Here is a 72089-nt window from a genome sequence, read left to right as displayed (position 1 = left end):
AAATAAATAAAAAAACAAATGAAATTAAAACAATGAAAAAGAACGAGGGACCAATAGTGCTAATATCCCTCACAGACCCAGAGCACGCGGATCTGGTCCAGCTCGGGTCGGATCATCGGGTCGGGCATGCCTTTGTTGATGCGGTGACATTTCTTTCATTTTATAAAAGCCAATATTAACCCTAATATCAGCCACCATTTCACTTCCTTAAGCAGATTAAACCCTATGCTCTCAGCGCCGTTTTCAACTCAGCCGTTGCCCACCCTATTTCGATTAGAAGCAGAAAGGATGGAGGCTCCGGCGACGCAAAAATGTAGGCAAAGTTCTTTTCGAGTAGTTTATTTCTTTCTCTTCATACACGATCTAAATAAAAAATAAATAAATAAATAAGACTAAAGAAACAGAGACGAAAAAAAAATCAAAAGAAGAAGAAGGTTTTTTTGAATCACCTTCAATATCTTTTTTTTTGTATTGATTTTGTGAAAAAAACTCCCCCCTTTACAATGCATGTTTGGCTTTTATATAGCCAGAAAAATGAAAAATACAAAAGAAATCCCTCCATATTTTTGTTGTTATCCTCTGGCCTTTTTCTGTTATTCTTTTTTCTTTGCTGCTGCTTGCGTTTGTTGCGTTGCAGGTACGATCGTACGAGGGCCAGCTGGGACGTGGCGCGGCTCGTGTGAGGCATCGCGCGTGGTGGGCACGCGAGGAGGCGTGCGGCGCTGGGGCTAGGTAGAGGCAGGAGGGCGCCCTAGGGTTTGCTGAAATGTTTATGTTGTGGGCCTGTTGGGCTAGGGTTTAGCTGTATTTGGGTTAGGTTTAGTTAGTGTTTGGGTAGTGATTTGGGCTATGTAAAATGGACATTAATTGGACTTATTATTTGGTTTGGTTTATTTTGTTAACGGGTCGGGCAAATTGGCCTACTACAATTTTCTAAGACAATAAATTTGAATACAATATTTATCGTTTGTCACAGACTTTCAAAGATAGTATAAAACCTTACAAAATAAATGATTGACTTAATAGACATATACGTAGCGTGTATTACTATTTGTCATTTGAAAAACATATTTCTAAGAATTTCCCTCAGAATGCATAATATTGCCCTCGGTCTACCACCGTGGCGCATCCCTAACTTGGTCCCTCTCGACACACTGGTTCGATTCTCAAACCTGCATACTCAACGGATACTCAACGGATGTTACTCTTAACGTATTCCTTCACAAGATCCAGCAATTATCAAAACACTAGTCACATTATATTTTCAAATCAATCCAGACAATCAAACTTGCTTTGAAGAATGTAACGTTTAATTCAAGCGATAGAATCCCAAATGACTTCAATACCAAACCTGAGAAAGTCCAAGTTTGGTGGACACTTGGACCACCAACATTTCAAATACCCCAAGTCCCCTGTAATGATGGTCACCATAACGGAATCATTAAACAGGTTCACTACTGAGAACTCTTTCAAATAATTCCTTATTGGCATGCCCAAGTCTTACCATAAAGATGGAATAACAGCTTTCCAAATAATTTGGCACAAAAGCTTTCCAGAAAGTTTCACTACAAAGGCTTTCGAAATGATACACCACAGAGGTTTTCTAGATAATTCGCCACAAAGACTTTCCAAATTCTACGCCACAAAGGCTTTCAAGAGAATTCTCAAGTTTATAGTCCCAAAAGATTACATTTTTTCCATACCGGCCTTCGTGTTTATAGTCTCGATGGACCAACACAATGGATGCCATGGAGCCTCACTCACATGGTCTTACATTGTCTCATCATCTTAATGTATTATCAAATGATGCCATGGGGCCCACCCACATGATCTTACACATATCTTATTCACCCGCAAGGTCGAGCCGTGATTTACTTGTCTGGTTCGCAATAAAATTGTCCTATCAGAGGCATCACAAATAAAGTTTCTTTCTACATTTTCATATGACACAGATTTGTCAGTACTGGAATCGTATAACATGAAGGTATTAGACAATGACCATACTTGCACATGCAATACAACTTATCAATCCTACCCAGACACCATAAGCCAACTCATCACGACAGAGACACTTGTGTAAATCTCATTCATATCTATAATGAAATCATACTTTCTAACACATAATTCCCCATACACATATATCACACATCGTTATACCAAGTTACACATTGTTCACTTCATTTAAGTACTTGCAGATACTTCTTAAAAAACTCACATTCACATATTTACTTCAGTCTACAAAAATACATACTCATTCACAGGAACATCAACCATAACATAATTAACATAAAATGACATGCAAGAGTTAGGTTCAAAGGTTCACCAGAGACCTGCCTTTACTTCGTCTTGGAGTTTTTTTTCCGATTGTTTTTCCTAATCTAGTATCAACAACTGCTTAAAAGATCATAATATTTTCATTAAAATCCTCATTATAGGCATTTTACTAACATTTCAACTACATGTGACCCCCATGTAGGTTGTTCCTATACTCTTTTGTAATCGTACCGTGCAAAGCTGTAAGACTTACCAAAAGGTAGAGTCATCTACTCATTGGACGAGATTTTAGTCCGATATTAATGAAAAAGGTGAAGAAGAGAATGTTGAGGTTAGAAAGATTAACCTGAACATTAAGCAGATAGAAAAACCATAAAAAATTATCCCCTCCTATAAACATACTTTCGATCCCCTAGATTTCCCTACCAAATCGGATAGCTAAAAGAAAATTCGGTGAAAGTTAACATTACTGTTGACCAGTCATGAGGATAGTCAAATCAATCTAATTAACTCGTGTTGAGAAATGGTCAACTATGCTGCTTGTGATGATTTGTTTAGTTGGCTAGTTTTTAGTATACAAGAAATGTTTCACACATCTTACTACTTTGTTATTTACTTTGATCTCTACTTCTGTTGCTGCAAAATTCCAACAACTCCCAACTAAACTTGATATAAGGGGAGGAGTGCTAGTGGTCGGAGGTGAATGAAGCAAACTCTACTTAAATGGGTAACAAAAAGAGGCAGAAAAATTGACAGAGAGGAAAATGAAAAGAACAACGGAAGAGAGAAAATGTTTACTAGAAGGAGGCTGGGATGAATGGGAGGAGTCTAGTGGCCGGAGTCGAAGGAAGCAGAGGAGTGGTTGTCGGGCTAAGTGAGAGCATTTTTTATGTGAGAAAGTGGGGAGGGTAAAATGGATTTCTTAAGCACCAAATCAGCCATTCAGTGGGGAGGAGACGGAATAGAAATGAGTAAATTTTCCTACATAAGCCCATAATGGAATACACCCGTAATAGGGCATTCCACTAAACCAAACAACTATTTGTGGTGGGCTCGCAGAATAAAGTTGTAATGGCATACCATTACATTGAACCAAACATGGTGTTAGAGAACAAATCCAGTGGATTGTTTTATCTTACGTATGCACATGGCCTTGGTACTGGCTTACATACATAAGGCTTTAAGCCTTAAACTCCATAGAGTCTCATACTTTGAAGAACCCATGTAGGGTTATCATATACATGTACGCATATATCTCCATACAATCTAATAAATCCTCTATAAAACCAAATATCATGTATATACATTCTCTGTACAATCTGTCCGAACCTTCGCAAATCTAGATAACATGTGGCACATAGTGCATAACATGACATTTCTTCTTCTCTCATCTGCCATACATCCTTCCATGTTCCGCATATAATTTATTTACACGATTAATATATAAAAAGAATTCGACAAACTATGCTATTAATAACTCAAGGCAAATCATACCATATGTATAACCTAACTGACCATTAAATAATATCTTATTTGATAAGGCTTTATTAGCAACATCTCATCAACATATCCAACTTATGCTTACAGTCAAACATGCATTTGCATCTCAACACTAAACATGCACCAACAATACAACAAGTATCCCACCATAAAACAATTACCCATCATTAGCAAAACGCAAAGTCAAACATACTTAAACAACACAATACTAAAAACAAATAAAATAACCAATTAGAAATTGAGTTCAAGATCTCACCACCAAAATACCTGAAAGTTGGTATTGATTACACTTGCTTAGCTTCTCCTTATCACCTGAGCCTCCTCCTTTTTGGTTAGCTAAACATAATAACCATATTAAGATCAATACAAGGCATTCATATGCAAGAAAACCATAATTTGTTTGCATGCAGAGATTTTAAAAGTTAGTTGCAACCCTAAAAATTTTAGTGAAAGCTCGATAAATTAAACTAAAATCCTAAATTTTCATTCCTTTTCTTCAATCAAAAGATACAAAAAAGCTTAGAAATGCAAAATCCTCAATCACATAAGTTGATACGTTATTTTCTCCTTTCATGTACATCACGTCTTAACTTTTCTCTCTTATAGAACAAACCAAAGAAGAAGATTGAATGCAAAAAATAGGAGAATGAGCCTAGGAGAATGATGCCTCTCCTCTATATAACCTTCTTGAACTCATTCCCAAAATCAATTTGTTAACATCAAATTTACTGTTTCTCATCATAATGTTTCCTACTAAAGGAAACCCAGTTCAAATGTAACATGACTAACAGTTGAAATCTAACTATTTGTCAAACAATTCATCAGATTCACTAATTTACAAAAGAACAAGCTTAAATATAAAGTTTTTCTAATTTAATACCCATAATTATCAAGACACTTAACCTTTAACATTTCTGGGTGTGACACTTATTAGATGAGGATCATGAGCGGTCGGGCCTTCTGATACCATTGTATGCTTGGGAGGGGTTTACCCTTTCCCTTTATTTGTTTGCCCAGGAGGTGTTAAACTTCTACAGTATTGCTTCGAGACAATTGATCGGGGCTTTTTAGGGTTCATCATTTTGTGTAATGAGAGGGAAATTGAGCTCCTTCTAAAAAAAATCCAAAATTCCTACCAATTGCCCAGAAGGACTGTAGAAGGGCAAGAATGATTAATGTGGTTTTCTTACCAACAAAGTTTGCCACACACTCACAGCCTATTGTATGGGTAAGTGAGTAACTTGGGCATTGATCTATCAAAATACATGGGGGTGTAGTTGAAGTAGAATGGAGACTTTGGTTTATCCCTTGTCCACCAGTATGACGTGGCAGATCATTAAGGGGAAAGTTACCATCGTCTAATAAGTGAAGGAGATGCACCATAGGGCCCATTCTATTATACGTTCGATCCGTACAAGAGTGTTTTGTTCAGGGCCCTACAAAGAATTAAAGGCGTGTTCACAACTGAGGAGTGTTTACACCTAAAAATCGACTACTTTACCTTCCTGAAGAGAACAGAGGGTTAGGGACCTCCTTTGTGCAGTGGATGGTTGAGGGCGCAGAGGGTTGACACTCTTTTGTTCTGAGCGAATGATCAAGTAAAGTATTTTCTCAAGTGAAGCCAATCAAGAGATCAATGTTGGCTATGTTGCTAACACACATCCTATTGGTGGAGGGTATAACTAACAATTTTTATTAATTAAACAAAAAATAAGAAATATACTAAACTAAAATGTTTTTATCTTTTTGAATAGTAAATGAAAAGTCTATTTAACTCGTATCAATTCTTCTGAACTATAAAGAAAATAAATGTAAATAATTATTTTTACTTTATTAATTCTTATGATAAAAAAGTTGGAAATAAGCTTAAAAAATCTTCACATTAAAATTGATATTAAAAAAAAAGCTTTTAAAATTGTAAATCGATATTTAAGTTATAAATGAAAACAAAAACTAAAATAAAAAAGGCTTTAAGAAAATTTATCATCCAAAGTTTTATCATGTGAAATACTACAATATAATTTATAATAGAGAAAGTTAATTAAAACTTCTTCGTAAAGAAATTATTCCATGGACCATTCCCACCACATCATATATAGTCTCATCTAATTATTTTATGCCATATCAACCACTTTTTCCATCTCAAATTTAAAAGATTAAAAAATTTCCAGGTCAGATTCAATTTCTTCAAGCTTTTTTTTTTACGTCAGTTTCAATTTCTCCTAATTTTTTTCTGATAGATTCAATTTCTTGAAGATTCTTTTCCTGATTTTTTCTTTTCTCTCACATTGTCTTCACTATTAGAAGAAAAAGATTTAGGGTTTTGGTGATTTTCCCGATTTTTTTCTATCTTCATCTTCTCCTCACTGTTAGGAAAAAAGGATTTAGGGCTTCATTCTTTCTCAACACCAGCAATGGAAGGATAACGGGCTGAGCAAAAAAATGGAGGGATTACAGAATCTGGTTTGTTCCTATTTTCGTTCATAACAATTTTTATTTATTTATTAGAAAAAAAGCAAAATTTAAGTAAAATTGTGAAGAGCAACCCTTTTGAAATTTCTATCAATATGTATGTGGTGGGGAGTGACTAGCTTCTTGTATCTCAAATCTTTTCTCTTTGTCAGTGGGGATTTTGCATTTTATATAGCGAGTTGATTATCATTCTGGGTTTTTTCCATTTCATAAAAGAGAGATTGAAAGGTAAGTGAACAATAAGTCTAGTGGGTGACAATGAACAGAGAAAGGAAGAATAATGGTTTTTTTTCTCTTTCCCTTTGTTGTTATTCTTGAGAGCTTGGGGTGGGTTTTTTTTGTTTACTGGAAAAATATGTTGGTATTGATTTGTCTAAATTTTAGAATTTACAATTGTTTTTTTTGTTAATTATCACTAAAGCCAGAGAGAAATCTAACTTTCAAGTTTTCAACAGGAAAAAGAAAAAAAACTGTCATTTTTTTACATTCTGAATGCATTCAAAAGTGAAAGTTCCAAAAAAAAAAAAGAATTGTTGGAAGAAAATGGGGAGATGCTACTACTAACTTTACTAGTGGCATTTTCTCACTAAAATTTAATTTTTGAAAAAAACTATCATTTTTTTTTACATTTTGAATGCATTCTTATTACATCATTCATGCTCGTTATTGATTTGAGTAATTTGAAATTATAGACCCTTATATAGAGGATATGAAGTTGTTGGAGGAGTCAAGGGAAAAAGAAGTGGTTCATGATTGATATCGCCTAATGCTGCTTTATGCACCTAAGTTTCTGAATTAAAACAATCACTTTGTTGGTTGGGGGTTGAAAGTCCATGAATGTAATTATTGTGTGTTCTTTTAAGGTTTTTATTAGAAATAATTTGTGAAACTTGATGTTATCGTGACACGTTTGTAAATAATTTGAAATTAGAAGAATAGTTGGTCCCTAGTTTTATGTTCAAGCAATTGATTTTCTATCACTTGAAGATATTTCTTGTTATTTTATTGTGACTCGATAAAACAAATACTCATGTTATGAGTTGTTACATACTTAAATTTGGATAGGAAAATATTAGTTAGTGACTCAATATGAAGAGGCGAATTTGAGTATTGGTGGTATTATTAAACATTATAAAAGAAGAAGAAAATAGAAAAACTAGAAAGAGAGAGAAATAATGTAAAAGAAAAAATATATATATTAAAAAAATTATATGATGTTGCAGTCTATATTGGATGAAAATTTTTGTAATAGATATAATATTTTGGTGTAAAATGAGTAATAGAAGAATAATTTAGAAACCACTTATGACCATAGGTGTCAACTTGGGGAAAAAGGGTATAACATTATTACTAATTTGAGAGTTAAGCCATTTTCTCAAAACTAGATTTAGCAGTTTGACTAAACAAGACATCAATTTGGGTAGAAAAGTAGTTTAGGTACCACTTATGATTAAAAAAAATTTAGGTACCAAGATGGGAAAGGGAGTATGGTATAGGTAGAAATTTGTAAGTTAAGTTTTTATTTTTAAAATAAACTTAACAATTTGACTAACTCTAATACCAACTTAGAAAAAAAAATTTAAATACTATTATAAAATAAAAAGATAGTATTGGTTTAAATTTTCTTTTATCATAATAATTGGAATTTATTTTATTTAGGAATTGGGTGTTTGGATTATGTGATCGAAATTTTAGTTTTTGTTTGGTTGATTAGAAAGTGAAAGAACAAGAAGAAAATGTAAGGTCTTTTTTGAGTTTGAGGTGAACAAGATTTTTTTTCTAATTTCGTCTCCTTTTTTTACTTTTTTTTTAATTTTGCACAATATCTAGGTGAACGATAAAATTTTTTATGAATTCTTCTTACCACATCATCCATGCTCGTTATTGATTTGAGTAATTTGAATTTTTTATATTCTGTAATTATTCTATATAATTAAATGATTAATTTGATGCAAGTATGTTTCATGGTACGGATGAGGAAATTTTTCAAAGTTGTACTTATATAGAAAGGATAGAAATTGATAATACTAATTTGAAGAGACTTGTTGTGAATAGTGAAGATAAAACTTATAATTTGTATACATATTATGGCCATCACATAGGTTTTAGTGTTTGAAAAGGAAAAAAATAGGTATCTTTCTGGCACAACGATTATTCGCATTAAAGACTTTTATTATTCCAAACAAGGTTTCAAAGAATTTGAAGATGTTGAGGATACAAAAAAATATAACAAATTGGAAACAAGAACTGGATGCCCGACAATGATCCATTTTACAGTACAAGATGACCAATGGACAGTCACTTGTTTTATTTCTGAGCATAATCATGAGTTAGCAACTCCTTCAAAAAGACATCTACTCATGTCAGCTCGACCAGTTTCGGTCGCTAAAGCTAATGTCATTAATTCAATGGTTAGTGTTGGTATACATCCTACAGATGTTTACTCTTACATATCAAATGAAGTTGGTGGAACTAAAAATGTTGGGTTTACCAAACGAGATTGTTATAATTACATTAACAAACAAAAGATGATGATGATTGAAGCCGGAGATGGTCAAAGTTTACTTATCCATTTCAAGGTTAAAGCAAGTGAAGATCTAATGTTTTTTTACATAGTTCAAGTGGATCAAGAAAATCGAATGACAAACTTTTTTGGAGAGATGGTAGATTAAGAATTGATTATGATTGCTTCAGAGATGTTGTGGTTTTCGATAAAACTTACTGTACCAATAGATATAACCTAATTTGTGCTCCCTTTGTGGGTATTAGTCATCATCGACAAACAATAATGTTTGGGTTTGCATTTTTGCTAGATGAGACTGCTGCTTCCTTTGCATGGTTGTTCAAGTCTTTCTTGCAATCAATTTGTAGTCAATCACCAAAGACTATAATGACTAATCAGGATCATGCAATTAGCAAATCAATAAGAGAAATCTTTCCTGATTCATGTCATATATTATGTTTATGACACATTTCTAGGAATGCCCCTTTACATCTTGGTAATCTTAATGGAAATGCTAATTTCCATGCTTTGTTTTATAAATGCATGCAAGGTTGTGAATCTGAAATAGAATTTGTGAGAACTTGGGAAAAAATGATAAATGATCATAATCTTCAAGATCATTCATGGTTGAAAGGTTTGTAGAAATGCCGTGAAAAATGGAGTACTGCTTTTAGCAACGATATATTTTCTTCTCAAATTAAATCTTCTCAAAGGACTAAGGTTGCAAATAGTGTTTTGCATGGTATTTCTAAAGCAACTACTTCTCTTAGTGAATTTTTTTTGAGTTCGAGAATTTAGTGGCAAGATGGCATTCTTCCGAAGCTGAGAAGGATTTTCAGTGCAGAAATGGCTCAAACACGTGTGCAATTAAAAATTGTGGTATTCTGTCTCATGCATCGAAAGTTTATACAAGTGCTTTGAGAAAAAATTTCTTGATGGTGTTCCATTGATATGGAGAGAAGTTGCTCAAAATGGCACAACTTATACTTTTGAAGTAATGAGGGATGAAAAAAGTTCAAGAGTTCTAACGGTCCATTTTAACACAGCTACCATGGAGATTCATTGTACTTGTAAGAAGTTTGCTTTTTGTGGCTATTTGTGCTTTCATGCTTTATGGATTCATAGTGTTAAAAATGTTAAGAAAATTTCTAATCGGTATATCTCTCGAAGATGGACTAAAGATGCTAAAAAAGACATCTACGGTGGTAATGTTGCTGAGTTTGCACAACAGTATAATACGGAGGCTGAAGTTGTATTTCATAATCGTATGATTCGATTTGCTTATGATTTGATTATAAAAAGTTAGGAAAATGAAAAAACAAGACAATTTTGTCAGAAGATTTTATATGAAGGCGACATGGAAGTTGAGAAAGAATTGACAAAGTTATGTGTCTCTAAGAATAATGAGCTCAAAGAGAATGAGACAAATGCAAGAGTAGTCATTCGATCTAGTAAGTATCTATGTAATCAAGAATTTTAAATGATTTATGTTTTTCTTACGTTAAGTGATAATTGTTTTATTTTTAATTTAGAAAACGTGAATAGGTCAAATAATTGAAGAATTATCGAGCAATGATGATCATGTTGTAAAAGAGGGTGACAGTAAAACTTCTCCAATCTTAGATCCACCATGTGCTAAGTCGAAAAGGATCTCTATTTCTAGACTTAAAGGTCACCTTGAGAAAAGAAAATCAAGAGCATCCCAATTGCACAAGCCAGTAAGTAATTTGATTATAAAGTTACACTTTGTGGTAAATATATTTTTTTAATTATATTTATTTTAATAAATGTTATATTATATATATATAAAAGAAAACAATCAACAATCAGAGAATCCTTAGATGTACCCATTGGCTCTACTCTAAGTTATGAAAATTTTGTAAGTATAAAATTAATTAGTCACATATTACATAAAAGTATTTTTATTGTTGTTATATAACTCCGTTTTTTTTTTGTTGGCAATATAGGTCATTCCTTCAATGATGATGCCAGTAAACAATATCTATGCATATCCATGTCAAAATCCAATGCAATTTTTCAACATGGAAACCACAACCGATAGTTATATTATATCTATATTTTATTAGAATGTCATGTAAATTAAATTATATGTTTTTCTTTTAAGACCCCAAGTAGCTGTTGGTGTTTAAGTGGCTCAAATTTACCTTATAATAGCATGCAACAAGCTACTGGTCTAATAGCTCCAAATTCGTGTCAGGTATTCATTTTTTTATTTTATTTGTAGGTATTAAGTATGTTTGATTTTACATCAAATAGTCAAGTGAATTTTTTTTGTTAAACAACTCCTTTAAAAATTACTTTTGTGAATTGAATTATTTTAATCAATTAATTATAGGAATCACTTACACGTAATCAGGGATATCTAGATCCTAACCGTTAATCACAGGTTTATTTCATATTAGCGTTTATTTATTTTAACAATGACTTATATTTGTATATAATTTTCATAGTACCTCTTATTCTTTTATCAATGAATTATACTTGTATATAAATGTTTTTTTTTTTTGTATTTGTTCCAATGATGTAGGATTAAGCCTTAGATTGTCTTCTTTGAAGTTAGAAAAATACATCATGGTGAAGTTATATTGCTACAACAAAGTCTAGATTTGGTGCTTAATGACAGTTGATATTAAACTAAATGTTTTTCTGCACTTCCTTATTTGAGGTTCTTTCATTAAGTGTTGAATTCCTTAGCTATATTTTTTTGGTGTTCTGAAATGAAATTTAAAATATTTTTTTATTTTATATTCTAATGTTAATTTCTTATGTCCCATGTTTGGATCTTATCAAGATTTTTTGCAATGAGTTATTTTCCCTTTTTTTCTTGGAAGATAAAACAATTAATTTCATTAGTGAAATCACTACACCATCAAATCAATAGGTAACAATTCTAGAACAATATTAGCTCAAGAACATAACACCATAAAAGTTTTAATGGCAAGGCCATGCAGGGATTTACCTTCATAAATCAACAAGAGATTTCCGGGCTGATATAACATTCACAAGGGTGATAGAATTGCACATAACATTCATTACCTGCCTCATCCAATTAAATGTTGCTAAAGCTTCTCGAAAATGGCCATTATTTGTGCAACCTACAATTATAGTGTTCCAACAGGCAATATCCTCTTCAGCAAAAATTGTGGCAAACAACATTAAAGTAGTTGATAAGTCCCCAAAATTAATGTACATGTGCTTGAGGGAATTAACCATAAGAATATTGCTTGAAAACCCTGCCTTTATCTCTAGGCAGTGAATTGATTTACCAAAGTGACGGGAATCTAGGGAAATGCAAGACGAAATAATAGCCAGGGCAGTTGAAAAACTCAACTGTAAACACGGATGGGTCAGTGTCTTAAAAAAACTTTAAACTTTTTTTGAATACTCATTCTGGTTGTAGCCAAAGATCATCACATTCCATGAGACTAAGTCTCTTTTGGGGATAACATTAAATAAAAGCTCAGCCTTGACTATTGTTGACACCATTTTTTTTGACAAAACGGGGTCGACTTGGATTTTGAAAATAGAATGAAAATAGGAGTCGCAACCAATCCTTTTTTGATGAGGTGTGATCGGGTCACCTCGAAAAATGGTTGTTTTTAATAAATGATTTAATTTTTATTAAAACAACGATTTTAGTCTGCGAAATTTAGAAAACGGGTTCGGGAGTCGGTTACGCACGAGGAAGGATTAGCACCCTCGATGCGCCCAAAATTGGTACCTAGTTGATTAATTAGTGTCTTAGTGTCGAAAATTAAAAACTTCAAAGAGTTTTAAAAATACGATCCTTAAAAAAAACTCGGATAACATGAATTGAAATTTAAGATTCTCTTGTTCCGGAGGAATATCACATCCAGCACGTTAGGACGCGATACTTTAAACCATCGAAACCAAGATCACCTTATAGTTTAACGAAACCATACTATGAAGTTTTAAGAGGATATTTGGCTATTTAGTCAAACGAGAAATTGAAACCCAGCGCGTTAGGGCACGTTCTCTCGAATTTCCAAACGTAAAACATTGCCTCGTTTTAGAATTTCGAAAGGATATTCGACTATTCGGCCAAACGAGTAATCGAAACCCAACACGTTAGGGCACGTTTTCTCGAGTTTCCAAACGCGAAATATGGCCTTATTTTGAAATTTTAAAAGGCTATTTGGCTATTTTGGTCAAACGAGAAATCGAAACCAGCACGTTAGGGCACGTTTTCTCGAATTTCCAAACGCGAAATATGGCCTTATTTTGAAAGTTTTAAAAGGGTATTTGGCTATTTTGGTCAAACGAGAAATCGAAACCCAGCATGTTAGGGCACGTTTTCTCGATTTTCCAAACGCAAAACATTGCCTTATTTAGAAAATTTTCTTTTTTATGTATGGTGTTAATATGCATAACAAAACAATAATGAATATGACAAGATAAGCATAAATAATGTGAGTACCAACAACTATTAAGTAGGCAAAATAAAAAGGACAAAGCGATTACATAAAAAATAACAAGTAATTAAATAAGTAGAACTAAAACATTTTTTAAAAAAGTAATATATGAATAAATAAATAAACACCAAGTAACAATGATGACAATAAATGGAATAAATACAATTATGTAAAAAAATGTATGCATGTATAATTTTGAGTTATGAAAATAAGAAATGCATATAAATTATAGAGTATAAAAATGTATATAAAAATGTATATATTAAATAAAAAATCTGTAAGTATTATAAAATAAAATGTAAGTATGTTCATATGTACATTATGAAATGTATATAGGTATACTTATTTTTTAAGATTATAAAGTATACACAAAAAAGGAATATATGTATATACATATGTAGGAGTTATAAAATATAAAACACATGTGTACGTATAAATATATAACATAAAATATGTGCGTATGTATATTATAAAAATGTGTATATACATGTATATATGAAAATAAAAAAGGCATATAGATTATAGCATATAAAGAATATATGTATGAGTATGTATACATATAAATTGGGAAAAAATGTACGTGTATTATAAAAATGCATGCATGTATTTATATTGAATTAAATTAAGTAATACAAATAATAAGAAAATTATTAGGTAAATAAAATATACACATATATATAACTTAAAATAAATAATAAAGGAACTCCCCTTTTCTTTTTTTTTAAAAATAATAAATTAAATAAACTAAAGGATGAAATTAAAATCAAACCAAAATCTGGGGGTCCAAACTGTAAATAAAAAAAGCTCAGGGACTAAACTTGAATACGCCTAAAGGTTGGAGGACTGATCAGGCAATATGCCCCAGTCCCAGAGTGCAACGTTTAAATGCAAATGACCGCACATGGTCAAAGGACCAGACTGAATGCTAACAAGAGGAGTATGGGACATATTTGAACTGAAAAAAAATAAAGATTCACTACTTATTATCTTTGTATTAAGCAAATATTTTTCATTTCAACAACATATCAAGTGTACAGACCCAATTTTACCCGGGCCTAGTGCCAAAAATATTAACCCGAGGCCCAATTACAAAAACAATAGCCCAAGGCCCAAAATTTAAAACGGCCCATTGGGGCCCAAAAAACTAAACAGCACAGGGAACCCTAGGGTTCCCTGCCCTTTCGCGCCGTAGCCCTACTGCCCATGTGCGCTACTCCCTCGGGCGTACCATCCGCGCCTCGTCCCGAGGCTTACCTGACACCCTAGCCACCGCCTAGCACCAAAACGGCAAGCCACGCCTCTGCCTTCGTCAAGTACCTGCAAGCAACATAAAAAAGGGGAATAGAAGCAGCAAAAGGGGCAGAGAATGGGTTGATTTTCGGCTTTATAAGCCTTGAAAAACGATGTAAAGGGGGGGGCTTCAATCTTTCTTTGTAAAAAAACGCATATCAGAATCAGAAATCAAGGGAAATAAAAGAGGTTCTTGTTTCTTATTCTTTTTTTTTTCGATTCTATTTTTTATTTTATTTTATCGTTTTACAAATCTTTTTTAAAAAAAACTATTAATCAAAAAGAATAAAGGGGGGGCTTACCGAACGCCTCGTGACCGCACCGTCGGAGGGCCGTTCTCCGTCATCGGGACCGATTTCGGGAAGGGATTGTGAGCCCCAGTCCCGGCGCTCGTGGGGGTTCAAGGACCTGACTCTCAAGTCGCCTGGAGGTGGGGCTTTTAAAAACCCTTTTGTTATGCTTCTTTGGCCGCCGATTTCGTGGCGGTACGGCGGACGGACGGTCGGCGGCGAGAGCCCAACCGTTGGAAGGCATAGGGAAGCTTTGAGGGCTTTCTGCAGTTTTTTTGTGTAGGAGGGGGGAAAAATGAAAAAAAATAAAAGAAATGGGTGCTTTTATAGCAGTAATAAAACTTCGCCGTTTTGGCCCTTAGGATCCGCACGCGACCCGACCCGTTCCAGGGGATCCGCGTGTTTCCGTTCAATGGGCTATTTGCAACCTAGGTCCTCCGCTTTTATGCTTGTCTTCAATTTAATCCTTTCACCCTTTCGTTGGCATTTATTAATTTGGCCCCACAGTTTTTGCGTTTATTTCAATTCGGTCCTGAATGAAATGACGGGCTAGAAGTTGGGGATATTCTCCCAATCGGTCCCTTGCTCTTGCAGCGCATTTTATTGTGGTCCATGGGAGCCCTTTTCTATTTATTTGCACTTTAGACCCCATGTTTTGTTTCTAAATTCAGTTTAGTCGATTTGTTTATTTATTTTAGTTATTTTATTAATAATGTTAATAAATTGATACTATCATGGTTATTATTATGTGTATTACTGTTGTTATATGTTATTTATATTAACTTATTTAAATATCAAAGATATTTGTTTTTATATTGATATTACTATATTTATATTTTATTGATATTATTTATATCTTTCTTATTTTTCAAACTTTGTTACATGTGTGTAATGAATATATCTATATACATAGATTTTTTTTTTACTCGTGTATATACATACATACATATTTATCTTTGGTTTTATGCTTCTAAAATACATATGTACATATTTACATTGTTTTATTATATATATACACTTTAATATTTTATAATTTTAATCTTTTTGTTATTTACTTATTTATTTAAGTTCTCATGATTATTTTAAGAGAATGTTTTATTTTTATTTGCTTATACATTTGTTATTTTGTGAGTTGTTGGTTTGTTCTTTTATTTATTTTATTTTGATTGCTATTGCTCGTATTATTATTTTTTATATACTTTGTATTCATTATGGTTTTGCCATGCATATCAACAAAGTAATTTGTTTTCACATTCTCTTATTACGACTTGGTGTTTCGTTTTACTCAATATGTCAAAACTTGTTTTAAATAAATGGCATTTCGCATTTAGATTCGAGAAAGTGGTACCCTAACTACTGGGTTTCGACTTTCACGATAAATCTAAAGACACGAATCTTTTCAAACTCAAGTTTTTTTTTAGCCGGGAGTTAAGAAAAGATCGTGTCCTAACTTACTGGGCATGATCCTTTTTCTAAACCCGAGATAATTAAATATCTTTTTAAATAAGTAAATTTTTGGCATTTATTCTCGTATCGGGAATTCGATACGTTGTGTCCTAACGCATTGGATATGACACGTCGTTTTCTCAAAATGAGGATTTTCTAATAAATTTTCGGCATTTATTCTTGTATCGAGAATTCGAGACATTGTGTCCTAACTTACTGGATATGATGCTTTTTCTTGATTAACATGAAATATGCCCATTTTCCTAAAAATTTTCAACATTTCAATAAAGGATCGTGTTTTTAAAAAATTCCTCAAAGTTTTCAATCTTCGATACTAAGACATTAAGTAATCAACTAGGTACCAACTTTGGGCGTATCGAGGGTGCTAATCCTTCCTTGTGCGTAACCGACTCCCGAACCCATTTTTCTGAATTTCGTGGACCAAATTCGTTATTTTAATAAAATTAAATCATTTATTAAAAACAACCACTTTTCAAGGTGACCCGATCACACCTTATCAAAAAAGATTGGTGGCGACCCCCTTTTCTTTCGTTTTCATTTTCAAAACCCAAGTCGACCCCGTTTTCATCCAAAAAATGGTGTCAACAGCTTGGCGACTCCACTGGGGACAAAAAATAAGAGAGTCGAGCCATTTGTTGATTACTTTGTCTTTTTGTCAAAGATTGAAAACTTGACACGATCCTTGTGTTGCATTTCATTCGTCTTTATTTCAGTCATTATCATTTTGTTTATAATTACTGCGTTTAGATGTATATTTCTGCACATTGCATTGCATGACCGTTGGTCACACCCTTTTAAGTGGCAGTGAGAAACTACGCCTTCGTGAGGTTTTCACCTCCGCATGGGATAGTGAATCGCTTCTGGGATACATCCGTACCTATGTCTTCGTGAGATTTTCATCTCTGCATGGCCATAGGGAAATGTATTCCCCTGAACCGAACTCAGTCCGTATGAGCCTATAATGGGTGAGGATCGAGGAATCTGTTGGTTCAGGTACCCTTCCTTTAGAACCGAGCCGCATATAATGAGCCTTAAGAGTCTACCTTAGGTAGAACCAAACCAAATGCCTAGAGGTCACCCGAAAGCTTGGTTCAAATCTACGGTCATTTTGTTGTATGTTTGTCTGTTTTTGTTACGATTATCCTTACTTCAGTTTGTATTTGCTCTATTGGTTTGAATTTTGATATATTTCTGCATATTGCATTACATAATCGCTCGATTATTCCCTTTTAACTGGGAGTGAGAAACTAGTCCTTCGTGAGGTTTTCACCTTCGTGCAGGATAGTGGATCGCTTTCGGGATACATCCGTACCTATGTCTTCGTGAGATTTTCATCTCCATGCAGCCATAGGGAAATGTATTCCCCTAAACCGAACTCGGTCCGTATGAGCCTATAATGGGTGAGGATCGAGGAATCTGCTGGTTCGGGTACCTTTCTTTTAGAGCCAACCCTCATATAGTAGACTTAGGAACTTAACCTAGGTAGAGCCACTCCAAACCCCTAGTATCTACCTGATTAGGTACTTTTTGTTTTCTGTGCTTGCTTATGTTTTGTACTAACCCCTCTTGTTGTGTTTTGATTATGATTGCATTGCATTGCATTGCATTTGCATATTAAGAAATAGATATGGATTCAAGTTCAATTACTAAATTAGAAAGCTTGTCATGGAATACGAATTCCTTGATAAAGTGGAAAATAATACGACTTCCCGAATATATTCTGAGGAACGCAAGAAGGGCGATGGAAGAGTTCGTGACCCTACTTCGTGGCCTGAGGATTCAAGGCGATTGTCTAAGAGCCTTCGACGTTCCAAGAAGCTGACGAGCCTTATGAAGATGGGCAGATGATGGATCGCGACCAAGATCAAAAGAAAGTGCTAGCAATGGCATCTATTGGCGAGATTACCTCAAACATACGGATGAAGAAAAAGACCGATGTCGTTTCTTGGAATATGAGGGTGAGGCCGTACATGTATCCGTTTTATGTAAGGGAATTTGCTTTCTAGAAAAGTTTCCTAAATGTAATTGAATCAGAATCAACGTCTCTTTAGGCATTCATTTCATGCATTTGCATCACATTGCATTACATGCGTTAAAATCCATTGAAAGAGTTTAAACGAGTAAATTTATTTCAGCTAACCTGGAAAACCAACCAACCAAACACCCTTACGATATCCAAGCAAAGACTAGAGAAATGGAACGAAGGTTGGAAAAATTAGAGCGAATGCAGATCCAGATGCAGAAGCAATTGACTGAATTTCAACAGGAGATGAAAGATCAGATGCTAGAATTACGGAGAACTATGATAAACCAGTTCAACCGATTGCTAGCTGAAAAGTCAAAAGAAGTGGAAGACCCGGTGGTTTACTTTGGGGTTAATAATGAGGATCTTGTCTATTCCTTAGATTGTACTCCGACAAGTGCCCAGGTCCAGCCAGATGGGCGCTCACAAGGGGCACTCTTTACTATCAAATCCCAATATTATCAGACTGGTACACCGACACCAGTGAATTGCCTGACAGGCTTAGGATCCAATTTGAGGAACGATTTAGCTAATCCTATTGCTAATCTAGCCGAAATAAAGCATATGAGGGTAGAGTACCCAGATACTATAAAGGCCCCAAGGAAGAAGGGGAATAAAAGGGATAATGCAGGCGGATATAACAAGGGCCATTCAAAACTAATCACTGTGGGCAGGCCAAAGATGGAGACCACCAGCCATCAAACCCCTTTAAAGCAAGAACCTTGTGTGAAACAAGGTACGGAGAACCTCCAGTTTACGCCAATCTTGATGACGTATAAGGAGCTGTATCAAAAGTTATTCGATGCGCATATTGTTTCCCCTTTCTACTCAAAACCCCCACAGCCTCCGTACCCCAAATGGCATGATGTGAATGCACAATGCGAATACCATGCGGGAAATACGGGGCATTCCATAGAGAATTGCATTGCTTTCAAGAAACTGGTTGAAAAATTCATCAACATGGGTGTTGTCAAGTTTGATGACTCTAGTGCGAATAATTCGTTACCCAATCACAATTGATAATGGAGCCAATGTAATGCACGAAGAAGAGTGGGAGATGTTCACATCGACGAAAAGTAAATGAAAAGGGACCTTGTTGGATATCTGCCTTTATAAATCTAGAGTGTTCTAAGTAATTAGCTTGCGAAAGAGATCCCTATAGTTTTTAGAGCTTTTCTAGAGTAATGTTCAGAACATTTTGTTGTTTTTAGCCTAAAGCGATAGAAATTCCTTTGTGAAATAGGCTAATGTCTGAACGTTATTATTCTAATAAAATACATCTTTGCATTCACTTTTGAGCCAATATTCTTTCATTCTTTTTGAATAATTATGTCTGATTATTTCATTCTTTTGGATTTTCTTCCACATTCATTCATAATCATATTGTATAAATAATTATTCATAAATTTATACTTTCTTTTGTATATTCTTTGGTACTTATTATGAGTCCCTGGATATCAATGACGTGAATGACTCTGCTACAGACCCAGATTTTCCTTTTGAGCGAGGCATGTGTTCAGAGGGATCTCGGGGCTTTGAAAATGACAAAGATTGTAGTTTATCTCCTGACTTGTTAAGGACGGTTGAATAAGAGGATAGACAGATCCTACCTCACAAAGAATCATTAGAAATTGTGAGCGTGGTAAAGTTTAGAATTGACCTGACCGCAGAGACGAAGCAACACCTTATTAAGTGACCTCAGGGTTCAAAGATGTCTTCGCATGATCATACCAGGATATGCCCCGGGTTAAACGCCAATAATGAAATCTGCACAATAGCACAATGTTAGAAATTTACAGTATGAACGATGTAATTCTTTGCCGGGGCAATGCCTTTCTCGTGGAGTCAGCATAGCTTTGTCCATTCGAAGTCGAATTTTTACCTCTTCAAGTTGTTGTTGGGTCCATCCTGATTAAAGAGGAAGATCCAAAGTTTTCTGTCGTAGTTGCGCCCCTAAAGGCTCAGATCAAAAAAGTGAAGAAAAAGAAAAATCAAAATCAAAGTTAAAATGGAAATGAAAAGGAAAAAAATCAAAAATCAAAATAAAAAAACAAAAAGAAGAAAGAAGAAAAAAATCAAAATCAAGATCAAAATGAAAATGAAACTGAGAAAAAGAAAGAAGAATGAAAAAAGAGAAATCTAGATGAAAAAATCAGAATGAAAAAGAAAAAGAAAAATAAAAGGAGAGGCCAAAGCGAAAACTCGCAAAGGGCGCTTTGTGACCAAATGAGGTTTTGAGTTGACAACCCGAAAATGGGCGACTCAAATTTCGAGCACAATGAGGCATGGACTTCACCATTATCGAAGACTTCTAATGGGTATTGCTTCATTTTGAGAGGCTACTTCATGAGCCAAAGTCATCGTATACCGATACAGAATTTCAGAGAAGAGGGTATTGGAGAATGCATTGAGCTTAAACAATGGCACGATCGCTGAGGTCTCAAATTAACTCAGAAGTGGACACCACGATTCGTCACTGAATTGCCTAAAGTTGAACATCAAAAATTGAAGGAAAATTACTGAGACTTACAAGGATTGGCATGAGAAATTACTATTTGCCTTCATTGCTTGTCGAACATTTGTACCGGGGCAATACCTTTCTCTTTGGTTTGCGGGGTTTAGGTAGTTTTACCTATTGAAATCTTTGCTCTCCGGGTATTAGTTGAGTTAGAATTGGATGAAGCAGAATGGATCCAATCGTGATGCGATCAGTTGAACCTAGAAAAAAGGTTAAAAGCTATTCTTCAGGGTCAGATGTACCAGAAACAAATGATACGAGCCCGTAATGAACAGTGTCATCTCAAAGAATTCCACGAGTGGGTTGGATGTCGAAAAAGATCATTCCTCTCCAAAATGATTCCGGAGGGAAATGAATGACAAATCAAGAATGTCCCTACGTTGTAAACAAGACATTTTTCAGAAGAGCACTGATCCTTAGTGAGATCGCTAGTCCTATAAACTCGGATCCAGTCAAGAAATACTTCGTTTAAAGAAGAAGAAAGGACCAAGGTGAAAGCCCGCAAAGGGCACTCTGAAAAAATGAAAAATGAGAATGAAAATTGAAAAAAGAAAATGAAAAATGAAAAAATGGAGAGGCTGAGGGGAAAACCCGGAAAGGGCGTCTTAGGCCAAAGGGGATTTGAGTTGAAAACCCGAAAAGGGCGGCTCAAATATTGATCAGAATGGGGCATGAGGTGATCAGAGCAATTCAAATTTTGATCAAATTGGGGCATGTGGTGATCTTGCTATACCTGAATCAACATGAAGGGATAAGCGACATCTTGGGGCGTCGACAAAGCACTGTAAATCTCCTAAACACATGTTAAACTCAAAATGGTCTTCAGAAAGTTTGTACAGAAAAGTTCAAGCTGCGATATCTAAAGTACCCAATTCTCATATTATTTGTTGTTCTCGGAATACTTTTTATTCTTTTCCAAGATATACATTCCCAACCAATTTCTTTGTCATCCTTCTTTACTATTATTGGATAACTTGTTCTTTCGAGCTATGCTCAGAACCAACTTTATTCTTATCCATTGTTATGACCCTTCTTACGAGCATGTTGCATTGGAATAATGATTAATGGATTAATAAAACTTTTACAAAGGAAATTTTGCTTATTACTCTGAAAAGTTTCTAAATAATATAGGAGCTTAAAGCAGGACTATTGTTTAGAACACACCAATTTTAAAGGTTGGAAATTTGAGAAGGAATAGTCTAAATTTAGACTTCTTCTTTGGATTTTTGTTTTCAAATGCGTTGATTGACAAGGCACCATGTTGGTGGCAAAGCTTAAATAAACAAGCAAGCAATGATTATCAGGCAATAGTAAGAGGTTACCTCGGAGAAGAGATCTTTCATTTGCACATGAGTATGACACCTTGGGAATGGTGTGAGGAATTAGAACGATTCGCGTCCTGTATCCTTGAATTGTGATAGGAGAAGATTGAGGAAAAGTCACATATTTCTACCCTTCGATTGCAGTGGGAGAATGATGGTACAAATTTTGGCGTCCCAATGGATTGAACTTTGAGGTTTACAGTGGGGGCAACCTGGCCAAATGTTTCTTCAGAAAAACCAGTCAAGCGAGAAGGTGTTGTAGCACGTCAGTCACAAAGCCTTAATAAACTTCGAGTAATGACAACCTAAGCGAGATCATTCTCGGAAAAATAAAATTTTGCATTCATACAAACACCATTCACACATGTCTAGTTAGGAGCATTTGATTCATTTTGATCATGCCATCCTAATCATTAGGCATAATTAAGTTCATTATACAGGTCATGTTCCCCAGAGAACGGATCAGCAAATATGATAGATCTTATCTCCCTGAGATTACAGCGGAGCAGATCAAAGACACTATCCTATCTCCCTGAAGTTATAGTGGAGCGGATTAAAATAAAGGATCCTATCTCTCTGAAGTTACAGAAGAGCAGATCGAAGCCACAAACCTTATCTCCCTGAAATTACAGTGGGGCAGGTTGAATATGCAAGTCTTATCTCCCTGAGGTTACAGTGGAGTAGACCGAAGAATTTTAGGTCTTATCTCCCTGAGATTACAGTGGAGTAGACCGAAGAATTTCCATTCTTATCTCCTTGAGGTTACAGTGGAGCAGATTGAAGCTAGAGATCTTATCTCCCTGAGATTACAAAGGAGCAGATCGAAGCCACAAACCTTATCTCCCTGAAGTTACAGTGGGGCAGGTTGAATATGCAAGTCTTATCTCCCTGAGGTTACAGTGGAGTGGACCGAATAATTTCAGATCTTATCTCCCTGAGGTTACAGTGGAGCAGATTGGAACTAGTAATCCTATCTCCCTGAAGTTACAGTGGAGTGGATTAAAATAAAGGATCTCATCTCTCTGAAGTTACAGTAGAGTAGATCGCAACAAATCTTATCTCCCTAAGGTTACAGTGGAGTAAACCGAAGAATTTCAGATCTTATCTCCCTGAGGTTACAATGGAGCAGGTCGAAGATGGTAGATCTTATCTCCCTAAGCAGTAGTGGAGCAGATCGAAAATGGCAAATCTCATCTTCCTAAGCAGTAGTGAAGCAGATTTAAGCCACCAGTCCTATCTCCCTAAGCAGTAGTGGAGCAGATCGAAGATGGCGAATCTCATCTTCCTAAGCAGTAGTGAAGCAGATTTAAGCCACCAGTCTTATCTCCCTAAGCAGTAGTGGAGCAGGTCAAAGATATTAAATCCTATCTCCCTAAGCAGTAGTGGAGCAGATCGAAGATGGAGAATCTTATCTTCCTAAGCAGTAGTGAAGCAGATTTAAGCCACGAGTCCTATCTCCCTAAGCAGTAGTGGAGCAAATCGCATCAAGTCTTATCTCCCTAAGCAGTAGCGGAGCAGACAGAAAAAACACAAACATCGTCCCCCTGAAGTTGCTACAAAGAATATTGAAGCTACAAGTCAGAACTCTCTGAAGTGCAGTGGAGTGGATCGAAGCAACAGACACAGAGGAGTGGATCGAAGCAACAAGACACAGTGGACTGGAACGAAGTTATTCGAAGAAGAGAAGCACCAGAAGTTAAGACTCGGTGAGACCGGGCAAAATTGGTCTTTCTTAGTCTTTGCTCTGTTCTCGTTACACGACAACAAGCAAAGAGGGGCAGCTGTACAGACCCAATTTTACCCGGGCCTAGTGCCAAAAATATTAACCCGAGGCCCAATTACAAAAATAATAGCCCAATGCCCAAAATTTAAAACGGCCCATTGGGGCCCAGAAAACTAAACAGCACAGGGAACCCTAGGGTTCCCTGCCCTTTCGCGCCGTAGCCCTACTGCCCATGTGCGCTACTCCCTCGGGTGTACCATCCGCGCCTCGTCCTGAGGCTTACCTGACACCCTAGCCACCGCCTAGCACCAAAACGGCAAGCCACGCCTCTGCCTTCGTCAAGTACCTGCAAGCAACATAAAAAAGGGGAATAGAAGCAGCAAAAGAGGCAGAGAATGGGTTGATTTTCGGCTTTATAAGCCTTGAAAAACGATGTAAAAGGGGGGGGCTTCAATCTTTCTTTGTAAAAAAAACGCATATCAGAATCAGAAATCAAGGGAAATAAAAGAGGTTCTTGTTTCTTATTCTTTTTTTTTTCGATTCTATTTTTTATTTTATTTTATCGTTTTACAAATCTTTTTAAAAAAACTATTAATCAAAAAGAATAAAGGGGGGTTTACCGAATGCCTCGTGACCGCGCCGTCGGAGGGCCGTTCTCCGTCATCGGGACCGATTTTGGAAAAGGATTGTGAGCCCCAGTCCCGGCGCTCGTGGGGGTTCAAGGACCCGACTCTCAAGTCGCCTGGAGTCAGGGCTTTTAAAAACCCTTTTGCTGTGCTTCTTTGGCCGCCGATTTCGTGGCGGTACGGCAGACGGACGGTAGGCGGTGAGAGCCCAACCGTTGGAAGGCATAAGGAAGCTTTGAGAGCTTTCTGCAGTTTTTTTTGTGTGGGAGGGGGAAAAATGAAAAAAAATAAAAGAAATGGGTGCTTTTATAGCAGTAATAAAACGGCACCGTTTTGGCCCTTAGGATCCGCACGCGACCCGACCCGTTCCAGGGGATCCGCGTGTTTCCGTTCAATGGGCTATTTGCAACCCAGGTCCTTCGCTTTTATGCTTGTCTTCAATTTAATCCTTTCACCCTTTCGTTGGCATTTATTAATTTGGCCCCGCAGTTTTTGCGTTTATTTCAATTCGGTCCTGAATGAAATGACGGGCTAGAAGTTGGGGATATTCTCCCAATCGGTCCCTTACTCTTGCAGCGCATTTTATTGTGGTCCATGGGAGCCCTTTTCTGTTTATTTGCACTTTAGACCCCATGTTTTGTTTCTAAATTCAGTTTAGTCGATTTGTTTATTTATTTTAGTTATTTTATTAATAATGTTAATAAATTTGATACTATCATGGTTATTATTATGTGTATTACTGTTGTTATATGTTATTTATATTAACTTATTTAAATATCAAAGATATTTGTTTTTATATTGATATTACTATATTTATATTATATTGATATTATTTATATCTTTCTTATTTTTCAAACTTTGTTACATGTGTGTAATGAATATATCTATATACATAGATTTTTTTTTACTCGTGTATATACATACATACATATTTATCTTTGGTTTTATGCTTCTAAAATACATATGTACATATTTACATTGTTTTATTATATATATACTTTTATATTTTATAATTTTAATCTTTTTGTTATTTACTTATTTATTTCAGTTCTCATGATTATTTTAAGAGAATGTTTTATTTTTATTTGCTTATACATTTGTTATTTTGTGAGTTGTTGGTTTGTTCTTTTATTTATTTTATTTTGATTGCTATTGCTCGTATTATTTTTTTTATATACTTTGTATTCATTATGGTTTTGCCATGCATATCAACAATGTAATTTGTTTTCACATTCTCTTATTACGACTTGGTGTTCCGTTTTACTCAATATGTCAAAACTTGTTTTAAATAAATGGCATTTCGCGTTTAGATTCGAGAAAGTGGTACCCTAACTACCAGGTTTCGACTTTCACGATAAATCTAAAGACACGAATCTTTTCAAACTCAAGTTTTTTTTTAGCCGGGAGTTAAGAAAAGATCGTGTCCTAACTTACTGGGCATGATCCTTTTTCTAAACCCGAGATAATTAAATATCTTTTTAAATAAGTAGATTTTTGGCATTTATTCTCGTATCGGGAATTCGATACGTTGTGTCCTAACGCATTGGATATGACACGTCGTTTTCTCAAAATGAGGATTTTTCAAATAAATTTTCGGCATTTATTCTTGTATCGGGAATTCGAGACATTGTGTCCTAACTTACTGGATATGATGCTTTTTCTTGATTAACGTGAAATATGCCCATTTTCCTAAAAATTTTCAACATTTCAATAAAGGATCGTGTTTTTAAAAAATTCCTCAAAGTTTTCAATCTTCGATACTAAGACATTAAGTAATCAACTAGGTACCAATTTTGGGCGTATCGAGGGTGCTAATCCTTCCTTGTAAGTAACCGACTCCCGAACCCATTTTTCTGAATTTCGTGAACCAAATTCGTTATTTTAATAAAATTAAATCATTTATTAAAAACAACCACTTTTCAAGGTGACCCGATCACACCTTATCAAAAAGGATTGGTGGCGACCCCCTTTTCTTTCGTTTTCATTTTCAAAACCCAAGTCGACCCCGTTTTCATCCAAAAAATGGTGTCAACATCAAGAATGCAGTATGATGCATGCGTCTTGTATTAAAACCTTGAAAAACAATCGTTGCTACAATCATTTTCACACCCATCAATAATGTCACATTGGAGGCCCATTTTGTTGACACTCATTTTGTTCGAGCCCAATTAGAGGCCCACTTAAATTTTTTCTCTCTCTTAGGCCGTTCGAAGCCCACTTGATTTTGGTCAATTTTAGACCTTTGTTTTTCTTTTTTTTCTTTCCTTTTTAGACTTGTCAAAGGCCCAAATTATTATTATCATCACTATTACTATTATTATTAAATATTATTATTATTATTATTATTATTATTATTATTATTATCATTTTTTACAAATAAACTAGATTAAAAAACAATATATATACATGAAATGAAATGAAAAAAAAAACGCTTTTCATATTTTTGTTCTTAATAAAAAGGTAAAAAGAAATAACAACAAGCATTCTATTTCTTTTTTTTTCTTTCTTTTATCTTTTTGTTTTTTGCCATAGACATGTCATGAGGGATCAAGTTTTAGGCTCCGATGAAGGGGACGTCATCGGGCCGTCGATCCTTCGCCTATAGGAGCCCCCACAAATCTCGTTTTTTTCCCTTCCCCTTTCTAAAATAAAGGTTTCCTTTAAAAAAATGTTTGATCTTAGGCAAATTTTTGTTTTTTTTTTAAAAAGAGAGTTTAGATTTTAAAAATAAAAATATGTTTTTAATCATTTTAAAGGAAAGTTTAAATTTTTAAAACAAAGTTTTGATTTTTTTTAACTATTTCAAGATAAAAGCTTTGAACTTTAAGAAAAATTATGTTTTTCTTTTAAAAGAGAAAGTTTAGATTTTTAAAGTAAAAATATGTTTTTTAGTCATTTTAAAGGAAAAGTTTAAAATTTTTAAAACAAATTTTTAATTTTTTCCAACTATTTCCAAATAAAATTTTGATTTTTAAGAAAAGTAATGATTTTTTAAAGAAAAAATTGATTTTACAAAAAAAAAATTTTGACCACCGTACACAGCAGCTCCACTGCCAAAGGCTGGAGAGCCATTGGGCTCTCCTGAATGGCTCTCCGGTGGTGGAGCTATGGTCAACATAGGAGGAAGAAAAGAAAGAGGAAGAGGCTTTTTTTTTCTAATATGAGGTTAAAATGAAAGAATGAATAGTTTTTTCATTTATAGGTGCCAAAAATAGGTAATTTATTCCCATCCTCTTACCTTGTAAATTTATAAAAAAATACCCCATTTTTTTGCAAAACTGCCCTCACTCTCTGACCTATTTACACTTGTAACTCTTTTTTTTATTCAAACCTTCAATTTAATCTAAAATTTATAAATTAAAAGTAAATTAATTGCTACATAATCATCTGTCTTCCACACTTTTTATCTTTTAGTCCCAAAATCAACTATGTCATTTTGTTTCCATCTTTAATAAGTTATTTACACTTATATCTTCCCTTTCATTTGCATTTATACCTTATATATTTAATTCCAATTATGCATTTTAATTTAATGTTCTTTATTTATTCACACTTATATAATTTTTATTTATTCTTATTCCATTTTTATTTATTTTCATGTCTATTTATATTTATGTTTTTTACACATTCCCCTTACATACATTTTAATATAATTTATTTATGTTACTTTGATTCTTTTATTATATTATGAATAAGGTGTATTATTGTTATTATTACCATCGTCATGTCAATGTCTTCTTTATTTCATTTATTTAAGCTTTCTTTTTGTTATTGCCATTTTGAAATAGTTTTAACTTTTCATTAACTTTAGCCAATTTAATTAATTTTCCTATTTTATTACTATTTTTTTTAAAAGAGGGAGCTTTAGGTCATTTTTTCATCCTATAATTGTTGACATGAAGTTAGTTAAGTAGGTGTTACATTTTCATGGAACCATAAGATTTTTACATTTAGGTTAGTCCTTAAGATCTTATCTACCATTTACCCTAGAAAAATTATAAATAATATGCAAGGTTTTTTTAGGGTTTTAAACTAATTTTAAATATCGTATATAATTCCTCTTTCGAATCTTAAATTAATATGTAAATATTGTTTATGATTTTATTCAAGATTAAAATTAAATATTTTTGTAGGTGAATTGTAAATCATGATTAGGTCTTTCTAAGTGCTTTATTTTAGAAACATTTTAAGAAACCTAGTAAATGTTATTTAAGATATATTATTTTAGGATTTTGACAAATTTAAACTTTAGATCAAGAATTTTAAAGTAAGATAAATCATAAACCCAACATAGGATACTTTCGTAAGATCTTGATAAGTTCAACGTTATTAATTAAAGCTTTTAAAAAATAAGAATAATAAAAGATCGAATAAGTTGTAGATATATTTTAATATTTCTCTTAATTTATTGGTAATTTCTAGGGTTTTTTTAGAATTCTAAAATAGAATTAATTTTAGGAATTGAAGGTATTTTACTATAGTTATTTAGGTATCCTTTAGGATTTCCGTTAAAAGTAAAAATCTCTAATTTAAGTTTCAAATTAGATAAGTTTGGTGAACACATCTTAATCGAGTTACAAGTAAACCAGAGACATTTTCTTTAGAGTTTTTATTTAAGATTTCCATAAGATTTTAGCCTAGATTAAGACATTAATATGCTTAAATAAAAAATCTAGCTCTTAAGACCCCATAGGACTATCCACGGATAGGCGTTCTGGGGGTGCTAGAACCTTCCCCACACGTAATCGTACTCCCGAACTCGAAATTTGGTGATGAGATCGAGTCTAGACTGTTAGGATTTTTCATCGTATTAATTCTGGACTTGTATACGATAGGTGGCTAACCAACCTAGCCCTAAATGGTTAGTGGTGACTCTACGTTAATTTAGACCCTCCATGTCTAACTTTGCTTGCTAGGCCCCTTTACTATTATGTAGGCAATGTTATGACAAGGGTCCCATGATTAGCTACCAAGAATATGGATTACATCCAATCAGTTCATGAATCTTAATTCTCAAGACTCGATACAAACTAACGACCATTTAACGTTTTGCTATCATCTTTAGCTGAAATATTGTTTCTTGGGAAACTATTTAATAAGAGATGATCTTTAGTGTGTAATCATTGACTCAATATCCATCATGAACATGCTTTTATTTGTGAGTCATCTTGGGACAATATTTCTAAAAGTTATGCATGACTACCTGTCCTTAAAAGGAAATCTCATCTAGTGAACCTACATGACAAAGTTTACCTTAGGGTGTGGCCAGGGTAAGAACCGACTCGAAAATTTATCATGCTATCACTTAGAGACCATCAATAGAGGTCGTAGGTCTTGTTTAATGACATGCTCTAACTCAATATTTTAAAAACATGCAAGGTTTTTCTATCCCAAATTTCAAGAATGATCATACAATAGTCCAATTGGCATTCTTACCTAATCTAAATGACATGCTTCCAACATATGCATGGTATGCTATGGAAATTTTATAATATCCATTTATAAGAATAATTTAATCTTAAAACAAATAATTTTGATTCTCCATAGTTTTTTCTTTTTAAGGGAAAAACTGAAAAAGTGAATGAGAATCGTGCACTAGGTAGTGTCCCAGGAAAGGGAGGTGAGTCAAATTTGACCGTTTAAAAACCAAGTCTTTTCTAGCTAGAATCAATCCTAGACATGCATCTTCTCATTACCACACTTCTTATTTTTAATTGATCAACTGTAGATCATCTCATATATATATATCATAATTATAACATTACATAATATTATGAATAATTATAAACCAGATATATAATGAGATAGGTAATTAAAATAAATTTTTTAGCCAAGGTTTGTATGGTTCTATTTCTAGAAAATAAATGAAAAAAATAAAATTATATAATTTTTCACCACAAGGCATTCATTGGGTCTTCAACCGCCATTGTATCTTTTACTCGTCATAGACTCCTTTTGAAAAAAATTACATTTAAGTCTTATGTCCATTTCTGGCTCACAAGAATTCTATTAATTTTAAAAAATAATAGCCATACATGGAGATGATAGTCTGCGATTTATTTCCTAAGAACCACAACCTCAAAAAAATAATTCTATAAAAAATATATAATATCGCATCCATTCCCATATATAACTCAAAATATGCATAAGATCTAGAGAATGTCACTTTCTACGTAATCAAATCATTCAAGAAGAAAAGAAATTTATTTTAATTATCTATTTATACTTATAGATAGAACACAGCCTGGCTCTGATACCAATTATTAAAAAAAAGGTTTAAAAATCGCAGCAAAAAATAAATTTAGAGAAAAACCAAAGTTTTATTTTTTTTCCAAAACAAGATCTCACAACCAAGATACAAGTTTGATTGAGAGTTTATTACTTTAAATATCACAACCAAGATCTTTTTTGGAAATTTTTTAAAACTCTGGTTTTTTTCCTGAATTTACTTTCCATTGTGTTTTCCACACCCCTTTTTCCAAAATGTTTTAGGTACAGTTATGTGAACTTTAGTGCCTTCGTTTAGAGTAAAACATGTATTGGATTTGGATATTAAATTGTGGTGTCAATGAAGGCATATTGGTTAGACACTTAGGTTAGATGATTTTGGCATGATTTGGCTTACTTTAGTGTGTTTTGAATATGTATTAATGGTAAATGAGTTTATTGATGTCCAAGTAAGCATGTTTTTGTAAGCTTGCGTTTGAAGATACAATCAAGGGCACGTGATCTAGGACACGGGCATTCACACAGTCGTGGGCTACACACGATTTCCTTACACGACCGTGTGATTCAAGTCAGTATGTAGCAAAGTCTGGGACACGACCGTGTGACCCAACATTGAGTTGAATACGAGCTAGCATATAGCTAACGACACGGTCGTGTGAGGGCACTTCAATTGTTACATAACCTGTGATATGACTGTGTGGCCTTATTTTCAATACCCAGACAGGCGGATTGTGTCCATACCTTGAATCCTCACATGGCCTAGGCTATGTCACAAGGTCTAGCCACATGGCCATGCGACCCATGTTTTAAAATTTTTCCCAATTTTTCAATTTTGTTTCAAAATGATCTTTGAATCTTTTCAAGCTATTTTTAGGGCCTCGTAGGCTCGATTTAAGGCTCATTAGTGTATTTTTATTATAGTTAAATTAAGTTATTAAATGTTATAAACTACTTTGCATAATTGTTTTATTGTAAGCTAAATGTTCAGATTATATTGTAATGCTCTATAACCCTAATTTGACGACGGAGACAGGTTAGGGGTGTTACATATTGAATCAAACCATAATCAAGGAAAATCCAAAATTGTCAATTAGTCCCTAGAGGTTTGCTTTGTTTATTGTTTGGGTCAGGTAAGTTCATATGGTATGAATGATATTAAATGGTTATGTATTTGAATTGTATATATATGTCTGATTATAGATTGATTTTTGGTAAATCAGTATAAAAGGTGAGATTGGACTAAATTGTAAAATGATGATTATATTTAAAAAAGAGGCCCATGTGAACTTAGTAATGGTTATGATACGACTGGCATGTTAATAGGTTATATTTAAATCTAGCATTTGTTTCAAATCATCAAGTATTATATGTATCCACAAAGACCCTAGTGTGGTGAAAAGAAGTTCTAGTATACGACTATACATATGATTGCCTATGGACTTTTCACTTTGGTGCCTTGGTGTGGTGTAGTTACCCGTGTACCCGAGTTCGCTTACTAGAGTTCATCGAGCTAAGTGATTATTGTAAAGTGAAAAATTGAAATAGAATGATCCGAGCTTGACAATTAGATGAACAAATGTTAAATTAAGCATGATCATGGTATTGAGTTATTGATCTTTAAAATGAACTATTTTGATATATGAATGAGATATCATATGGTTGATTATATGTTAAACTTGCCTTATTAACATTATGCTTTGCCATGTCTAGTCAACCATGTCAAATAATGGTAGCATATTGTATTCGATATTAAGAGAAGGTAAGTTTTGTTTCATTCCTGTGAACTTACTAAGCATCGTATATGTTTACCCCATTTGTTTTTCTTTTCCCGTATAGATCATCACCTTGCAGAACACATCAAGCCAAATTGACTAGAAGCTCACACTATCCTTATTTCAGTAGATATTTTGATTATCTTGAGTTTTGGGTTTTGGCATGTATATATTAGGTGTCTTGAAGTTAATCTAGTGTATATAAGTGTTTTGGTATGTTATCCTAATGTATAAATGTTGTGGTAAATTAAAAAGTTTGGTATGATATGTTGCTTATGGTGATGCCTTGTTGAGATGGTATAGTTTGATCGATATACTTAAGATATAAATAGTATACGTTATGGTATGAGATGAGGTAAAAATGGTGATTTGTTGATTGATGAATGAAATGGAATTGTATTTGAGTATAGGTAAGTTAAAGTATGCTTGTGAGATGTGTCTTAACCTTGATAATTTTTAGTTATGTAATGCTTGCAAGTCTTAGTTGTTAATATGCTTATACAATTGGTTGAATTGGTTTTGAGGACTTATAACATAGGTAAGAATAGTTTTAGGTTGAATGTAAAGAAAATGGATGATTTATATTAGGTTGAGCTTATATTGAATTGGTTTTCTTTTGAAATGATTAAATAACTTGTTTTGGTATGTTTTGATGCAATTGAGTTTGGTATTTGGTGTAAAAAAATGGTTGGCTTGGTTGGGAGCTTCAAAATAGGTACCAAATGGTTCATTTTTATCAAATACAGGGTCTATGTTGCGACTACATGATCTCAACGTCATGACATCATTATCTCAATGAGTATTGTCATGACAAGCATAGCCTTGTCGTCACAACGTGACATACTGAGATGGCTATGTCGCGACGAGAAAATATGGAGGTTTTGACGTCGACTCGAGACTTTTAAAACTTTTTAATTTGGTCCTATTTTGTGCTCCAGTTATCAAAAGAGCTTTCGTAAGCTCCAATAAGACTCAGTTTTGATTGTTTAACCATAAATGAATATGTTTGACATTGAATTGCAGGTACATATGAATATTTTACTGCAAATAGAATGTTGTTACTCCAGCAACAAATGTGGCATCTTGTATCTCTGACCTGGTGCTTGGGTCGGGTACGGCGTGTTACATAACCAAATTTTCATTAATAAGTTGTATACACATTATCATAAATCAAAGCCATTTAGTGAACAATTTAGTTATAACAACATGTTAATTTTCTAATTGGTTATGGTGACTTTATGCAATATTTTCGTCATTAGTAACACATTTAAAATAATTCACTAATACCAAGTCATATTCATCAGTTGTTTCATGATAACCAAATTTCACAACACATTGTTAATTAAGAAAGCACATGCGGCCAAGTTTAACCAAGCAACAATATCACTGACCACTTATTGTCAACATTTTTTACCATGGAATTTACACACCTTCATTACTTAGTAAAACTCTCATCCATTACACAATCTCATCATTTTCCTAAATATCAACATGTGATCTTCCAAAGTTCTCTTATACAAAAAATCTAAAATACCAAGTTAGTAGAAGTAGGAAACGTCATTTCTTACAGTATTGAAGCTTTCTCTCTCTAGCTTCAACTTTCTCTCCCAAGAATTGTCAAAACTCTTGCTGAAAAATAGAGATTTGAATGTGGATTCAAGCTTATGAAAGAGTTTTCTAGTTGATTTTGGTAAGAAATCAATATGGGTGATGAGATTTTTAGTAAGATTGAAGAAAGAGAGTAGAACAATAAAGAGAGAAAAGCTCTCACTTTTTCCACGAGAGTTGTCGACCATAAGGAAGATGATGGCCAAAATCTCCCTTTTCTTTTAAACCGTCTAAAATTGCCTATTCAAAGTCAACAAGTCAAAGTCTAACTAAATCTATGATCCACAATCCATCTCCTTATAAAATCTTATCCAATGGTCCATATTTATTTCGCATATCAAATATCTCATCAAAATAATATTTCCAATACAAAATATTTCAAAAATGGCCAAATGCCTCATTTTATGGCAAACTAACCATATTACCCCTTATTGCCCTTTTGTATCGTTTCTTCATACTTTTAGTCACTTATCCCACTCCAAGCTCATAAATCTTAGTTAACCTTTAATACAAGTTTAACGTTGGTCAAAATTAAACATTTGCACTTTTTGGGTGAAATGGGAAATTTTAAAATTTAGTCCTTTTACTTTCAAATCTCCAATTTGGTCTCAAAAGTTATTTTTATTACATCAATACATATTCCACTCTATTTTTTGTCAAATAATCAGTAATAACTCTCATTTCTCATTTTGGTCAAATTTTCATTTTAATCCTCTAACTTTTAGAATTTACAATTTAGACATTTTGTCATATTCTCACATCCACGTTACTTTCCATTTCATTTATTCCTGTCTCTAATATCACTTTTTCTTTCATAGAAATTCCTTCTTTGACTGATCTTTCCAATTTTTTCGATATTTCATTGTATCCAATCTCATATCAATGACATATGTCTAATCGAAATTTTGGGATGTTACAAACGGTGTAGTGATGGTCACTAAACTAACTATAAATACAACTAAGGCAAGCATACCTCTCAAACAATATTATTGTTATGGTAAGTAGGGAATATCGTATCCACGATGACTAAAGTACTAGTAATTACCAATTTTCTATTATTTAGCTGTCAAATTGGAGTGATTGTTTTTAATCTAAAATTACTAAACCAATTTAACTAAGAACGTAGTAGAGAATAAAATACGAAATTTATCGAAGATACCAATGAGATAGACAATACCCAGGAAAGAATCCACCTAGACTTCACTTATTATTTTGAATCTAAATTAAATGATTTATTCACTTGTGCCTTGATCCGTACAAATCCCTAAATTATGTTAATATCTTTTTCGAGACTGAGAACAACTGAATCTAGGTTGATTAATTGAAATCTCTTTCTAATTAAAACCCCTATTGTCGCATTAACTCAATCTATGGATTCCCCTATTAGATTTGACTCGAATCCGGTAGATTTATGTCGTCCTATTTCTAGGATTGCATGCAACTCCACTCAATTATGCTAGATCTACTCTTAAATAAGGACTTTTGCTCTACTAATTAAGCATATTAAACATGAATTAATATCCTAAAAATACTAAGACACGAAATAAGCATACATAATTGAGAACAAGAATCAAGTATTTATCATACAAATCAGAAACCAAATAATAAGATTCATCATAGGTTTCATCTTCCCTAGGTATCTAGGGAATTTAGTTTATAATTCTGAATAGAAACATCTTAAAGTTAAGATAACAACAAGACATAAAAAAAAACTCAATAAAACTTCTAAAGAAATTAAATGGAGATCTTCAATCTTGAAGGAGATCCGCTCTAAGTTGATTTCGATGGCGTTTTTTGAGTCTTTTCTTCAATCTTCTCTGTGTCCCCCCATAGATCTTCTTCTAGTTGATATTTATAGACTTTAGAATGCTCAGAAAGCCTAAAAATTTGGTTTTTCCATGTGTTTGGGAAATGAGGTGTGATATCAAAACGGGCTGGCACATAGGCGTGTGGCCAACCCGTGTGGCTCACACGGGCATGTGGCTAGCCTATGTGGAAGTGCCCAGACCGTGTGGATCCTGAAAATAGTTCTATTTGTCTAATTTTTGCTCGTTTTTCGCTCCTTTTTCTCTGAAATGCTCTCCTAAGTATAGAAACATGAATTTAAGGGATTAGGAGCATCAAATTCACTAATTTACATCATTAATCATCCAAAAAATGCATTAAGAATGAGATTAAATATGTTACTTTTATAGCTTATCAAATATCCCCACACTTAAGTATTTGCTTGTCCTCAAGCAAAATCCTCAACTTACAATTAATTTATCTTTATCAACTCATAATTCTCATCAATGATGTTTCATCATAATTCACAAATAATCATACATTGATAATTCAACTAAAAGGGCATTAAAGATTCAAACAATCCAAGTCGAATATTTTTAAAGTATGAAAACATAGGTATTTCCTCTTATCTAAGTAATTACCTTTAATTCAAAATCGATAAGAATCGACATCCTCATAAAAGATCCACTCAAATCACTCAAAGTGTTTAAAGTTCAAGAATAAGCACTCAATAGTCAAACATGAAAAGTTATTACCATAGGCTTGCATGAAAATCAAATCTCCACCACTATAAAATGAGATGATACACAAATCAAAAGGTCTTTAAAAGGTTGTAATAGGGCTTAGGCTAAGGGTGTGGGGAAAGGTTGAAAAATTTGGTTAAAATTGAGATCAATTTGATAAATTACCAAACTAGAAAAATAACAAATGCTAAATTAAAACACAATTACATCAATCGAAAACTATTCAAGAATAACACGAGCTTCTTTCCAAAAAATAAATTTAACTGTTCAAGCTCAATCATAGAATTAAATAATAATCAAAAAAATTTCTCTTTTTTTATTTTTTTTAAGAACAATAATCAATAAGAAATAATTCAACAAATAAAATAAAAGAGCATAGTTAGGCAACTAACCAAATCAAATCTCGACAAAAAGGGAGTCAATAAAATGAGAAAAATTCTCACGAATCAAAAAAAATGAGTTAAGGGTTAAAATTATTGGGTAAATTAAGAAATGGTATGTTAGGCTCAACGGGGCTCACTAATGGTTAATTATGTATGTAGGCTTTTTATGGGATAAATGGGTTAAATGTAAGTGCCTTTATCATCTCAGTATATCAAGTCAAAAGGGTGTGGTCTCGACATGTATAATCGGTACAAGTTCTAGAATAACAAATCATATTGACACACTCATAACCAATAATAAAATGAGCAAGAAAAATGTATGCTCTAAATGCTCAGAATCTCACAAAAATTAATGGTTTTTGATGCCAATCTTGCAAATCTCAAACTTCAAGATAATACTTCAATTCACAGAAACAACATAATTTTTTTTATTATGAAGATAAACTTATCATGCTTGATTCTCTCATACCTTGATGTTTAAATCAACCAATACACAATTATTGACAAATTAATCTAAAACATATCAACAAAAATCACAAATTGATAAAAATTCATTCTAATAGAAGTTTGAGAAAATTACTTAAACAGGAGACATAATTTAGGGATTTTCTAATAATTATATAAATAACCTCCCCACACTTAAGATGTACATTTTCCTCAATGTACAAACATAGATAGTCACAGTATAAACAGAATATCAGAAGAAAGGGAGAAAACTGAAACTGCCCTGAATTTTACATAAAATCCCCATAATAGTGAAAAGCGAAATTGTAGACAAATCTAGATGTAGTGCATGATTCCGAGCAAACTAAGAAGAAAATAAACACAAATAGTGAAAAGGATTAAGGGATTATAACTCGATGAGAAACAACCATAAAAACAAAAATAAAATTCAAAATAAAATTCAAAAGATAAAAATAACATAGGTAGAAGAAAATAAAAATAAAAATAAAATGGACTCAATGGTCTTCTTCATCAGAAGCATTATGAGTCGTCAGCACCGAGGAGGAGATATGGAGATGTTGATAGATCTGCTGCAATGTCGCGTCAATACTGTCGAACCTCTAAAAGCACAGCTGCTCAAAGCGAGTGAAACGCTTTGAGAGATCCGTCAAAGTGGCAGCAAAAGAAATAGGGCGATGACTCGAAGGTGGAAGATGAGGTGGATCCTCGTGATGGAATGGGACATCGTCAGTGAAGTCCTCTGGTTCATTCTGAGAGTCAGAATTAAGTAAACGGTACTGAGGAGGATCAACTCCACGAAACTGCTCTATCATCTTTATATGGATCATGGTCGTGATTCTTTGTGGGGACATTTGGCCGACGAGTGTAAGTGTAGAGGACTGCTCCAGTGCGTCAAGGAGACCGAAGTGTCAAGCAAGTCAAGTTACGTAAGGACCTAAACAGATAGGGTCTTTCCTGTGGCAATCTGTTTGATGGCGAAAGCCTAGGGCGATGAAATAGGCCAAATCAAAGATATGCCCGGTGGCCATGCTCCAAAGAAAGTATGCATCGGTAGTATTGATGACGCCATTTCTCTCTCTCCTAAAAGTCAAAGTATGAGCTAATAGGGCATAATGTACCGCAGTGCTGGAATAAGAGAAATAGCCTTCGAGCGACTCACGCCATAAGAAACCATACTAACTGTAAGATCTACCCAACAGTAAGATAACGAGTAATGGATATGGCAATGTAGGTAGAAGAAGTTCTCTGCACTCATAAACTCCTCAATGTAGAGTCCCATAGTAGCGCCAAACTCAGGGACACTCATATGGCGCACCAAACCACCGAGTCAGAAAGTGATAGTGCCGGGCTCATCATGAGTCATCATGACCTGATGTAGAATAAATGTTAAGCAAAACTCCAACGTCATATCCATGTATGTGGGCTTGATGATGGAGAAGAATCTGTCACACGGGGTTGTAGTAATAAAAACTCGCACGTGATCAGCTAGGTGGACTTGCTACAACGCGGCCCAATCAATACATCAACATAGGCCAAGTGGGCGTTGTCGAATGAGCTAAAATAAATCCTCCTGGGAACCCGTAGAAAATAGGAGATAAGGGTGGCAGGCCCCTACGGAGGCACTCAAGGAGGAGGTCGCACTAGGGGTCTGCCACTTTTTTGAAGCGGGAACAATGACCTTAGACTTGTCGCGTGTATTCGTCATGGTCTATCTACAATAAAGAAATCAAATAATTTAAAGGAACGAATAAACATAATAGATGCAAGCTAATAGAAAATAAAAAAAAATCTAAGTTAAGCTCATCAATTGGACTAAGAAAGAAATTGACTATGAACATAGGAAAACTAATTAGCAAAATGCTAAAACTAAACAAAAATGTAGTAAGAATCATTAAAACTGATAATGATCAATAATAACAAATGAAGAATTAAAACTAGTAAGAATAAAATCAAAAATAAAATCAACTGAAACAAAATAAATGTATAGTACTACTGAATGAAAAACAAAATAAACTAATAAAAATGTCTAAAAATTAAATCAAGAATAAGCACAAAATCAATCAGTAAAGAAGCTAAATAAACAACAATAAATAAAGCAATAAATAAAATCAATAAAACCAATAATAATAAAATAATAATAAAGAAATAATAATAATAAAGAAAAAACAATGGGGTTGAAAAGAAAATGGTCGGCCGGCGAGTGGGTAGGACACACGGCGGCTAGTGCGGGGGTGGTTTGGGGCAGCCAAGAAGCATGGGTGGGCTGGTTGTGGGGTTGGTCTGACAGCTTAAGTGAGAGAGAGGTGAGCATGGATAGGCCAGAGAAGGAGTGAGTTGACGGGGTCGGGTCGTACGTGGTTCGAAGGGAGTGTAGAAGGCCGACGAGGTAGGGGTTATGGGGGTCGATCGAGGAAAGAGGGGGTGTGTGGTTGGGGACGAGCACTGGAAGGGAGAGGGAGGGGGAAGGGTTCGGGTTGGTGAGGGAGTTGGAACAAACGGCGATAGTGGTGGTCAGATTTGCAAATGGGAGATGAACAGCAGCTAAGGATGGTAGGGTGGATGAAGAAGAAGACAAAAGGAAAAAAAATAAAAGGGAATTATGGATTTAAAGGGGGACATTGTCGTGTAAGGCCTGTGTTGGTCCACACGGATGTGTCACACACCCGTGTAGATGTTTTTAATCTCGCGTGCAATAAAGGCACCAATCCAATCTTCACACGACCTCGGACACGCTCGTGTGTCTAGGCCGTGTGGCGCACACGGCCGTGTGACCTCTTTCACTTCACCTACGCCCATGTGAACTCACACACGCCCGTGTGGTCTAGCCGTGTCTCGCACACCATTGTGTGCCTCACCGGTATAAGTCTCTGACTGGATTTAAAACTGAAAAATTAGCTCCAGGTTTCACACGGCCTAGGACACGCTTGTGTGTCTAGGCCGTGTATTCCACATGGTTGTGTTACAAGGCCATGTCTCTGTCGATTTTTGGAAAATTAAGTCCTAGTATCCACATGGCCAAGGACACGCCTGGTGTCCAAGCTGTGTGGGTCACACAGCCAAGTCGCCAGGCCGTGTAACTCACCGTTGATTTTCTTAAAATTTTAAAACAAGTCTTAGGATCCACACAGCCTAGGACACGCCAGTATGTCCCACACGGCCATGTCGCCAGGCCGTGTAACTCACTATCAAAACTCTTTTAGTGCACACGGCCTGGGACATGCCCGTGTGTCAAGTCCATGTGGGTCAAAAAATACTTATTTAATCATGAAATGAAAATATAAATAAAAGAATTAGCAGTGTTAACACTCGGGTTGCCTCCTAAGAAGCGCTTATTTAAAGTCGAAGCTTAACTTACAGCGTATTTGCACAGTCACGGTGGTTTGAGGAGTTGAAACTCCTCTTTCCTGCTATCACTTCTATCATCAAAATAAGGTTCAAGTCAAGTATTATTTACCTTAAATGTACCAAATTCAGAATGAGTTACCTCGACTGTGCCGTATGAGAAGATATTTGGTACCGTAAAGGGACTTGATTCGTTTGCATGAAGCTCCAAAGTGGCAATTCGAGGATCTATCTTATCTAGCAGTATTTTGTCTCCAACTTTAAATTGAGTTATTCCATTTACATGCTCATCATGACGTCACTTTGGTTCTTCATCATGTATTATCGGTTTCTCCTTAGCATGTGTTCGTCATTCATCTAGTTTATTAATTTGCAGCATTTGTTCATCATAACTTGTTCTATTTCTGTTGCATAGATTGGAATGTGGCTCCATCACATTTTTTTGAAGTGTTTCCTACAAAGATGTTTGAGCCACAAGGTTACTCGTATTAACAAAATTAGTATAATTGTCTCGCTCACTAGATGTCTTAACAAAATCACGAGCTTGGAGTGTAATTGTGTCACCACCTTCAAAAAGTATTAATTCATCTGTACCAACATCAATAATAGTTCTAGCAGTTGCTAAAAAGGGCCTTCCTAGAATCAAAGGTACGTTACTATCCTCATCCATGTCTAAAACAATAAAGTCAACTGGGAATATGAATTTATCTATTTTTACAAGAACATATTCAATAATACCCCTAGGAAATCTTATAGTTCTTTCTGCTAATTGAATACTCATATTAGCTTGTTTGGGTTTCCCACGACCTAATTGCTTAAACATTTTATAAGGCATGACATTAATGCTCGCCCCTAAATCAGCCAAAGCATTATTAATATTCAAACTACCAATTAAACACGGAATAGTAAAACTCCCTGGATCTTTCAATTTTTTGGTAGTTTATTTTGCAAAATGGCTGAGGACACTTCATTTAGCTCCACATGCGACGAATCATCTAACTTCCGTTTGTTTGCCAAAAGTTCCTTTAAAAATTTAACAGAATTGGTCATCTGCGAAAGAGCTTTAATAAACGGTAAGTTAATATGTACTTTTTTAGAAATTTAAGAAATTTACCAAATTGGTCGTTCGTGCGGTCTTTCTTTGTCGCGTTAGGATATGGTACTCGAGGTTTATACTCCTTACCTTTCAATTTTTTGTTCATTCTAGCTTACCTCAACCTTACCTTTACTTACCACACTTTCTTGCCTTGGTTTTGGTTCAGATTCAACTAACCCTTCTTCATCTCACACAGTAATTGCATGAGGCTGCTCCATCGGGTTAGTTTCGGTATTGCTATGCAAGCTACCTTGTGGTCTTTCTAAAATTAGCTTAGCAAGCTGACCTATTTGGTTCTCGAGCCCTTGAAGCACTGCTTACTGATTTTTAAATGTTGCCTCAGTATTTTGAAAATGGGTTTCTGACATCGAGATAAACTTTGTTAACATCTTCTCAAGTTCGACTTCTTCTCTTACTAGTAAGGTGGTTGTTGGAAGCCTGGAGGAGGTTGTGCTCTCTGATTTCCTGGACCACTCCAAGAGAAGTTGAGATGGTTCCTCCAACCTGCATTGTAAGTGTTACTGTCAGGATTATTTTGAGGCTTAGAATTATTACCCATATAGTTGATTTATTCGTTCTTTGAGTTAGGACCGTAGGGTAGATATTCTGGATTGTTCATTCCTCTTCCATTTGTATCGCACTGCATCACCGGATATGCCTACATAGAAACACATAAACCATCAATTTTCTTACTTAAAAGTTCTACCTGATTCGATAACATGGTGACCGCAACTAAATTGAAAACACCAGCTATTTTCATCAACTTCGTCCTCATGACTTGCCACTAATAATTATTCAGTGCCATCCCCTCTATAAATTCATATACTGCTTCAGGTGTTTTGTTGTTTAGAGTACCACCGGCTCTGTACTGATTAATTGCCTAGTTGAATGATTCAAACCATTGTAGAAGGTTTGAACCTATAGCCATAGAGGTAACTCATGGTGAGGGCATCATCTCAATAAGTCCTTATACCTCTCTCATACATCATATAAGGTCTCTAAATCGAACTGAATGAAAGAAAAGATATCATTCATCAACTTGACCGTCTTAGCTGGTAGTAAGTACTTCATTAAAAATTTCTCAGTCATTTGCTCCCATGTAATGATCTAACCTCGTGGTAAAGAATTCAACCAATATTTAGCTTTGTTCCTCAACGAAAACGAAAACAACCGTAAGCGAATGGCATCGTCAGAAATGCCATTAATCTTGAAAGTATCGCAAACTCCTAGAAAGTTAGCCAAATAAGTTTTTGGATCTTCGTCTTGCAAATCATTAAACTAAACAAACTGTTGTACCATCTGAATAGTGTTCGGCCTCAGTTCGAAATTATTTGCAGCAATAGTGGGTTGCACAATACTTGATTCATCCCTACTTAGAGTGGGCTTCGCATAATCATACATAGTATGAGAGGTAGGATCTGGATTCGTAGCTACTACAGGAGGTAGCTGATTATTCCAATTATCACCCACCTCCTCCGTAATAGTAATAACGTCCTCTTGCTCGTCTATTATACTTCGTCGACTCTGCCTCACTTCTCTACAATTTTTGCAAGTTGTACTTTTAATCTCACTATCAAATAATAAAGGTCCCGAAAGGTTTCTTCTAGTCATAAACTAAAGGAACCTGCAAAAGCAAATAAAAGAAAAATTAGAAAACAAAAATTAAACTAAAAATAAAAATAAATGGCTAAATTAGTAAAAATCTAGTGTTTGTAATATTTTACTCTCCAGCAACGGTGCCAAAAACTTGATGGTCACTAAACTAACTATAAATACGACTAAGGCAAGCACACCTATCGAACAATAGTATAGTTATGGTGAATAGCGAATATCGTATCCAAGAGGACTAAAAGTACTAGTAATTATCGTTTTTCTATTATTTAGCCGTCAAATTTGAGTGATTGTTTTTAATCTAAAATTACTAAACCAAATTAACTAAGAACGCAGCAGAGAATAAAATAGGAAAATTATCGAAGATACCAATGAGATAGACAATACCCAGGAAAGAATCCACCTAGACTTCACTTATTATTTTGAATCTAAATTAAATGATTTATTCACTTGTGCCTTGATCCGTACAAATCCCTAAATTATGTTAATATCTTTTTCGAGACTGAGAACAACTGACTCTAGGTTGATTAATTGAAATCTCTTTCTAATTAAAACCCCTATTGTCGCATTAACTCAATCTATGGATTCCCCTATTAGATTTGACTCGAATCTGGTAGATTTATGTTGTCCTATTTCTAGGATTGCATGCAACTCCACTCAATTATGCTAGATCTACTCTTAAACAGAGACTTTTGCTCCACTGAGTAAGCACATTAAACATGAATTAGTATCCTGAAAATACTAAAACATGAAATAAGCATACATAATTGAGAGCAAGAATCAAGTATTTATCATGTAAATCAGAAATCAAATAATAAGATTAATCATAGGTTTCATCTTCCCTAGGTATCTAGGGAATTTAGTTCATAATTCTAAATAGAAACATCTCAAAGTTAAGATAACAACAAGACATAAAGAAACTTAATAAAACTTCTAAAGAAATTAAGTGGAGATCTTCAATCTTGAAGGAGATCCGCTCCGAGTTGATTCTGATGGCGTTCTTCAAGTCTTTTCTTCAATCTTCTCTGTATCCCCCCTTAAATCTTCTTCTAGCTAATATTTATAGACTTTAGAATGCTCAAAAGGCTTAAAAATTGGATTTTTCCGCGTGTTTAAGAAATGAGGTGCGATATCGACACGGGCTGGCACATGGGCATGTGGCCAGCCCGTGAGGAAGTGCCCAGGCCATGTGGATCCTGGAAACAGCTCTATTCGTCCGATTTTTGCTCATTTTTCGTTCATTTCGCTCCCAAATGCTCTCCCAAGTATAAAAACATGAATTTAAGGGATTAGTAGCATCAAATTCACTAATTTATATAATTAATCATCTAAAAAATGCATTAAGAATGAGATTAAATATATTACTTTTATAGCTTATTATGTAGACACCTATTTTTTTCCAAGGCTTATGAATTTGACTTTAACTTCAAAAATTTCAACGGCCTGAGAATTTCCATTTTCATGAATGATTATTTAAAAAAATAGTTTGTTATTAATTTAATTCTAAACTTGAAATTAAAATAGGGGCTAGATTGATTTTTTTGGTCTAAAATTAAATTAGATTTTGCTTAATTTTTTGGGTTTATCAAATTGAAATTAATTTTAAATTTAATTTACTTTAAGTTTTTTTAATTTGGCATGAAGTGGGATGGATATTTTTGGATGTCCAGTTTTTAATAATAAAATCAAGTTTTTTTGTTTTGATAATAGTATTTTAATAACAAATTACAAGGGAAAGATCGAGTATTTGATGAGTTTAAAGATTGGAGAGGGAGAAGTAGTTTATATATTGATGTGAAAATTTTAAGCTAATTAATCATTAACATAATTATTTACTTCATACTTTTAACTTAAAAACAAATTATTTTTCATTTTTCATTTTTTTTAACTTTAAATTTCTGTTGTTTATCAATAGATGGAAAAGTTATTATGTTAAAATAAACGTTTGGGAATTAAAATGATTAGTTTTATAAAATTAGAGGAACAAATAAAACATCATGTCTGCTTGATCATTTAACTTGAAAAACATAAAAAGGGATGATATCCGTGCCTAATTTTAAAAGCTTCAATAAGAAAGAAAAAAAATAAAGAATAAATTATTTAAAAGAAGAGTGATCTGAACCAAACGCGAAGATATATTATATAGAGAGTACACAACGAAGTAAAAACGTTTTTAGAGTGTTGAAAACTAAATTGATTCATTTAATGGTAAAATTACACTATCGGTTGTAACTGACCTAGATATTGAACAAGAATGATTGATGTCCCAAGATTCAATCATGTCATGATTCTATGTAGTTTGAGAAAACTCAATTACTTGATATGCCTTAGATGACCATGCTATGTATTAGGTGATAAGGAAGTGTCCTTTTTGAGGTATTCGACTTTGGCTGTGGATTCTTGGAAGCTTAGAAGAAGTTGGTTGGTTAACGTTGAAATGAGATTATTGAAATTGATAATAAATGGGATGAGTTGTAGATGTTATTAGACATCAAATGTGACATCATCTAATCAGGATTGTTGTTGGTTCGGATTAGGACTAATGCATGGATAATTATTTTATAATTTTTCATAATTGAACGATTAAAAAGTAAACTTACTAATAGTTTGATGAATACTATGTAACTTACTTGAAATATTAAATATAAGCTCTTTAATCATAGGGATTTGAAATTTTGAAACAGATCCATGCTAATTTTAAAAGCTTGCATAACAGATAAGTGGAAAAAATAATCATGAACAATTGATTTTAAAAAATGGTGATCGAAACCAAGCATGAAGAGATGTAGAATATGTCTATTATACATAGAGAGTAGACAACAATGGAAGAACAACTTAAAGGTGTAGGAAATTAAAAAGATGCACTTAATGGTACAGTTTCGCTATCTATTTCAAATGATTCAGTGATTGAATAAGAAGCAATGTCGTCCCAAGATTCAGTCATGTCATCAATTTCAGATTCTTCATCACCACTTTCTTCAATAGCATTACCTTCTTCTGATGCTTTAATCAACTCTAACTCCATTGCTACTTGTTTCATGGTAGGTCTTTTCTTTCCATTAAGGTTCAAGCATCTTTTTGCTAATTTAGCCACTGCTATAATCTCTTTTTCTGGGCCACCATTTGCTACCTTTGAATGGAGAATATCAGATAACGAATTCTCCTGCATTGATAGAAGAAAAAGAGATACCAAGCTTCTCTCTTCATCAGATTGTTTTGAGGAGACGGGTTTTTCTCCAGTTAAAAGCTCTACAAGGAAAACCCCAAAACTATAAACATCACTCTTCTCTGTAAATTGATTTGACCGAAAGTACTCCGGATCCATGTAACCAAATGTTCCTTGTACTCGAGTTGTTAAATGAGTTCGTTCAAGTGCAATTGATCTCGAAGTTCCAAAGTCCGACACTTTTGCCTTGTATTTATCATCCAAAAGTATGTTGCTTGATTTAACATCTCGATGATAAATAGAAACAGATGCAGCTGAATGCAAATAGAACAAAGCATTGGCAATTTCAGTTGCAATCCGTAAACGCATTTCCCATGTCAACGGAAGTTCTTCATTTTGGCCATGAATGAGATCATAAAGTGTTCCATTTGGAATGAACTCATAAACCAACAAAGGAGTTTCAGCCTCTAAACAACATCCTAAAAGCTTAACCACATTCCTATGGTTAATTTGAGATAAAATGATCACCTCATTGATGAACTGTTCGACCTTCTTTTCACCAAATTTCTTTCCTTTTTCCATTTTAGACTTCTTAACAGCCACAATGCTTCCATCCGTTAACATTCCTTTGTAAACAGTTCCTTGGCCTCCTTGACCAAGGATTCGATTCTCATTATAGTAATCCGTGGCTTTTTCTATCTCCTCTGAAGTAAACATTTTTATTGTTTCAAAATAACTTGTATTGCTAGACAAATGTTGTTGCAGTAACAAACCTCCATTCCTTTCGAAATATTTCTGCTTCAGCAAGATGTTTCTTCTTCTTTTCACCACTTCGTACATTTTCCACAGTCCAAGTAGCAGAAATATTGTCCCGATAGTAGTGCTGCAACCTATATACATATAAGAAACATAGTTTTATCAACAAAAGATATACTTCAATAAAGGTTTTTTATTTATTAGACTTGGCACAAATTTGTTTTATATTTAGCGACGGTCATTTGTATACTATGGGATAATATTCATTACAACATCACGTTGTTTTGACACTAAACTTCTAAGGATATAACGAGTAAATGAATGTTACAATACGAAAACTAAAGACTCATACATCGCTGCTTGAACTTAATTTGATAAACCTTAATGCTTCCATTTGTCGAAAAGAAAGTGTGAATTCAACACGTACCTATAATAATAATAATGATGGTCAAGTTCCGAGTTTCTTTTGGCGGCGCTTGTGAAATATTCTCATCGGGCTCACACATACCTCCCGTACTATTGTATTTATATTCAGGAGGGCAGTCCCGTGACGAACAATAGTTGCCAGGAGCATTCAAACAAAGTATGTGGCACCAATTATAAATCCCACAATTCTCTCCTGCATTTATGAAAGGAATAGAAAGAGTTATATTCATATATAAAAAATGTAATATAGATTATTGAAAAAGATGTGTTAATTTGTACCTTCGCAAAACGTCGAAAAACCACCGATGCCGAAATCTTTGTTGCATACACATAGATGAGTAGAGCTCAAACTTTGCCAGCAATATACACTATCGGAACTACAAGTAGTGTTTAGACCTTGTCTCAAATGGCACGATCCAGACATCGGTGTGCTCCACTGCAGTGATGTTGGAACATATGTCCAATTGTTTACATCAAAATCATTTGATTCCAAGGTCAAATCAAAATACAAGTCTGATTTTACCAAGGAAGCAAATCCGCAAGATCTTTTTCGGCTATAATTGCTAGAATCAACTCTACCACTCAAGTTTGCAGAGAAAGAAGTGAGACCATGCGGAATATTAAAAGAGCAGCCAGTAACAGAGGAAGTCTCATTACTGATTCTACAACTTGGCTGCAAACACCCGCCTACAAGATTACCTGTTTCGCCGTCGAAAACAGTGGCCAAATTACCACAACCTGAAGACCAGAATATGTTGTCAAAATCTGAGTAGTAAAAGGGGGTGCCCGTTAGGTTGAGACTCATCCCATTGTTACTCTTTTTGCGACAATTGAAATAAGTTATGGAATGGTTCACCACAACGTTGCCATACAAAAATGAGAAGTCAAGTATTCGAAGATTGACGCCATTTATGTTTAAGAATGGCGTGGTCCGCCCATTAGAGTTTTTTTTGCAGATTACTTTAAACCAGCCATTGGGATACTCTTGGTCGATTATTTCAAATGGGTATTGAAACGAAACATTCCCACAAGACTTTTCACCGATGAAGCTCATAGGTCCGGGTCTTGGTGCGCATCCTGCGGGTTAGCAAAAAAAGAGTAAATTGCACCAAGTTAACACCAATTAAAATCTGAGTTATGTACCTCCAGTCTTTGAATGAAATAAAAATCTATATAATTAACTGAAAAAGTGACAGCGAGTGACTGATACCGACCTGCATCACCACAATAGCTTGAATTCCAGCTGAGCGTTGTGGGAACATGAGTGGTTTCAATATTGATGCCAATGGGTAAAGGATAAGCTTCACGGAAATAAAGCCTGCTAAAAATGACAGCAGATGAGCATCTCTTTCTGTCATCCTTACCAATAGGATACATCGCTGTCATGTTTACGATAGTGGAAGTGAAAGTTCCAGAAATTTTATTAGAGCAGCCAGATTCTGAAGCGCCGTCGCCACATATTGTTTGAACGCAGCCGCCGAAGGCATCAGCTTCATTACGGAAAACGGTGACCAAATTTCCGCAGCCTACAGACGCGAAATTGTTGTAGTCGCTTGAGAAGAAGAATGGGGTGCCCGTTAGATTGACAGTGGCACTAGCAACCTCTTTTTTATGATCACAGTTAACGTAAGTTACTGGATTTTTTATCAGAATGGTGTCTCCAAATAAGGAACCGAGTACCTCCAGATCGAGGCCATTTATTCTTATGAAAGGCTTTTTCTGATTGTGGATCTGTTTGCAAGTTACTCTAAAAAAAGGAAGAGTATAACAGGTGCTACGGATTCCAAATGGGGATGGAATTGTGATGTTTCCACATACTTCTTCTCCGCAATTAGCTTGTTGAGGTTCTGCTGCCTGAACCGTTGGGCAGAAGAGGAAAATGAGGAGTATGAAGTAAAACCATAAGTGGAAACCCATTTGGATTGTTAACTTCTTTGATGTTAGTGAAGAAGCAGTTAATAGCCTCTATATGTACGGATAGTAGAGAATCATGTGCAAGTGTGAGATGGCATGAAAGCTTTTCAATTTTTTATTGGATAGTGGAAGATGGAATGCATGCTCGTCATAAAATATTCAGCCCACCAAACTTGAACATTTAAGTCATTAATTAAGATGTAATAGGATAAAGTTGGAAAGAAATTTCTAGGCTCGTCGCGTAATATAGGTATGTACACATACAGAGAGAGGCAATGTGACTCAAAGAAAGTGGGATCTGAAACAAATTTAGCAAAGGCCCTTGTCCTTGACCTTTGTTTACCTACCGGTATTAAAAAAAAATTGGATAATACAAACATGCTATCTAGTATTAAAATTGTTTACCAGCAAACTACTGCTAAATACACGTTTTGGTCTGTCATTGGAGAAAGAAAAGATTCTAATGGTCTTTTATTTATTTTATAAGGTTTTTACAATCATCAACTCAAATACCAAAGTTTGATAACACAATCAATGTTATGATTTCCATTTTCAATCTTTTGCTTATACTCTTTTTATTTCAGTTTTTCTTAATTTTTATTTTTTAGTTTTAGTTTTTTTTTCAATTTTTTGCTTATGCATTTAATCAATTTTTCAATTTTTAATTATCGATTTGAGCTTTCCAGATTAATTTGCTTGTGATTTTTTCGTTTCAACGTGTTTTTTTTTATAAAACGGGGTCGACTTGAGTTTTGAAAAATGAAAACGAATGTGAGAGTCGCCACCAATCCTTTTTTATAAGATGTGATTGGGCCACCTTGAAAAGTGATTGTTTTTAATAAACAATTTAATTTTATTAAAACAACGATTTTGGTCCACGAAATTCAGAAAAACGGGTTCGGGAGTCGGTTACGTACGAGGAAGGATTAGCACCCTCGTAATGCCCAAAATTGGTACCTAGTTGATTAATTAATGTCTTAGTGTCGAAGATTGAAAATTTTAAAGAAATTTAAAATACGATCTTTTATAAAAACTTGTATAAATCGAATTAGCCTTTAAGACCCTCTCATTTTGAAGAGAGAAAATGTCATACCCAATGAGTTAGGACATGATATTTCACCTCCTCAAAAAATGAGCTTATCCAAAAACTCGTGCAATAAAATTAAAAGGATATTCAATTGTTTAAGTCAGATGAAAAAATTCCAGCCCAATACGTTAGGGCACAACTTCTCAAAATTCTAAACATTGAATATTGCCTTTATTATTTTTAGAGAAATCCTCATCTCAAGAAAACAACGTGTCATATCTAATGCGTTAGGATACAACGTATTGAATTCCCGATAATGAGCTTTTTATTTATATTTTTTGATTAAAGAGCATTCTCGATTATTTAGATTCAACGAAGAAAATTGGAACCCAATACGTTAGGGCTCAATCCTCTCGAAGATCCCAAATACCGAGTATTGCCTTTATTTTCAAAATTTTCCAATTTACGAATCTAGGTAAAAATTGATGTAATGGAATAACAATTATGATAATGTAAGTAAAAATAATATGAGTAAAAACAAAAAGATAAATAAATAAAAAGACAAATATATAAGAAAAATCAATCATATGTACACAATAGCAAGTAATAATCAAATAAAAACTAAAGCATTTAAAAAATAATAATAATAATGGACATGTAAATAAATAAATAAATGAACACCAAGTGAAGCAATTATAACAACAAAGAATATAGATAAAAATTATAAAATATAAAAATATATATATACATATAGAAAAATATATATGTATGTATATACATAAAATTATGAAAATATGAAAAATATATGTATATATATATTTTAAAATTATTAAATATAAAAGTATATGTAAGTATGTACACTACACCAAAACAGGCTTTTAGCGGTGCTTTTTTAGGCATTTAGCGGCGCTTTTTAGCGTCGCTAAAAGTATTTGTGGCGCTTTGATAAGCGCCGGAAAAAGTGCCGCTAAAGATCACGTCGCTAACTTTAGCGGCGCTTTTCCCACAAACGCCGCTAAAGACCAAGACCTTTAGCGGCGCTTTACCCACAAACGCGCTAAAGACCAGGACCTTTAGCGGCGCTTTACTCACAAACGCCGCTAAAGACCAGAACCTTTAGTGGCGCTTTACACACAAACGCCGCTAAAGACAAGGACCTTTAGCGTCGCTTTTCCCACAAACGCCGCTAAAGATTAGGACATTTAGCGGAGCTTTTCCCACAAACACCGCTAAAGACCAGGACCTTTAGCGGCGCTTTCCCCATAAACGCCACTAAAGGTCACGAAAAATTAAAAAATTATAAAAACGCCACTCCATTCTTTGGATTTGCTCTATTCCTATCCTAAATTATTATAAAAATGCCAATCCCTTTACTTGCTTAAGCAAATCCTTTAGAACTGCTCCATTCTTCGGTTAGAGATTGCAACAACAGCAAATGTGAGATTCCACCAATTAAAAAATGTATAATTTAATTTGAAGACGTATTAAAATGGAAATTCATGAACAAGAAGATAAATGTTTTTCACTATATCTCATGCAGCAAGTCAAATTACCTTTGATTACATAACATTCTTTTGAAATTTTTTTTAAAAAAATTGAAACTAGTTCATATCAACTTATTTGAACTTACAATTCTAGGAAAGCATAAAATGTAGTTCCATGAGCATGCATTTAAAGTAGCAAAAAAATACTGATTATAGTGACAGTTTAAGCTCCAAATCTAGCTCTTGTGTGTCACTTGATTCTGAATTTTGACTGCTCGATCCCAATGAGTTGTAGAGATGTTTCTTGCTCCTTGAGTGTGAATCCTATAAGAATGTAAGGAACTAAAACAAGTTAAATTTTAAAACACATAGCACATAAACTAAAACAAGTTAAATTTAAACACTTCAATTTGCAGCACTTTAACATCTCAATTTTCAGCAACTAAACACTTCAATTTGCAGCACTTAAACACTTCAATTTACAACATTTAAACACTTAAATTTGCAGCACTTAAACATATCAATTAACAACATTTATACACCTCAATTACAGCGATAAAACATCTCAATTTCCAACAACTAAGCACTTCAATTTGCAGCACTTAAACACTTAAATTTGCAGCACTTAAACATATCAATTAACAACATTTATACACCTCAATTACAGCGATAAAACATCTCAATTTCCAGCAACTAAGCACTTCAATTTGCAGCACTTAAACACTTCAATTTGCAGCACTTAAAAACTTCAATTTACAGCATTTAAACACTTAAATTTGCAGCACTTAAACATATCAATTAACAACATTTATACACCTCAATTACAGCGATAAAACATCTCAATTTCCAGCAACTAAGCACTTCAATTTGCAGCACTTAAACACTTCAATTTGCAGCACTTAAACACTTCAATTTACAACATTTAAACACTTAAATTTGCAGCACTTAAACATATCAATTAACAACATTCGATGTTGCTTATCACATAATATCCTGGATGGTCCTTAGAAGAAAGGTCATTGATGTTTCCCAAGTTCTTAAAAAGGCCAATGTAAAATAAAACTCAATTTAACAGTATCTAATATTTTATTTTTCATGTCTTTCATAAAATGGAACTCAAACCATATTGCATCACAAAAACATGACAAAAATTGTGGCATCAAATATTTACTCATAATTTACATAATAATAACGATAAAAATATTAAATAAAACATTCATAAATTAATGGGCATGTCAACAGACTATCCATGCCCTCGTTGGCATCTTAGTAGAAATGCTGAAAATGAAAAAAGTAATTAGAACATAATCACATACTAATTGATGCATGCTCCACTTTGAAATGAAAAAGTTCTGTTCCCACCCTTCAACAAATGACACTCCATTAAGGAAGGTAGAAGCAATATATCCAGGTGCACCTGTTGAATCATTTCAATAGCAACTCAATAAGCAACTTGACTCAATAAAACCAGCTATTGAGCATATGAAGTTCTTTTGAAGTGATTCAACTGACAGTTCCAGTGTACTATTAATTGGAGAAACTTATATATTTCAAAACCTGCTTATAAGAAATCATCTTGGAACATATATAAGGAAAAAGATGAACATCAAGGGAACTGCATGCCATTGTTTGATAGAACTAGATTGTCTTAGACTTTTCGTGACTAATCTTAAGATAGCTTTTAATGAAACATATCAGAGATAATCCTCACTTGGAAATGCCTGGGGTGCTTGAACAAATATATATTTTGTAATTTTTGTTAAAAAAAAGAAAAAAAAGCTCATCCTAGGATTCATTACTCTATAGTCTGTACAGTAATTTCCCTTATAAACCCAATATTTTGACCAATTTTTAGATTTTAGTAGATCAAGAAATGCAATGGAAAAAATTCAACATCGTATGATTCGAAGAAAATATTATAATACGTCTTATATGACCTTTAAAATAGAATTTGTTTAATTCAGGTATTGTTGTATTATTTTGCAGCTTCCTTTTGGGCAACAAATGATCTGAAACTATCATCTTACATGATACTCAAGTTATAAAGACCATTTACCCCGAAAAGGTGCAGCAATCGCAATCTAGTTCTTCACATATTTCTCAAAAACCTGTACAAGAAAAGAAGCATTGCATCACAAAGAGATAGAACACGAAACTAGAACTCGTGTGGGAAAAAACAAGGATAAAGAGCACAGTAAAGCAAAAAAAGGAGGAGATAGGAGATGCAATAGATAGCTTACATCACTGTGAAGGCCCATGAAACATTTTACCAGAAAACCCCTCATAGAATGACTTATGATATTTATCTTTTTCCCCCTGATGCTTTATACACTGACTCTAGTTTTGCTGCCAGGCGTTCCAATGTGGCTTGCAACCTAAAAGAAAGCTAGAATCAACCATTAGAAAAAAATCTATAAATTGGAAGGAACGACAGGCCACCACCCTTAATTAGAAGGAAAATAATTAAAAAAGATCAATAATATGATTATACCTGTTACTTTGGCGAAAATCATAACCGAAACCATTAGAATGTGAATGTTTATAATAAATTAAAGAGTGAAACATCACAAAAGAGGCCAGCAAAAAAGATAAAAAAGAGTTAAGGATTTACCAAATGTAGCTTGAGAATTGATGCTGATTTCATGATAGATTGACCTGTATTTGACTCTAACTCTAATTGTCGGTGTAGGATAAGGGGACGACCGGTATTATAGGAGAAAATTCCTACGCCTACGCATATTTACACAACAAAAAAAGAAGAAGAAAAAAGATTTCTTTTAAGCAAAGACAGAAAAAGAAACTGAAACAAAGATTCTTCACCTTCTTCAACCTTTTTTTTATCTCTTTATTTCAGCGAACAGCCAATGGCATCTTAGTAAGGCAATGTAAAAGAAAGGAGGGAAAACAAAGCGCAAAAACCTCCTTACTCCCCTCTTCGTTTTCTTTATCTTTCAACTCCTCCTCCTCCGATTTCTTCTCATCTAGGGTTTCAGTGCAGTGGAATGAAAAGGAAAAAGAAGTGTGATTGGTGTAGGTGTATTGACTGGTATTGTTGGAAATGGGAAATTTGGGGGATTTCAACTAAAGAAAAACAAACTATTATTTGGTGATTTAGGGCACACGACAGAGATGAGAAGAAGAGGGGGTAATGAGCGGGTAACAAAAAATCAATTTTTGGGTGAGCGGGATTTTGATTAACTTTGCGGTGTTTTTGTTAATAACGTCGCTATTGCTTATCTTTTGCGGTGTTTTTTTTAAAAACGCCACAAAATATTTCATTTTAAACAAAACGACGCCGTTTACTTTGCTAAAAATATTTTATTTTGTCTACTAAAAAATTTTAATTAAGTGATTTTTTAAAACATTCATTATTAATTAAGTGATTTTTTAAAACATTCATTATTACTATTTTTTATAAATTGGATTTTTATAAAAAAATCAATTACTCTCAAAATAAATATAATATATTTTAATAAGAAAACAAATGATTAAATGGCTGCAATTAATTATTAAGTTAGAATTATCCAATGTTAATTACGATTTCTATTAAAGATTGAAATGTTAATCACGATTTTATATTATTATTTTCCGATTTAATCTCCATTTTATTAGATATATTTCTTCTTAACTAAAATATAACTATTATGATAGATGTTCGATGTGGAATGATTTTAGTTTTTGCATTTCATTTTTATTTGTTATAATTTGGTCCTATCCAAAATAGATAGTTACCTATTCATATCAATCTGTTACTTTTTTATTTATTTATCAATTTTTTTGTTAAATATAATATTTAAATATATCAAATGGTTTAGATTAAATATTTTAAATATAAAAGCATTAATTGATTGTATAATTTTTTATCATTTAACAAATCTCAAGTAAACCTTAAATCCTAAACCAGTTAATATATATAAAATTTATCTATTAAGTTCTTAAATAATTTAAACTATAATCATAATTTTAATATATTAAAATTAATATTATCTCTTTTACAATTATATAAAAAATTATTTAATATATAAATTAAAAAAACTAATTAATATAAACCTAAACCCTTAACCCCTATCCCCTATCCCCTAAATCGTAAAACATAAACCATAAACCCCTAACCCCTAACCCCTAACCCTTAAACCCTAACCCTTATAACTGTCCTCCATAAGTTTTGTGACCGCATTTAGTATAGTTCCTTAATCTTAAAGATATTTCAAAAGATTCAAACTCCTAGTTGTAACAGTACTCCTAGTTTCTTCAACTCCGAAAGATTCAAACTCCTCATCCACATCAACAGATGCCGCAATGTAGGTGATTTTTTCTTTTGGAACCTTGAATCCATCATCAACTTTAGGATTTCCTTGCTTCTCCCTAGCACCAATGTCCAAACCTAGTAACTTAAAAAAATTCAATCAACAAACAAAAGGCGAATTGGAGGCAGGAATACCTAAAAGAAACATTCAACTGCAAGCTGTAATGGTATCCATAGGAAGAAGAAAATAGAAAGGTGTTACAGATAATTTAAAATGTAAAAGTGCCAAGCAAAACCATGGGTCATATTCAGTTTCTGAAACAACAGAACAAACAAGTTATGAAACTTTTACACATGAACACCTAAAATTCCAATCAATCCTAACGAATAATAAATTCACATATCTACCTTTTTTTTTTAAATTCACGTCAATATTATAAAATTAAAGAAACCAAATTATACTAAATTAAAATAAAATGATAACAGATCGGGACTAAAACCATAATTAGATCATAATAAAAATAAATCATTCTTGCCTGAAATGATGAAAATATCCAGAGTTAAACACATTTCTATCAAGCAACAAAAATCTCTAACCACCAACAACAAAATATCAAGAAACACTAGGATCCAAACCGCACCAACAAAAATCTACAAAAACCTTGAAATAGTAACCCCTATACCTTAAACTCTAAACCACATATACCCTAAACCAAAAACCTTAAACTATAGTGATAAATCTCTTTTTACGATTATATAAAAAATTATTTAATATGTAAATGAAAAAACACTCAGTAATGTAACCAAAAAACTTTTAAAAAATGAAAAAATTATTTAATATGATAAATCTGAGCATTAGCGGTGCTTTTTCAAAAAACGCCGCTAAATCCCTAAGCATTAGCAGCGCTTCTCCAAAAAACGCCGCTAAAGCCCTGAGCATTAGCGACGCTTCTTCATAAACGCCGCTAAAGATAGAGCATTAGCGGCGCTTCTTTAAAAACGCCGCTAAAGAACTGAGCATTAGTGGCACTTTTTCAGAAATGTCGCTAAAGCCCTGAGCATTAGCGGCGCTTTTTCAAAAACGCCGCTAAAGCCCTGAGCATTAGCGGCGCTTCTTCAAAAATGCCGCTAAAGACCTGAGCTTTAGCGGCGCTTCTTCAAAAACGCCGCTAATGCCCTCAAAAACTCAGAAAACGACGTCGTTGGACTTAGGTTTTTTGCAGCGTTTTAGTGGCATTTTTTAAAAAGCGCCGCTAATACTCTATCTTTAGTGGCGTTTTATTAGAAGCGCCGCTAATACTTGATTTTTAGCGGCGTTTTTATCCAAACGCCGCTAAAAGCCTGTTTTGGTGTAGTGGTATATATATAACGAAATTTGAAATTAAAAGATATAAAATGAGTAAATAATAACAATAGCAGTAATAATAAGGTAAGTAATAATAATAAATACAATAATAGTAACAGTAATATCAAAAATAATAATAGTAAAAATAATGACAACACTATTAAAATTAATTAATTTTAATAGCAAAAATAACAAAAAGGGACTAAATTGAACCTTAAAACAAAATTTAGGGGGCAAATCAGAAATAAATTAAAACAGGGAGGACCATTATGAACAAGCTTATAACATGGATGGACCAAAATGGGAAATAATTCGTCCTCCAAAACGCACAGTTCCATTAGGGACTAAAATGTGATGAAAATAAAATTATCAGGCCGAATTAAAAGAGACAAAAATAAACAGAAAGGATATGATTAAAATAGGTCGAAAAAGCGAAAGGACCAGCCGCCCAAATATCCCATTATCAAGGAAACACGCAGATTTGCTCTCCAGGATGGGTCGGTTCTCGGGTTTGCTTCGAAACGACGTCGTTTTGTCTATTGTTTCTTACAATCAAAACGGCATCGTTTTGAACACCGCATAAATATCAAAATTTAAACAAAAAAACATTAGCTTCATTTTTTCAACAAAAAAAAATCTGAGGAAAACTTAGATTCTGAGTGAGTTTGGATGGGCGGTGCGTTTACTTGTGATTAGTGTAAAAACAGCGGTGGCAGTGAGATCAGATACTGTAGCGATACTGTGTGAGACAAAAAGTAAGCTAAACGCACCGCACCGCACCCAATCGCCCATCCAAACCCACCCTCTCTCAACCCATCCCTCGGTAGGCCACAGTTGCCGTTGTAGCGTCATCATGTCCGATGGCCGGCGTCGCGCGAAGACGCCTTTTCGACCAACGCTTTGAAGCGCGTTCAAAGGCCGAATCTTTGAAGCGAGAAATTGGAGAAAAAGGGGTCATTGGCCCTCCTTCGAGTTCGAATCCAGCGGCGGCGAAGGGATACTGACGACGGGGCCACAGGTCGATTCAGGTAACCTTTCTTCTCCCTCTTTATTTTCGATATTTGTGTTTAAAATAGATTTGTAAAAAATATAAATAAATAAATAAACGAAGTAGAAGCCAAAGAGCCAAATTAACACCTTTTTAAACTTTCTTTCTGTTGTTTCGATTCACTTGTTCTTGTAAAAAAAGAAAAGAAAAAAAGAAAAGAGCGTTTTTACAAGCCTTGGTTCTTGGTTTTTATACATGATTTATTTTCGGTTTTTGTTTCTGTTTGTTGCTTGTGTGTTTATCTTCTTCTTGCAGGTGATTTGATAGCGCAAGTGGGGGTGGGTGGTAGATGCACGGCGGTGGCAGAAAGCAGGTGGCTGCGGCGGCAGGCGTTAGAAGGGCTAGGGTTTCAGCTTTTCTGAAACCCTAGTTTGACTTGGTTTGTTGGGTTGGGGTGATATTAGGCCTGTTGGGCTTGCTGATTTGTGTTTGTTGGGTTCACCTGGGCCCGAGCAAAACTTGGGCTGTACAACAGGGTTTGCTTGGGCAACAAAGCAATTGAATGAAATTGTAATTATAAAAAATTGTAATTCCTTAGACGTGTTTGGTTGACAGATTGTAATTACACAGTTACATAATTTATAATTTTAAAAAATATTAATTACTATAAAAAATTATCAGTATGATAAAAATAATTTCTAAACAAGTAATAAAAGTTAAAATCAAATCATCATATGTAATATGTTAGTCTAAAAATGTAGTTGATAATATGATTACTAATAAAAATAATAAAAAAATAAATATTATATGCAGTTTTATCTAATTTTTTAATGTCTATTTGTTGAATTATTCTCTTTTTAATATTTAACATATACTTATTATTATATGTTGGTCATTGACTGAATTTATCATCGTCTGAATTTAAATTTGTATTATTGAGATTTTCAAGACCTCTTTCTTTTATGTTTTCTTCGAAATTTTACCTATAATTGAAATTATAAAACAATATGTTAATAAAATCTAATCATGGCTGTTTGATTCCACTCATCACGTAATATAGAAATTAAAGTAGTATGTACACATAAAGCGAGAGTCAACGAGACTCAATGAAAATGGGATCCTAAAGAAATTTATCAAAGATAGAAAGACAAGATCTGCGGATCAAATCAAAGACTTTTGTCCTTGACCTCTATTTACCTTCCAGTATTAAAAAAATTGGATAATACAAACATAATATTAAAATTGTTTACCACTGCAACCATCAATTCGAAAAAAAAATATTCTATTTAGATCCATTTTAAATTAAAATATTAAATTTATTGGTTAATATTAAATTTTTTAAATTATTTTTTTATATAAAAATAAATATAAAAAATATAACAGATTAAAAATATTAAAATAAATATTTTTTATAAATTAAAAAATTATACTTAATTAATATTAAAATAGTTGCACCTTAACAAACAAATACTTTTAAAATAGTAGTAAAATTAAGAATAAAAAATTATATAATATCTAAATAATAATAATATAATAGTAAAATGACAATGAAACAAAAATAAAATAACAACAAAATAACAGTGAAACAGAAATAAAAAATGATAGCGAAACAAGGAGTAGCAATTAAGATTCTATGTGCACGAGGATTTTATCAACTTACAGGTATACCTTCAAAAGGTTGGCTTCACCTCTGATGCAACTTTGAAGTCCCTATCTCGAATCAACTATCTCCACCGGCAAGCATAAAATTTCCATTTGCTAAGCATACTTCTATAGTTAATGGTGCTTAAAAGAACTTTATCTGATTCTAAAAGTTAATATTTGTTAATTTTATTGACGATATGTTAATAATTAATTAATTTTTTAAAATTTTAAAAATAAAATATATTAAAAAAAATTATAAATATATATTTTAAATTTTAAAATAATTAATTAATTATTGATGTGGCACACATATGGACTGCTATGTGGATGCCACATCAGTAAAGTTAACAAATGTTAATTTTTTAATTTATTTTGGGTGATTTAACAAACAATATAAATTTAAGGATTGAAAGAGACAAAAAATTAAATAGAGACTAAAATAATTTTTTTAGGTTGAACAGCCAAATAAATCATTATATTTTTTTTATATTTCAGTGTACAAATTAAAAACTTTTTGTTAATTTAATTAGCTAAGGTTTTAATTTTATTCCGTCGGTAGCCACCGAGTGGATGGGATTAGATAAGGTGCTAATTTTACACACTAGTTTGCCATGTGAATGTGGGGAGGTGTTATGACGAATTTCGTGGCTGTAGTTAGGGGGCTGACAGGGCCCGATCCCTCTAAAATGAAAATTTTTTTATTTAGGTCTTTAAAATTTTTTAAAAGTTTAAATTAGTAAAAATAAAATTGTACTTTGGCTCACCCTAAAAATGATAAAAATTTAATTTAATCTTTTAAAAATTATAAAGATATAAACTATTAAAATAATAAAATTACATTTTTTACTATTATAAAAAATTTAATTTAATTTCGGCCCAAAAAATTTTCTCAATTCGTCTCTGGATCGGCTATTATACTACTATGTGAATTTGATGTGTTGGTTGCACATATTCCGATATCTGACTGTATGATTCCACGGTCGTTTTCTATGGGTAAATTCAGTAAATGCTATAAATTGTAGAATGTAAAACATGCATGATGCTAGTGACTAGAATGAAATGTGGCATTAATGAATTAAGGCATGCTATGATAAGTTGATACATAATTAACCTAATGTAAGAAGTTCTAATGAAAAGAGAATGATAAATTTGAGAATAGATATTAAAATGGGAAAGTCATTACTTATTTGAATTGGTTAAATGAATAAGTGATATTGAGACTTGATAACATGTCTAATAAAAAATTTAAAACAGTATGAGGACATAATTCACTTCTAATAGCACATATATATTACCTTGATATAAATGGTATATTTAGGGTTGACAAAATTGTCTTGAGCAGCATTAGGCATAGAATTATATTTAGCACATGAAATTTTTATATTTCCTCGTGCATAGTTTATTCGAGATGGGACACTACACCAAAACAGGCTTTTAGCGGCACTTTTAGCGGCATTTGGACAAAAAACGCCGGTAAAAATTGAGCATTAGCGGCGTTTTTGAAAAAATGCCGCTAAAATGAGAATTAGCGGCATTTTTTTCCAAAAAACGCTGCAAAAAACCAAAGCCCGACGGCGTCGATTTCTTACCTTTCGGGGCTTTAGTGGTGTTTTAAAAAAAGCGCCGCTAATGCTCGGTGTTTTAGCGGCGTTTTTCAAAAAGCGTCGCTAATGCTCGGTGTTTTAGCGGCGTTTCTGAAAAAGCGCCGCTAATGCTGCTGGCTTTAGCGGCGTTTTTGAAAAAGTGCCGCTAAAAACATTTTATCTTAATTGAGTTATTTATATGAATTAAATAAAATTCAATTTATTTCTAATTGAATATTTAAAATCTTCAGAAAAAATAATAGCACGTAGAAATAGTTTGAAAAAAACATATGGAAAAATTAAAATACTGTTATTTAAAATAATTTTAAATTTTTTTGGGTACATGATTACTGATTATTTTTTAATTTATATATTAAAAAATTTCTTATATAATCGTAGAAGAGAGAGTATTAATTTTAAAATATTGAATTAATTATCACTTTAGTTTAGGATTTTTGGTTTAAGGTATATGATTTATTTAATATTTAAGGCCGGTTTAAGAGTTACTGTTTTAAGGTTTACGAAGTATGGATTTAGGGATTATGGTTTAAGGGTTGGGATTTAAGGTTTAGGGGTTAAGGGTGAGGGTGAGGGGTTAGGGTTTAAGATTTAGCGATTTAGGGTTTATGGATTCATGGGTTGGGTTAGGGTTTTGGGTTTAGATTAATTATTTTTTAAATTTATATTTTAAATATGTTTTTTATTTATATATTAAATAATTTCATATATAATTGAAACAGATAAGATAGTATTAATTTTAAAATATTTAATTAATTATCATTATAGTTTAGGGTTTATATGGTTTACGGTATATGATTAATTTAAGATTTAAGGTCAGTTTAGGAGTTACTATTTTAAGGTTTGGGGGTTATATATGGATTTAGGGATTATGGATTAGGGATTATGGTTTAAGGGTTGGGATTTAAGGTTTAGATGTTAGAAGTTAGGGGTTAGGGGTTAAGAGTTAGGGATTTAGGGTTTCAAGGGTTGGGTTAAGGTTTATGATTTAGATTAATTAGTTTTTTTAATTTATATATTAAGTATGTTCTTATATAATTGTAAAAGAGATAATAATAAATTTAATATATTGAAATTATGAGTATAGTTTATATTATTTAAGGGATATATAATGGATAGACTTTATGTATATTGAAAGGTTAATTTAGGGTTTAAGGTTTATTTGAGATTTGTTAAATGATACAATTTTATACAATTAATTAATGCTTTTATATTTAAAAATATTTAATCTAAACTATTTGATATATTTAATATGGATATATAGGTAATTATTTAATTTGGATAGGACCAAATTATAAGAAAAAAATACAAAAATAAAAATGAAATAAAAAAACTAAAATTTATAATATTATCTAATTCTTTTAAATATTACTTAAAAATTTAATAATTCTTTATGTAAAATTTATATGAAAGATACAATAATTGAATATAAAAAATATGCGAGCTTTAGTGGCGTTTTCAGCAAAAAACGACGTTACTATGTATTAAAATTTCTCAAAACGACGCCGTCTTAATAGAATAATTTAAATTTGACATTAAAAACACCGCAAACAAATTTTCACTTGTCACCGTTTTATCCCAAAATTTCCCGCCTGAAACCCCTAATTTCACTTTTAAAAATTCTCTGCCTAGTTCTCTTGCTCCTTCTCTCGTATAAATTTCACTCTTCCTTGTTTAATTTATTTCCATTTTGTTTTGAATAAATTTCAATTTCTTTTTTACATTCGCCGTTGCAAGTGCAAATCCAAGGGCTGCCATCTTTCGATTCCAAAAATTTCCTTTTTTCTCATCGTAGATCCTTCTCCGGTTCATTGTTCTTTTTCCATTTTTCATTTCATTTCAGATTTTTTTTTAAAAAATTGTTTTTGAATAGTAGCTTGGTTCAGTGAGGAAAGCGCCAAGCTTTGTGGTAGTCAGATCTGATGGAACCATGAACTTGGATTTTCATTCTTGGGATTTTCATTCTTGGAATTTTTGAGTGTTTCTGTATTAGGTTTTAAGAAGCCGAACTAATAGCCTTGCTTAGCAGCAAACACTACATACCAACGCCAGCTGAAGATGGAGACGGAGAACCAGAACCATTTTCAACTTGATGTGAGAAATCTCCTCGCTTTTAACCCTTTTCACAACTTTCCTTCCTTCCCCACTTCCAGGTTTGCCCCTTTTGTTCCTTCATAATAATTATTGTTTTTGTAGTAGTTTGTCTCAGATTGATTTTTTAGATGATCTGTTATATGGATATTTTTCGTCTTTCTCTTTGGGGTATTTTTTTTATTGGAATCATGAGAAATTTCTTAGGGGCAAAGGTGATTTGGAGCTCTAAAATAAATTAAATAGCCATGCACTATTATACTTATTTCCTTCAAACTTGGTTAAGATAGTTTTTTTCTTCAAAGCATGAACTGTAGATTTTCTTTCATTTTCCTTTCTCCTATTATTATTCATTTTAGGGATGTCTTTTATTTCATCTTTAGTGCTGATATATTTTCTCCTTAGTCTGGACTATGTCTTCTTGTCTGTTATACCTATTGAACACTTCTATTTTGAAGTAAAATTGTTATAAACAACATGGAGGTTTTATTAAGCAACGTGGGTTATTTCTTCCATTGGCTTGGAGAGCATGAAATTTGTTTGAACTCTTTGAAGTGTATTGTGGTTGCATTTAGCTTCTTCTTTTTTTTAACAAGTATTTGTTTGATTTATGTTTTCCTGAAACTTTGGATAGTAGGAGTTTCCATTTTCTTTTTGCAATTCCCAGCATTTCATTGTTATACTAATTGATTAGTTGACCCTTTGATTTTATGGGAGCTCAAGAACTTAAGGCCTTAGCTTTATTCAGCTGCTGAGTACTGCGAAAAGTCGTATCTCCATAATTACACAACTCTTACTATTGAGCATGGACTGTAATGCAATAGTCGACCATGATGCTGACCAACACATCAGACCAGCATTTGGGAAGGATCATAAGCATTTCTTTTGTTTAGTTCATTTTGTAATCTTTTTGTAAATGGAACAAGTTGATATATAACTTGATTTCATAGTTGGTAAGATTTGAATTTGATAGATGTATAGCTGAATCAATCGGCTTTTGAATTTGTATTATTTTTGTATTGCAAGTTACTAAAACTGATGGGAGCAGTTACTAATGTTAGGTAACTGTCATACTACTTTTGTAGCAACATATATTTCAAAGTTTTAATGAAATTTGAAATGGGCTTCATCGGTTGTCGAAACCATTTTTGAAAAAACAAAAAAAAAAACATTTAGTTGTCGACTTAAAAATAAAAATTGGGAGTCGTCATCGACCTTTTAAGGAGGTGTGATCGGTTCACCGTTAAAATTTAGGTCTGCGAGATTTGAGAAAAATAGGTCTACGAGTCGGTTACACATGAGGAAGGGTTAGCACCCTCGTAAGGCCCAGAATTGGTACCGAATCGATTGTTTAATGTCTTAATGTCAAAATTTTGAAAAGATTTTAAAATACGATCCTTTTATTTTGAATAAAATGAACTGGACGATGAGATTCACTTATTTCAAAGAAATAAACCGTCACACTCAGTAAGTTAGAATGCAACATTTTAAATCCTCAAAATTAAAATTTATCTCTCGACTTTTAAAACCTACACATTTTGAGAAGGATATCCGATCATTTGGGTCAAATGAGAAAATCAAAACCCAGTAAGTTAGGGCTCGATTTCACAAAATTCCTAAATATCGAATATTGCCTTTATTATTAAAATCCTCGTCTCGAGAAAATAACATGTCATATCCAATGCGTTAGGACACAACGTGTCGAATTCCCGATAATGAGTTTTTATTTGAAATTTGTATGTTCGAAAAATTTCGATTATTTAGATTCGACGAGGGAATTGGAACCCAATGCGTTAGGGCTCAATTCTCTCGAGGATTCCAAACTTCGAGTATTTTGAAGATTTTTGGATAAATTGGTTTTGATATTTAAATGATATGAAACGTAATCTTTTGAATAAATAAAACCATAGAAGAATAACGTACAACGCGAAATGGAGGTTCGTAAATCAACGTACACTAATGTATGAAGAATAAACAAGTAAATAAGCAATACAATACATAAGAGTAACAATTTCGTATCTCACGTTGTGCAAATACTAACATCCATGTTTGAAAACCTAATTAAAATAATCAAGGAAATACCAAAAAAGGTAATACGAGAAAAGAGATTTGAATGCATATTCACAAAAATTACATGAATGAAATTTTAAAATGAAATAATTAATGCAAAAACTTGACAACATTCAAGAATGGGATAATGGATATTACATGAAATAATACTACCTAAATGAACTTTAAAGTAAATATTATAAAAAGGAAGTCAAAATAAGTAAAACTTAAAATAATATACTTGTATTAATCAAAATAAACAATATATGAAGTGAAAACTCAATATAAATAATATAATATATAGGAAAAGTTGAGATAGCAAAAATAAAAATAGAATATTGAAAGAAATGAAGTGCATACATGCATAGAAAATGATTCGAAACCAACAATAATATATGTATATGTAAAAAAATAATTTTTAAATGATAGTTATATATGCATAAAATATATGTATATAATTTAAAATTAAGTAATACATATTACATATGTACATATACATAATAAAAACAGTCTAAAATAATATGAAATAACAAAGTAACGTATAGGTATATGGGTGAATAAAAATATGATCAAATATGATAATAATAATAACAAACAGTAGAGAAAATAATGATAGTAAATTAATTAACAACAAAATATTAATCAGGACTAAATTAAAATGAAAGCAGAAATTTTAGGGCCAATCCGCAATAAATAAAAATAAAAAGGGACCGAATCGTGTGTGCGAGGAACAAGGAGGGAGTAAAACGAAAAATAATCCCGCCCTCCAAAACGCTGCGTTTAGATCAAGACCGAATTGAAACAAATTCAAAATTTCCAGGAAATTTACAGCAAAACAAAAAAATGAAATTAAAAAACAGAAAAATGGAGGGATCAGAGGCGAAATAGACCATAAAACAAAAATGCGCGGATCCTTCCCGGGTCGGGTCACACACGCGGGTTGCAGGCCTCTAAACGGCGCCGTATTATCCTGCTTAATTAACATCAGAAAACCCTAAAGTCTAACATTTCACCCCCTTCAAACTAAAACCTAGTTCCTCACCATTTCAGTCGCCGCGCAAACTTGTGCCTTTTCCGATTCCGGTTCTGACAGAATGAACCAGGCTCCGATGAAGTGCTCGCACAGGTAAGACTTCGCCCCCATTTTTTATTTTTGCTCTCTCTCTATATATTCTTATATATATATATTTAATGGAAAACAAAACACGAAAGAAAAAAAAAGCAATCAGAAAAACGAAAATGGAAAAGAGGAAAAGAAACCTTTTTCTTCTTTATTGATTTCGTGTATTTTTGGTACAATATATGTTTGTGTGCTGATTGTGTGTGTGTGTTCTTTTTTGTGTGTGTATCCCCCCCAAATACAAAAGGTTTCTCCTCTTTTATATCCCTTCGCTTTAAAATAATAAAAATGAAAAATACAATTTCTTTCTCTGCTGCGTTTTTCGTTTGCGTTTGCTGCAGGTACGGCCGTACAGTGCCAAGGACGTGGCCAGGTGTATGTGGGGAGAGGAGCTGGAAGCGTGGTTCATGGGGCATGTACGAGGCTCGGCTGCGGTACCTGGTACCTCTGAAATTGTTTAGGGTTTCTGCAAAATGAAAAAATCTGGACTGGTTTTGGCTATTGGGCTAGCTATAATTTGGGTTTGTACTGGGCCATTTATAAATGGGCTCGATTTATATTTTGGGTCTGATAGTTTTTTTGTAATTTTGGACTTTGGACTTTTTAAATTTTGATTTGGTTTATTTATTACGGGCCGGGCAAATATTGGGCCTTACAGCTGCCCCTCTTTGCTCATTGCCGTGTAACGGAAATGAAGCAAAGACCAAAAGTGGCCAATTTTGCCCGGTCAAGCTTGGACCTTGGTGCTCTTCTTCTTCACGTAGCCTCATTCCATCCTACTGCATCTTCAGAGGTATTGGAATTGGTGCTTCGATCCACTCCACCGCAACGTCGGGGAAATAGGATTTGTAACTCGTAGCTTCTAAAAGGAAAAAAATTTGCTATCTCTAGTTGGCAAAATTTGATGCGATCTGCTCTACTGCAAGTTCAGAGAGATAAGATCTATTACTTTAATCCGCTCCACTACAACTTTAGGGAGATAGGATTATCGACTTTAATCTGCTCCGCTGCAACCTCAGGGAGATAAGATTTGCTTCTTCAGTTTGCCCCGCTACAACTTTGGGAGATAAGACTTGTAATTTCCAACCTATTCCACTACTGGTCAGGGACATAGGACTTGTGGCTTAAATCTGTTTCCCTACTCCTGGGGAAGATAAGATTCGCCGTCTTCGATCTGCTCTGCTAGTGCTTAGGAAGGCAAGATCTGCTATCTTTAACCAGCTCCATTGTAACCGATGGAGGCAAGACTTTGTTTTCGATCTGCTTCGCTGTTAACGCAGGAAGGCAAGATCTGTTATCTTTAACCAGTTCCACTGCAACCGATGGAGGCAAGGTTTTGTTTTCGATCTACTTCTCTATTAATGCAGAAAGGCAAGATTTGTTATCTTTAACCAGCTCCACTACAACTGATGGAGGCAAGGCTTCATTTTCGATCTACTTCGCTGTTAACGCAGGAAGGCAAGATCTGCTATCTTTAACCAGCTCCACTACAACCGATGGAGGCAAGGCTTTGTTTTCGATCTGCTTCGCTGTTAATGCAGGAAGGCAAGATCTGCTATCTTTAACTAGCTCCACTGCAACTGATGGAGGTAAGGTTTTGTTTTCGATCTGCTTCGCTGTTAATGCAGGAATGCAAGATCTGCTATCTTTAATCAGCTCCACTGCAACTGATGGAGGCAAGGCTTTGTTTTCGATCTGCTTCGCTGTTAACGTAGGAAGACAAGATCTGCTTCTTTAACCAGCTCCACTGCAACCGATGGAGGCAAGGTTTCGTTTTCGATCTTCACTGATATGTTCTCTGGGGAACATGACCTGTATAATGAACCTAATTATGCTTAATGATTAGGATAGCATGATCAAAATGAATCAAATGCTCCTAACTAGACATGTGTGAATGGTGTTTGCATGAATGCAGAATTTTATTTTTCTGAGAATGATCCCGCTTAGGTTGTCATTACTCGAAGTTTATTAAGGCTTTGTGACTGATGTGCTACAACGTCTTCTCAATTGACCAGCTTCTTCAAAGAATCACTTAGTCAGATTGCCCCCATTGTAAACTTCAAAGTTTAATCCATTGGGGCCCATAATTTGTACCATCATTCTCCCACAGTAATCCAAGGGTAGAAATATGTGGCTTTTCCTCAGTCCTCTCTTATCCCCAATTCAAGGATACAAGATCTACGTTCTGGTTTCTTACACCATTCTCAAGGTGTCGTACCAAAGACTCATGCGCAAATGGAGGCTCTCTTCTCCGAGGTAACCTCTTCCTATTGCCTGATGATCATGTCATTAACTCTTCGTCTTATCATCTTGTTCAATCAATGCATTTGAGAACAACATCCAAAGAGAAAGTCCAAATTTAGACTCTTCCTTCTCAAATTTCCAGCCTTTAAATTTGGTGTGTTCTAAACAATAGTCCTGTTTCAGGCTCCTATATTATTTAGAAACTTTTCAGAGTAATATGCAAAAATTCCTTTGTGAAAGTTTTATTAGTCCATTAATCATTATTCCAGTGTAATATGTTTGCAAAAAAGGTCATAACAATGGATAAGAATAAAGTTGGTTCTGAGCATAGCTCGAAAGAACAGATTATTGAAAATAGTAAAGAAGGATGACAAAGAAATTGATTGGGAATGTAATATCTTGGACAAGAAAAATGTATTCCAAGAATAACAAATAATATGAGAATTGGGTGCCCCAGATATCTCATCTTGAATTTCTCTGTACAAACTTTCTGAAGACCATTTTGAGTTGGACCTGTGTTTAGGAGATCTACAGCGCTCTGTCGATGCCCCAAGATGTCGCCTATCCTTTCCTATTGATTCAGGCATAGCAAGATCACCACATGCCTAATCTGATCCAGATTTGAGTTGCTTTGATTACCTCGTGCTCCATTCTAATTAATATTTGAGCCGCCCTTTTCGGGTTTTCAACTCAGATCCCCTTTGGCCTAAGGTGCTCTTTGCGGGTTTTCCCCTTAGCCTCTCTATTTTACTTTTCATTTTTTTCATTTTCATTTTCATTTTTCATCTTTTCGTTTTTGAACATCATTGTCTTGCAATATAGTGACAAACCATGGTGCCTGATTTTGAACTGATTACAGCACTTAGCTATCGTGTTGTCACTCCAGTTCAATGTATTTTCCAATACCATCCTCTCTGGAATTCTATATCGGCACATGATGACATTGGCGCATGCAGTAGCCTCTATCCATTTGATGAAGTAATTAATGATCTCAATGGTGAAGCAATGCCCATTAGAAGTCGTTGATAATGGTGATGTCCATGCCTCATTTTGCTCGAAATTTGAGTCGTCCTTTTCAGGTTTTCAACTCAAAACCACATTTAGTCACAAAGCGCCCTTTTTGGGTTTTCGCCTTGGCCTCTCCTTTTCTTTTCTTTTTCTCTTTTCATATTTTATTTTAACTTTGATGGATTTCTCTTTTTTGCTTTTGACTCTGATTTTTCTTTCCTTTTTTGATTTTGATTTTGATTTTGATTTTTTCTTTTCTCTTCTTGTTTTTTTTAATCTGAACCCTTTCAATCAGAATCAATGTTTTTATAGATGAGATTTCCCACTTTCATCTTATATGCAAAAAACCCTCCTTGGTATCAGGTTTCTTTCATGGAGCTTTCTGGGGCGAAACTACAATAGAAAATTTTGGATCCTCCTTTTCAATCAGGATAAAATCCAAAAAAATTTGAAGAGATAGAAACTCGACTTCAAACGGGCAAAGCTATACTGAGTTAACAAGAAAGGCGTTGCCCCAGCAAAGAATTTTCATTGCGTCATTCACATTGCAAATTTTGTCATTGTGTTGTCGCGCAGATTTCATTATCAGTGCTTAACCTGGGCGTATCCTGGTATAACCATACAAAGGCCTCTTTGAACTCTAGAGGTGACTCGACGAGGCCCTACTTTGTTTCTCCGGCCATACACGTTTCTTTGAGTTCGCAATCTCTATTATCTCCTTGTAGGGGTAAAATTTCATCTCTACCATCCTCAACAAGTCAAAAGATAGGTTACAATCTTTGTCATTTTCAAAGTCATGAGATCCCTTTAAGTACATGCCCCGCTCAAAAGGAAAATCTGGGTCTGTAGCAGAGTCATTCACGTAATTGATATCTGGGGACCCATAATAAGTACCAAAGAATATACAAAAGAATAAAATAATCAGAAATAATTATTCAAAAAGAATGAAATAACATTGGCTCAAAAGTGATCGCAAAGATGTATTTCATTAGAATAATAACGTTCAGACATGAGCCTTTTTTTTCACAAAGAAATTTCTATCATTTTAGGCTAAAAACAACAAAAATGTTCTGAACATTACTCTAAATAGGTTCTAAAATCTATAGAGCTTTCTTACGCAGTCTAATTACTTAGAACACTCCCAAATTCATAAGGGCAGATATTTAACAAGGTCCCTTCTTCAGTTGCTTGTGCATTGCAGTCACTCCATTATCAATTATGATTGGGTAACGGATTTTCCGCACTGGTGGAATCATCAAATTTAACGACACCCGTACTGATAAGCCTTTCAATCAGTTTTTTAAAGGCAATGCAGTTTTCTATGGAATGCCCCGTATTCCCCACATAATATTCGCATTATGCATTTGCGTCATGCCATATGGGGTACGGAGGCTGTGGAGGCTTTGTGTAGAAAGAGGCAATAATGCGCGCGTTGAATAAGCTTTGATACAGCTCCTTATGCGACATCGAAATTGGCATGAACTG

General features: G+C 33.7%; 1 protein-coding gene, 2 long non-coding RNA genes and 1 other non-coding gene across 6 annotated transcripts; 2 read left to right on the top strand and 2 right to left on the bottom strand.

The window, feature by feature from the left end:
- Positions 1-42818: 42818 nt before the first annotated feature.
- LOC121222722 (small nucleolar RNA R71) lies at positions 42819-42925 on the top strand. The gene has a single exon (XR_005920089.1). It is a non-coding gene; the product is annotated as a small nucleolar RNA R71 (small nucleolar RNA).
- A 3321-nt stretch (positions 42926-46246) lies between these two features.
- LOC107915041 (wall-associated receptor kinase-like 8) lies at positions 46247-50176 on the bottom strand. The gene is made up of 4 exons (XM_016844140.2): positions 49058-50176; positions 48123-48920; positions 47845-48036; positions 46247-47551 (listed from the first exon to the last, which is right to left on the bottom strand). The coding sequence occupies exons 1-4, from the start codon at positions 49758-49760 to the stop codon at positions 46347-46349; spliced, it is 2898 nt and encodes a 965-aa protein (XP_016699629.1). The 5' UTR covers positions 49761-50176; the 3' UTR covers positions 46247-46346.
- Positions 50177-52286: 2110 nt separating this feature from the next.
- Positions 52287-55464, bottom strand: LOC107914727 (uncharacterized). 3 transcript variants are annotated; one of them, XR_001688983.2, is made up of 5 exons: positions 54880-55464; positions 54509-54654; positions 54325-54376; positions 53585-53685; positions 52287-52592 (listed from the first exon to the last, which is right to left on the bottom strand). It is a non-coding gene; the product is annotated as an uncharacterized lncRNA (long non-coding RNA). The 3 variants fall into 3 exon arrangements; XR_001688987.2 differs by having other exon boundaries at positions 52287-52610; positions 54509-54643; XR_001688982.2 differs by having other exon boundaries at positions 54509-54643; positions 54880-55461.
- Positions 55465-63676: 8212 nt separating this feature from the next.
- Positions 63677-65310, top strand: LOC107914971 (uncharacterized). The gene is made up of 2 exons (XR_001689122.2): positions 63677-64245; positions 64907-65310. It is a non-coding gene; the product is annotated as an uncharacterized lncRNA (long non-coding RNA).
- Positions 65311-72089: the final 6779 nt, after the last annotated feature.

Source organism: Gossypium hirsutum, chromosome D10 (genome assembly GCF_007990345.1).
Source record: "Gossypium hirsutum isolate 1008001.06 chromosome D10, Gossypium_hirsutum_v2.1, whole genome shotgun sequence".
NCBI classification, from domain to species: Eukaryota; Viridiplantae; Streptophyta; class Magnoliopsida; order Malvales; family Malvaceae; genus Gossypium; species Gossypium hirsutum.
Note: the sequence above shows the minus strand (reverse complement) of the source record. Positions and strands in the feature narration are given on the sequence as shown.

What these genes read in the sequence shown, in the direction of transcription:
- LOC107915041 (XM_016844140.2), bottom strand. Translation starts at nt 49,760, where the DNA reads ATGGGTTTCCACTTATGGTTTTACTTCATACTCCTCATTTTCCTCTTC. An exon ending in AAGCTATTGTGGTGATGCAG is followed by an intron (nt 48,921 to 49,057) that starts GTCGGTATCAGT and finishes GCTAACCCGCAG; the next exon opens with GATGCGCACCAAGACCCGGA. An exon ending in CATCATTATTATTATTATAG is followed by an intron (nt 47,552 to 47,844) that starts GTACGTGTTGAA and finishes ATATGTATATAG; the next exon opens with GTTGCAGCACTACTATCGGG.